The 72089-nt window shown below is 44.3% G+C and overlaps 1 protein-coding gene across 1 annotated transcript; it reads left to right on the top strand.

Annotated features, from left to right (window-relative positions):
- Positions 1-39563: 39563 nt before the first annotated feature.
- Positions 39564-66242, top strand: LOC149470859 (uncharacterized). The gene is made up of 5 exons (XM_089659071.1): positions 39564-39659; positions 42243-42384; positions 47209-47443; positions 50259-50349; positions 65590-66242. The coding sequence occupies exons 2-5, from the start codon at positions 42245-42247 to the stop codon at positions 65853-65855; spliced, it is 732 nt and encodes a 243-aa protein (XP_089515197.1). The 5' UTR covers positions 39564-39659; positions 42243-42244; the 3' UTR covers positions 65856-66242.
- Positions 66243-72089: the final 5847 nt, after the last annotated feature.

Below are 72089 nucleotides of genomic sequence, written 5' to 3'. Positions count from 1 at the left end.
GTGACCAAAATAAAGAAAGTTGGGTTTAACTCTCAACTTGATGACAGAGTTTCTTTCTTCAATTTAAGGTTTTTCGTTTATTCATCTAGCACTATACAGAGCTCATAAATACAGTACGAGCAGGGGCGGACTGACCATTTGGAAAGTCGGGTACTGCCCGAGGGCCCGGGGTAGGAAGGGGGCCCAATGAGATGCCCCTGGTACCTTTTTCATAGGCTTTTTTGAGTTTGGGCAAGGACACAGGGGCCCCATGATCCCCTATTGCCCCCAGGGGCCCCATGCGATGTCAGTCCGCCCCTGAGTATGACACCCTAAAATTTATTGACCCCAACAAACACTATATAGGTAAAAGTTTGTGGACACCTGATCTTCTCAACTGCACAAGTTTGTTAGAATCCCATTCAAAAGCCATAGAAATTAATATGAAGTTGTCCCTCAGCACCCAACCTCTTTGGACTACAACAGCCTCCACTCTTCTGGGAAGACTTTCCACAAAATTTTAAATGTGTGTCTGTGGGAATTTGTGCTCATTCAGCCAAAAGAGAATTTGTAAGGACAGTTACTGAAGTTGAATGACAAGACCTGGCTCGCCATCAGCTTTCCAATTCATCCCCAAGGTGTTCAGTGGGGTTGAGGTCAGGGCTTTGTGCAGGCCACTCAAATTTCTCCACACTAAAATGGTCAAACCATGGGTTGATTTACTAAAGGCAAATAGATTGTGCACTTTGCAAAGAGCAGCTGCACTCTGCAACAGCAGTTGCTCCAGAGCTTAATACATGAGCAGAAGCTCTGCTGACTTCCATCTTCCAATCATGTACAAGCAATAGTGCTTTTTTTCAATTTTCCTTGCATGTGATTGGGTATTCCTTGCATATAGAATCTTTATCTCATTTACAAAGCTCTGGATTAATTGCACTTGCAGAGTGCAACTGCACCTTGTACTGTATGGTGCACAGTCTATTTGCCTTTAGTAAATCAACCCCTATATCTTTATGGCGCTGGCTTTGTGAACAGGGGCTTAGTTATGCTGGAATAAGAAAGGGCCTTCTCTAAACTGTTATCACAAGATTAGGAGTGAAAACGTGCCCCTGTGTGGAAAAGGGAATTACCCTTGAAATGCTTAACTCACGCCCGTGTAGATAGGCACAAGCCTTTCACAAGCCTGAAGTTGTACATTTTTGTGAATATATTTGTATATTTTTTAATAAAGTATTGCTATAGTAAATCTTTAGGCTAGTGGGCCCTCTCTTTTTTGTCTTTGTTCCAGTTTTATGGTGTAAGGATCTCCCCTATCTGAAGATGGAAGCAAGCCTACTCTGGAACACAACTCACAACTGTTTTTGTGAACTTCAATAGACTCAAGGCTCACAATCAGCTTTAGCACTGATGGTTTTCTATGTTTTACAAGACTAGGAGTACACAATTGTTTAAAATGCTTTTGTATGTTATAGCATTAACAGTACCCTTTATTGGCAAAACCTTAACTCAATAATATGGAGGGGGTTCCACATATGTTTGGCCATATAGTGTATACAAACACACCAAATGACTAACGTAATAAAAATCCTAATAAAATAAAAGTGCAGCGCTAGAAAAAAATATAAATGTGTCACAATAGATAAAAGTGATCAAAAAAAGTCCCAACAACGGTGACTCATAGGTGAGCACAGAACAACACACATGTGAAAGAACAGCAAGGAGTGGAGGAACAGTGCTCTTTTGGGTGGAGCAGTGATCATTTTCTACCATCTAGTGGATTTCTTCTGCCCAGCTCTGTACCATCATGAGGATCTTCTTTGACCAAGGGAATGCATCTACCCTTTCCATGCGGATGACTACTCTATGAACTCCATCTTTTCTACATTGCACTTATAATGTGCACTTCTGTGAATTTCTTCTGCCCAGCTCTGTACCATCGTGAGGATCTTCTCTGACCAAGGGAATGCATCTACCCTTTCCATGCTGATGACTACTCTATGAACTCCATCTTTTCTACATTGCACTTATAATGTGCACTTCTAGTTAGTGTGCAGTTACCCTAGGTCACCGTTGTTGGGACTTTTTTTGATCACTTTTATCTATTGTGACACATTTATATTTTTTTCTAGCGCTGCACTTTTATTTTATTTTCATGTGAGGATTATTTTGGTTATCCTGTGTGCCTTAGCTGCTTGTACATTTAAAGCGCTCACTTATTATTTTCTGTTTTATGTAATAAAAATCCTGTTAACCTACAATTTTTTATGGGATAAAACCCTCACAAACAGAAAAAGAACATAAAAAACTCTAACAATAGCAGAAATTGAACCCAGGAACCCAAAGCTTCAAATTATACTGTCCACTGATCTGCTATTCCTTTCTTGTACAGACACTAACAAAGATAAACTGCTAAATATTATGGCAATTACAATTACAACAGCAGTCCAGTCATTAATTTATATTCAGGGGAAAAGCTCTAAACAGAGAGCGGACGAAGACTTGTTCTCTGACGGTGTATGCCTGAAGATAAGAAAATGTAAAAATTGCAAGTTTCTTAGTAAATTCATACATCATGTTTTCTCTGCATTTCTTTCCAAGGTTTTCATAAAATTACGCTCAAAAGAATTGCTGCAATTAGGGAACCATTACATACTAACCATGTGACTAAGGCTGCTGAATTTTAGGTAGGGAAAGTAATGTGTCACTGAAGATGGTATGTACGACACACAACTGTGTACTGGGTGAGACTGGCATGGCTGTACCGGAAGATAGGTTTGCCTACTGCAATCAGCTGTATTTTTAGAACAATTTTATTGTTGTCAAGTGAGGTGGTAAGAAGGTTAATGCCAAACAAATAACATGGTAGGTGATAAAATTCACCCCCTAAAATAAAGCCAAGCCTCTGAATCTCATGCCTACTATTTAAAAAAGTGATAAAACAACAGCTTCTACATCATACTGCCATAGTTGCATTGTGCTGCTTGCAACAATGCCTTATTCTGACACCAGGCATGATCAAAGAATATAAGTTGAAGAATGATAAAACCACTGCCAGCTGAATTTACAGGGTAATTAAAATGTACAGTATCTATAGCCAAAACTGTTTTAGCTTTGTATAGAGTAGGAAAGGGTTAAAACCCCTGCATGGTTATTTTTCTACCATCCGTGTACCATTGGGGAAATTTCTCCATGCTTCCCCTCTAATTCCCCTCTTAGACAGTTGTCTCCGAAACAGGTGTGCCCATTGGGCAGTTTCCCAACACCACGTATTCTGAGAATAATGAAAATTTTGGATTTCCCCTCACTTGCTTTCGCAGTGTCAATGGCCACCAGTATAAACAGAGTGGTGAATCTCCCAAAAAGGACAAAAATAGGTTTTACCCTAGAGATAGACTTTAAAAGTGTATATTGGTCAACATTGAACATTTGCCAGGCTAGGTGTAGCGTGGTGCGGTGGCAAAAATCACACTGTGGCCCGACATGCAGAAAACAGTGTATTGAAGAACTTGCAGAACATTCTGACAGCATGGTCACTCATCTGGGAACTCACAGTCAATGCAGCGGAGAGTCAGCAGTAGTAGGTCCAAGCTGAAGACCGCGCTTGCAAAGTGAGGTGTGTGGTGTGGCCGAACCAACCCAAGAGGCAACTTGCTGAAGTGTAGACATAGATCCTGCTCTTTCCCTACTCTTCTGGAACCTCTTTCTGACAGGTGGATAAACACTCCCTAAACTAGCCACTTTGCAGGTGCATGCCAAAACTTAGGGGCAGGGACTTAAAATGACTCTGCTTGACCTAAGATGGCTGCCAAGGTCAACTGGATGCAGCATAGCCAACCAAACGCTATTCCAGGAGACCAAGGAAACCATAGAGAAACCAAACTTCTCTTGACTTCCTCTCCTGCTGCAGTACCACTCTGGTTGATCGCCACCTACATTGGAGAAAACAGACTGCACCCGCCTACAAACACATATGGTGAACACATCTAAGCTTTTTTGTGGCATACATTTATTAGTTCGTTATAACTATGCTCCAGTAAAATTGTCCCACTTTTTGTTGGTGATCAGTGATTTCTGTCAGGGGGAAACTCTCAGCAAACTTTAAAACAAGCCCTCAGTGATCCCCGAGCTTCAACTTTTAAGGAGTAATTAATGCTCAGTTTTGCTGTGAAAGCTTCTTGTGTTTATATTCCCATTTCCTCTGCAACCCAGCTACCTCCTCCCAGTATTCAGATGACAACAGTCTACCAGCCTGCTCACCTTTAATGTAAACACAGAGCAGGTACAAAGAAAGAGGGAGAGAGCAGAGCTTGAGTTGAACAACTTTATTACTTCTCTTGTGAACTTTGTGGATGAATTGATCCACAGTGGTTTAGTAAAGGGTTTAGTGGCTCAAAGGTCATTGGGTGCCTACTGATTGTTAAGAAAATATTTGATTGTCCAATGGCTATTGTGAACTTTGAGAATTAACTGCTCTACATCGGATGTAACAATAGAGGTTGCTATACTAAAACTTAATTGCTGCTTGTTAAGAGTATTAAAATATTCAAATGCCTGGCCACATAATGCTTAAGTTTATGTTCACAAGTGTTTTTTTATGTCCATCCATGCCTTCTTCTCTTTTTCAGAGACTACTACAGCATAAAAGTCCATAGGGATTTACAAACTGTAGCCACTACAAATCCAAATGATGGTGTCACACCCATATAATGTATTTTTTTGTAATGTGTTATACATAAATTGCAAAAGTGCAACACTTTCATTGTGGTCTTATGGAAGGGTGTGGAAACACAATGTTCAGCAATTAGATCTTACCATCGAAGTTTCCAACAGATAATAATTCAGTCCAGCTACATCTTAAATATCATGATCATATTATTGACTATTCAGACAATGCCGTCTTTGTTGCGTTGCCTTTTTACATTGCGGGAAATATGTTGGTACTCCAGACTACAGAATCGTGGGTATGGTGAGGTCAGAAGGCTTAAAAAAATAAAGGAATTTTTACCACAGGTAAAGACAAATGATGAGGGAGACCTTGCTGGTGAAGACTGGAAATGAAAAGCAGATTTTGTGCATATAAAATAATTCCCTTTACAGGCATAGGCCGCCACTTTAAAGAGAACCAGTCAACATTTGGCTTATGTAAGAACCTGAACATTTAGCCTTAAATTATTATAACTGTAGATTTAGCTATAAAACATGTATATGTACCAGGGGCGGACTGACCATTTGGAAACTCGGGTACTGCCCAAGGGGTCAAGGTTAGTAGGGGGCCCCATGAGATGCCCCTGGTACCTTTTTCATAGGCTTTTTTGAGTTTGGGCAAGGACACAGGGGCCCCATGATCCCCTATTGCCCGGGGGCCCCATGAGTTGTCAGTCTGCCCCTGATATGTACTCATCAGTTATTCTATTACCAGTTATTTTATAGATTAATTTCAGGCAGGTATGTATGAATTATAAAATTCTAAAATGTGTTTTAAATGCTATTAGTGTAAATACTCGAATATGACTTGATTTCAGCCTTTTTCAATCCTTTTTAGATCAAACCTCAGACTGGGAGAGGATGGAGCAGCACTTAGGATTAAGGATGAGCTAAGGTTCAAGTCAAGGTCAATTTGGCCAAACCTGCAGGAAACTTTCACATAATAGCAGGCCACTGGTCCAATCAGCTCTGGCCATGGAATTCTCCACCCCACAGCCACACACTGGTGGTATACTGGTGATATCAATGTCTAAGGCTAATTCTAATGGCACGCCACCTGCACTGGAAATCGCAACTGTACTGGGAACCTCGGTTCCCATGTCGGCTTTGTTTCCTGAAGAAGTGCAGGTACTTCTTTCCTGCGTGTCCCAGGGTATGGAAGTCCATTCAAATAAATGGGTTCTCGTGCCCGTACAAAAATCGTCCTGCGCTGCCGCACAAATCTGAACCTGGCCTTAATGTATCCACATAGCCCTATCTAGTCAATGACATTGTCCAAAAAAGGACAAATGAGGTCAATGATGTCACCAGCATCCATGTATTGGGCTGGCTGGCTTCTGTCTTGTGACAGTTTTGCGTGAGTCTGGGCCAAACTGAGTTTGTCTAGAGCCTTAGTTCATCCCTGCTAGATGCCAAAGGCACTCAGCGCACAGCTCTCAACTCTATGAGACCAAAGTATATAAAACTCACAATAACTAGAGCTGATGAAGAGGAAGTTGCCTTGAAACACATTCTGCACATGCTCTGGTGGTAACATCACGTGGGGGGCTGGAACTCTCAGAACTGCGGACATCTGTATTCATACAAGACTTTCCAAGGTATCATGTGGGCTGAAATTTTTACACTGGCTTCAACTACTATATCATGCCCATAAAGCGCGTGTCCGTACCAATGACTGGCTCTCCGATTCATTTCCTTTACATCGTGGTACGCATCAAGGCTGTTCACTTTCACCAAGTTTTTTCTCTCTGAAATTGGAGCCCCTGGCCATTTTGGTTCGGGGATCTCCAGAGGTCCAGGGTCTTCGGGCAAGGATGCTGGAAGAGAAGATAGCACTTTATGCAGACTGTTTTAGCTCGGCGATGCGGGCCTGTCCCTGTTGGCTGCAATGTGTATTTTTGATACTTTTGGAACTTTTTTGGGTGTCAGAATCAACTGGTCCGAATCTCTCATCTTTCCTCTTGATGAGCAAGCAATAATTTCTGCCAGCCCTTTTCCACTGTGCTTGGGGGTTATTGTAACGAAGGACCTGCACCATTATTTTGATCATAACCTTCTCCCACTGCTGGCATTTCTTAAGTTGCATTGTTCTTCTTGGGCTGATCTCCCTTTGAATCTCCTTGGTCACATTAATCTAATTAAAATGATGTTCTTACCTACGTTTAACTACATTTTTTGGAACTGCCCTATTTGGGTCCCTGTTTCATTTTTCTGCAGGAGCACTACACCAGGTTGGCTAAATCCACACTTTAGCTTCCTTCTCGGTTGGGGGGCTGGCTCTATGTAATTTCATACCTATTTTTGGGTGGCAATGCTGGTCTTCATATATTGGTGGTTTATGAGCCCTAGATCTAATGCTGCCGGTATGTTTGTAGGCTGCCTACCTGGGCTCTTTCACTGATCTTTGAAATTTGGTATACAGGGGTCCCACAACCTATGACAGGGTTTCGGTTCCAACGCGCCACCTGGAGGGTGTGGGGGTTGCTTGTCATAGTTTTCTGAGCCAGAATCAGTGTTCCCCTGCACAACCTTTGTGGGGTAATCCTTCCATTGCTCACCTACAGTGGTACATTATCTGACAGAGATGCAGGGGTGACAATATTTTTGGCCATGACTGTATGTTTTTCAATGCTGGACTTACCAGTTTGCTTGATTTTTAGCTTTAAAGTGGTTCTAAAGACTAAAGGCTGAAGATTTTTTTTTTACCTTAATACATTTTCCACTTTAAGATAAAAAAAACCTTCTTAGTACAGCTCCCCCTCCAGCCTCCCCTTTATGCTTACCTGATCCTGACATCGATTCAGCACTGTGCAGAGCCATTGGATCCTCCTGCTGTCAATCACAGCCAGTGAGGGGGGAGCAGGGGATGGAGCCAAGCTGCTTTCTGTGTGTCTATGGACATACAGAGCTGGTTCAAGAGCAAGCCTACAAGAATGTGCCCCCAAAGCAAGTAATTTGCTAAATGTATTCCTCAATAGCCACAAAGGTTATACATTGTGTGGACAACAAAGTGACATTTTCTAGCAAATGTAAAGACACCTGGCAAGTGTGCATTTACCTGCAATTTTTAAGTTGATGACAGGGTCTCTTTAAGGTATTATAAAGGATATTATCAGCCGCATATTTACCACGAGGCAAACAAGGCATTCTCCTAGGGCGGCAGTTTTCAAGGGGGCAGTGCCACTTCTTTCAATGCGGATGTTAAGGTTAGTTGGGTGCACCGGGTGGTGGTGTGGGATGTGTGTTGGTTGGTTGTGGGGCAGCATGGGAATGGGGGGAGGATTGCGGTGATGGGCTGTAGTGGCGGCGGCGGTGGGGGGTTGCCTGATTCTAGTGTTGAACATGAACTTAATGTGCCACTGGATGGATATTATACTAATAACTAACTATAAGTATGTGCGATAACAATTTTAGTGAGAAACGAAGTGCCTTCTCTTTACATGCAAAAAAGTGATATATACTGCCTCCCACAAACAGTGTATCTTCTAAGCAATAAAATATAAATAAAATATATTGTCTTATGGTGGTGGAGCACAAAGGATCTGATTGGGGCAATGTATTTGGCACCAGATGATTATGCACCATTGTTTTTGATCTACAACCTGGTGTGGGACTTTTGTTTTTGTTTGGACTCATTAATATATATCACTTTTATGTTTTTACATGTTTCTATCACAGTTGGAATATTGTTCACCTAATATGTATGTTTAGCACCATACCTTATTTTATTATATAATAACTCAGAGTGCTCATTACAAATACAAATAGATTGCCACTAAACATCAGTTTTACTCCAGATATCTCAGACTTTGCTTTGCTGTTCTGACACTTCACATGGGACCCCATTTGTGATTTGTCATCAAGTTTCATAAATTTCATGCTGAAGTTTTTTGTAGTATTTTACATGAAGAGTTTTAGATGCTACTGGCCTCTGGAAATGACTCGGGTTCCCTCTAGTGGACTAATATAGTAAATATTCACCAGTGAAACTACTTCTCACCAACCCAAGGACAAGGCAAATAATCTCATTTGATGTTGCTTGCACTGAAAGAACAGATCATAGTAATAAGATACAGTAAAAAAAAAAAAGGATAAAAAAGTGCACTGCAACACAGCACAACCTAAAAACACATGCCAGCACGTGTGTCATGTGTGTGACATGCATATTAACTCATGTCCTATGGTGTCAAGTCCATGGAAGAAATTACCCTTTTATTGCCTAACAATTTTTTTTTTGCATTCACTTGCAATTATTCAGTCTTTATCACCTGAGTTTGGCTCCTCCAAAATCTTCACACCTGCCTTTGGTTTCTTGCTGTTGATCACTGGCTACTGCTGGTTAAGAGCATGTGAAACCTGGTCAGTTATCAAGCTCCAATAAGGTTAGCACATTAAAGTAGAACTGTGGCCAGGCTGTGGATGTTTAAATGTTTAACTGTTTGCCACCCAGGCCAATTCTGACATTTCTATCCTACCTGTAAAAATCATACTTTTGTGTTAGAAACGCCAAACATTATATATTTTTAAGCAGAGGCCTCAGAGAATAAAATTGCGTTGCAATTTTTTATGTCACATGGTACTTGTGCAGAGGTTTTTCAAATGCAATTTTTTTAGAAATAATACTTTAATTAATTTTACTGCACACGAACACAATAGGATAACCTTTTATTTGTAGAAAATAAGATATGTTACGCTGAGTAAATAGATACCTAACATGTCATGCTTTAAAATTGTGTGCGCCTGTGGAACAGCTCTAAACTATGGTACCTGTGAAGGCATGGACGTTGCTCAACCGACCCCAGGAGTCCAATGTTGAGGAATGGCTTCAGCCACCATTCTGGCCACGTCCTCTCATCCAGCCATCAGGGCTTGGTCATAGAGGTAGTGACTCTCTGTGATCAACCACCGGTGGGCAGGGTGAAATGTGTCACAGGGCATGGCCAGAACCGTGGCTAAGGCTATTCCTCAACATTGGATTTCTTGGGTCTGTTGAGCAGCGTCCATCCTTTCACTTGTATTGGCTGACATTGGATTCACTCGGACTCATGCTCCCCTCTTCTCGCTTGCCGGTGGGGTGATCCTTTTCCTTCCATCCATAGCTTGGAGCAGCGCCATAAGGTATACTTTAAAGTATGGTACCTAATGCTTTAAAAGCCTTTAGGTTAGGTTCAAATCTATGCAGATTGCAGTTGATTCATTTTTCCTGCTGTTTTATGGTATATTTTGCATTATTACACACGCATTTTTGATGCATTTTGTGGGGGTTTTTTCAAATAGGAATGTATGACAGTTCTGGTCATATAGTGCGACTTTGATGAGATTTTGATGAGACTTTACACTCTCTGGCACTCAAGTAGCATCAAAGTCACACTACATGAACAGAACTGTCATACTTTACTATTAGCCAAAAAACACAAGATGCACCAAAAAAGTATCAGGCTTCTTCTGATTGGCTAAGGTGGAGATCCTGATGTCTGCCCATGGTCAATCATTGATAAAAATACAAGGCTAGCCCCCTGTCAAACCTCCTCTTTGCCCTCACACTTGAACCATTTCTCTGCAAGATCCGACTGAACCCCGATATCACGGGTCTTCGGGTTGGGGATTCTCAACAACATGCTTTTCTCCTTAACTAACCCTATTGTGTCTCTTCCCAAATGTCTTGGGGAATTTGAACTTTATGGGGCCCTGCCTAACCTTAGGATTAATTTCAATAAGTTGAAGGTGATGGGGGTGGCAGTGCCACAATCACTGCTACAGAAGTTGAGGCTTAGTTTTAAATTTAAATGGACAGATAACGCAATGAAATATTAGAGCACTTATGTCCCCACACATCTATCCCAGTTTTGAACTACATTTCCCCCCACCACTGTACAAAGTATGCACTCTCTTGGATGCGTGGCACCACCACCTGCACTCGTGGTTTGGACCTTGTAACATTATTAAAATGAGTATTCTGCCAAAATTTTTATATCTTTTTCAGGCTTTATCCTTTGCTGTTCCTCCCCATTACTATAAACAAGTTCATTCTCTCTTTACTGTAGAAACTGCCTAAATAATATGGTGGTTTAGCTGTTCCGGATATGCAAAAATACTATCAGGTGGCCCATTTGGGCAGACCTTTAGATTGGTGACACAACGCAGACATAAGCTCTGGCTGCAACTGAAACAAGCCCAAAGCTAGATAACGCTTCATAGATCGCCATGGTGCTATGGGCTCACGCTGTGATAGGACCTACGGTGTGCACGTGCTCTTTACTTTTCTCCACCACTACATTAACCTCAGGTTACTCTCCTCCCTAGTCGAGGCAACCTGTGCTTCCCCCCGGTCTTCAAGATAGGACCTCCCCAGAGGCGGACTGACAACGCATGGGGCCCCGGGCAATAGGGGATCATGGGGCCCCTGTGTCCTTGCCCAAACTCAAAAAAGCCTATGAAAAAGGTACCAGGGGCATCTTATGGGGCCCCCTACTGACCCTGGGCCCTCGGGCAGTGCCGAGTTTCCAAATGGTTAGTCCACCCCTGGACCTCCCGCACCTTGATTGTTTCTGGGTGTTATTAGGCATCCCATTTCTTGGTAGCAGACACCTGGCCTACCTTGTAGGCCTTGATGAACCCTGTGGGCCCTTTTCAGTTGGACTTCGGGAGGGTATTGCAGCTATGTAATTCTTTCGGTTCTCTTCCACCCCCTGCGTAACTTTCAACACTGGCCGACTACATTGGAGCAATATGTTCTGACCGAAGTGCTGTACCTCATGCTTTTTCAAAGGTATATTCCTGCTAGTAGTCCCCCCAGTTGATTTCCAGTTGCACTATATTGAAAAGTGGGAATCAGATGTGAGCAGGACTTTGACAGCAGACTAAAGGAATAACGTCTTTTGGTTTCCCTAAAGTCATCAATTTGTACTAGAACTCAGGAAAACAATTTCAAAATTTTAACTGAATGGTATTGTACTCCATCTATCCTACATTTTTACTTTCCTGACAACCACTGATCACTACTGGAGATGCCAGGAGGAGCGGGGGGTGCTGCTACATATCTTCTGGTCCTGCCCTAATCTGAGCCATTACTGGAAAGAGGTGCGGAGGACCGGAGGATAAAAATTTACAGATTACGACATCCCAGAGGCGTCGGCCTTTTTCCTCCTTCATGTCTCCAACATACTGACTAAAACATATAAGAAATCTATACTTTGCATTCTCCTTAATGCTGTCAAATCATGCATCCCTCTTAAATAGAAAGATCCACAATCCCGTCCATCGGACCTTGGCTCAATAAGGTTGAAGAGCCGAATCAGATGGAAGACCTTGTGCTCTCGACACAACATAAAAGGGAGATGTACTCTGAAACTTGGACTCTATAGACCATGTTTGTCTACTCTGTAGACCATGTTTGTCTACTCTGAAGAAGGTAAAGCTGTCTTTGATGTGGGTTCTGATGGGTGCTTATGGTACCTTCCACCCATGCACACCAACACTGCCCCTTCCCCCCTCCTCTTAACCCCAACCCCCACTCTCCCCCACCCCACCCCCTTTTTTTCTCTTACCACCTTCCTATTCTTTCTTAGTTCATTATATTTTCCTTTCCCTTTACCTTATCTATATATACCATTCTTTCAGTTCCCTCCTTTGACGTAAATATGCAATATATTTACCTACACCGTCATAACCACAACCTTTTTCTTTGGTGATGTTAATCTCCAGTTTTCATATTCTGATGCTTTCCCTGTTGAATTTGTCTCTCCACTTACCTTCTCACGGTGTTGAGCTACCTCAGGTTGATATAGTGAATCTGTTCAGTCTATATAGGTGTAGCACTATACATATACAGCGTCCATCCCTTCACAGGTACCTTAGGAGTCGCTGAGTTTTGGATTCCCCTACAGCTCTGCACAGTCAGGCAACACGCATTTTCTTCCACACATTGCATTCAAAGTCAGTAAACAGTCCTTAAGCTTGGTTTTGTGATTTTATTAAGGGGTTGATAACTTGGATAGGGTTGAGGGGTGTATGGGATGCCCAAGGTAACTGCAAACGTGAGGACAAACCCTTTAGCAACTATGTACAGATACAAACAAAATAGTCTCTCCCCTGAGAGCATTCCAGCTCTCTGCTATAAATCCTCAGACCCCAGATGAATCCTTCTTTTCACTCAGCTGTACTGAGGGTATTCCCTGGGCAAGAGGGCCCAGAAACTGCCAATTTAGCACAGCTGTCCTGGGTGAGAAGCTAGTTGGGTTTTCCACCTGACTGCCCTCTCACCTTTTGTGGCCCAGGGGGTCTAAGAGTACTTAAACTGTCCTTCCCGATAGCTTAATGGGTTAGTAGCTGCCTTTAGGCCTTTCGCTGGGATGGCTCCTTCCCTGCTGCTCAGGATATGCTCTCTTGAAGACGGTGGTACTGTGGAGATGCTCTTCTCCAACACCTGCCTGTAGGTAGGCCCCTTCCCTGGGCCCCTTCCCAGGCTCCACATTCCAGCCTCTCACTCCATCTTCCACCCAACACTGCCCCCTCCACTCCCAGGCACTATCATTCTTAAGGATCGCCTTGGTCTCCATGCCCAGCCTCCTGCCAGGGGATTGGCCAAGGTCCCTTAAGCATGCAAATCCGAGCTTCCTACCCTTCTCCATCCCTCCTCCAGAAAGCTCTCAAGTTTCTGGAGAGGTGGGAGGGCTCCAGGATCTCTGACCTTAGAACCTCCCTAGCCTGTCCTGAGGTGAACTCCTGCCTCACTCACAGGCTGACTCATCCCAGGCTGCTACTCAACCTCTGCCTAGAAAAATAAAACAACATAACCTATCTCAGCTAAGCTAGAGGGCGTTACATCTGTTACCAATGTGCCATTACTATTTTGTATTGCTATCATGATTGTCAAAAGTCCATGGTTGTATTTTGTACTATATGGTGCATTTTGTTCTTTTGCTTTGTCTGGATATATTGGAAACTGCTTCTATGAAAAATAAGAAATTTGTAATAAATAAATGAAAGTCTTTTCCTGAATGGCTGAAAAACATTTTGCCTAGGGTTGCCACCTCATCCCTTTAAAACCAAACACATATTAATGACACAAGTTCTGTGGCTAATTTAATGCAGATAAGGCACTTAGTGAGTTTAATTACCACCTTGATCAGCCCCAGAACCTGTGTAATTAATATGTGTTCTGTTTTAAAGGGATGAGGTGGCAACCCTAATTTAGCCTTCCTTGATTTTGTTCCAGCAGCAGATTGGAAGTCATCTATACTATTCACATATACCTCAACAATCATGACCTATAGGGGCTTTCTAAGCCTCACCTATGAAAAATATAGGGTACCGAAGTTTGTGGGCATGCGCAAGTTTAAAGCTTGACACACTGGGTATCTATTTATGTTGCGCAACCTCTAGAACTACCCCCTTAGGCATCGCTGCATTTTGGGTCCCCCTACAGCTCTGCACAGCCAGGCAACGTGCATTTTCTTCCACACTTGCACACTGGAATCAGTAAACAGGAGTTGTTTACATCTGTTTTTCATTGTTTTCCATCTGTTTACCTCCATTTTTGTCCATTTACAACCGTTTTTCATATGTTTACCTCCATTTTTGTCCATTTTCATCCATTTTTCGTCTGTTTACATCCGTTTTTGTCCGTTTACATCCATTTTTTATCTGTTTACATCTGCTTTTGTCTATTTACGTTTTTCGTCCATTCCTTTTTTTTTTAACTGAAGAAAAATAGGGTTTTTTTCGGTTAAAAAAAAAACGGATGTTAACGGATGCAGACTTTAACCGCTTAAGGAACACCCTATAGCAGATATACTGCTACAGGGTAGCACCTGTGTGCAGGATCACGTATATATACAACATTCTGCATTTCTGGGTAGGGGGTGCGCACGCCCTACCCGCATCGCCATTCGCAGCTGCGGATGTCAATCACCGGGTCCCGGCTGGTAATTACCTTCCGGCGCCCTTGTGATTACCGAGCATTTCCGACGGGAGGAAGACTGTTTTGTTTGCAAACAATCTTCCTCCTTGTCAGCTCGAGCACACTGCTCAGGATGGCTGTGCACAGTACAGCCATCCCGATCAGTGTGATTACAGTGAAGAACACCCCCGCCCCCTAGTAAAACATTCCCAGCACACAGTTAACCCTTTGATCGCCCCTCACATTAACCCCTTTCTGCCCAGTGTCATTAGTACAGTGTCAGTGCTTTTTTTTAGCACTGATGACTGTATTGGTTTCACTGGGGTGTCAGTGATACCAAGTTAGTTCCCTCTCAGTGTCAGAATGTCTGCTGCAGTTCCGCTAAAAGTCATTGATCATTGCCATTACTAGTAGAAAAAAAAATCCCATTATCTACACAGCCATTTGTAAACGCTATAACTTTCACGTAAACCAATTAATTTACACGTATTTGGATTTTGTTTAGCAAAGACATTTCGCGGAATACATTTCGGCCTAAATTTATGATGAAATTTGATTTTTTAAATTTGTTTAATGGACATGTTTAATAGCAAAAAGTCTAAAATATTGTTTTTTTTCTCAAATTTTTTTTTTTATTGTGCAAAAAATAAAAACCACACAGGTGATCAAATACCACTGAAAGAAAGCTCAATTTGTGGGGAAAAAAGGATGTAAATTTCATTTGGGTGCAGCATTGCATGACCGAGCAATTGTCAGTTAAAGTAACGCAGTGCCGTAACGCAAAAAATGGCCTGGTCAGGAAAGGGGGTAAATCCTCAGGCGGGCAAGGGGTTAACGGATGTAAACAAATGATCATCCATTTACATCCGCTAGCCCATAGAAATACACGGGTGTCCATTTTTCATTCGTAAACGGACAGATGAAAAACGGACATACGGAACGCCTGTGTGACTTTTATTGAGGTGTATGAATTTTTGCAACATGGTCTTGAATGAATTTGTTAGGAAAAACACTTGTTTGTGTGCGCAAATGAACAAATCTTGTTTTCAATCAATGGCCCGTATTTGTGGGAGGATTTTGTAGTATAGAGTCCCGCAGAAAATGGCCTGGTCAGGAAAGGGGGTAAATTCTCAGGAGGGCAAGGGGTTAACGGATGTAAACAAATGATCATCCATTTACATCCGCTAGCCCATAGAAATACATGGGTGTCCATTTTTCATTCATAAACGGACAGATGAAAAACGGACATACGGAACGCCTGTGTGACTTTTATTGGGGTGTATGAATTTTTGCAACATGGTCTTGAATGAATTTGTTAGGAAAAATACTTGTTTGTGTGCGCAAATGAACAAATCTTGTTTTCAATCAATGGCCCGTATTTGTGGGAGGATTTTGTAGTATAGTTTCCCGCAGAAAATGTGGATTCTGAAAGTAAAGTAAAGGTTTTATGACATCAAACAGTACGTGTATAGTGTAGGCGACCCACTCACTTATTCAAATATTTATTTAATTAATATTTATTTAAATTATACACACGAGTATAATTAATCATTTTGTACATATTTAGCTCATTTATGATTTTTTTAAATTATTTATTGGTTTCCTAATTTTATTTATCCACTTTATAAAGACAAGTCTCTATAAAAATACATCATAGTAGCTCACAAGAATCACGTTTTTTAAAGGTTTTCTGACAAATCTGTTGGGGTGTACTCATTTATGCTGAGCGCTGTATTTGGGGGTTTAACCACTTCCCGTCCGGCCCATGTATATAAACGGGAGCAGTGCAGGGGCGGGTGGCCGTTTATAAACGGCCTCCCCGCTTCCTGCTTGTGTGCTCCCTAGGAGCTTGCAGCACCGCGATCTGGACACAGTGGAACACCGATCGTTGTACGGGGCCTCTGTGTGAGGTCCCAATCATGTAATCACTTCTGACATCATTGCTTACTACATGTGAAATCTGTGAATGATCACAGAGGTCACATGGTACAAGGTTATTCACATCAGCCTTGTACCATGTGACAAGCTGTGACCAATCACAGCTCTCAGTATTTCTCAATGGCTGCAAGAATGCAGCCAGAGAGAGGGAGACATTATTGCTTTTACAGTCTTTATGGGTGTAAAAGCAATGAGTGAAAAAAAAATCTTCATCACCCCCACAAGTAGTACAGTGTCACTATGGTGACACTGTGCTGCTAGGGTGACAGTATGTAAAAAAACAAAAAAAAAACAAATAATAATATAAAAAAAAATAAAAATGTAAAAAATGTTTTGAAAAATTATAATTTTTGGTTATAAACTAATTTGGGTTATTTTATTTATTTTACTAAACAGGTGACTGAATAAATCTTGGCCAATATTTATGAAGAAAGATTATTTATTTGCAAAATTTTATAAGAAAAAAAAGTTTTTCAAAATTTTTGGACTATTTCATTTATATAGCAAAAAAAATAAAAATCCCGGTGGTGAATAAATACCACCAAAATAAAGTTTTATCTGTTTCAAAAAAATGCTAAAAAATTCATATGAGTACAGTGTCGCATGACTGCACAATTGTCATCCAAAGTGTGATAGCACTGAAAGCTGAAAATTGGACTAGACAGGAAGGGGGTGAAAGTGTCCGGACTTGAAGTGGTTAAACTTTATTTTCAGGCCTAAAATCATTTTTTAAACATGTGTGCAAAAAACAGCTCTGGCAGTGAAAGGGTTACACAGAGCAGCATCCCTACATAGCCATAAATAACTGGAAATAATTGGCAGAAATCAGAGAAGACATTTTTATACAATCTGTAGGGGATTGGATGGACAGGAAAAAAAAAAAGTCCGTGGATGTTAAAAGTCTCTGCTGGGGGTGAGAAAGTGTTCTGCTTTCACAACACTTGGCTGTACATACCTGGTTAGGTTTTCGGGGACTGGCAAGAATGGAGAACGCAGCACGACGCGGTGAACTCAGAACATCTTTCCCGATGAATTGAAACAACATCTGTTGCCTCTTTCACCCCACCCCCCCATATGTCTACAGCAAAAAGGAGCCAGCGGCCCAGAGCAAATCTGATCCTGGCAGCGTGATTCCACAACAATGCTGGTGGTAAATCGGAGAAATTGCAAGTTTGCTGCGTCCATTGTGGTTGTCGTGGTAACGAGATCTTTACAACTCTGCGTTCTGAGTTCTAGAATCTAGCCATTGCCCCTCAGTGAAAGAGAATTGATCTTTGTTGTCACAACACACCACGGCCTGTGTTACGGGGCTGAAAAATTGGCGCAAACCTCATTTTTACAAAAAATAGCATAAAATAGCAAAACAGTGGAAAGAGGGTCGGCGCCAGCACAGCCAAATCACATTTGTTTTCTTGGCACCGGGAAACCACCCTAATCGGCTCGAACCATTCTAAAATGGATCTCACGCCGGCCAAATAACTGATCGGATCCAACGCGGCCTCCATATACCAGAAGTACTTTTACAATTGTCGGAGCGGAGAGATGGCCGCCATTTAACGGTCTTTTCATTATTATTTTCAGTTTATGGAAGTGTTTAACCCCTTGCCCTCCGGAGGATTTACCCCCCTTCCTGACCAGGCCATTTTTTGCGATACAGCGCTGTGTTACTTTAACTGACAATTGCGTGGTCATGCAATGCTGCACCCAAATGAAATTTACATCCTTTTTTTCCCCACGAATTGAGCTTTCTTTTGTGGTATTTGATTGCCTGTGCAGTTTTTATTTTTTGCGCTATAAACAAAAAAAGACCAACAAGTTTGAGAGAAAAAACAATAGTTTTGACTTTTTGCTATTAAGCATGTCCAGTAAAAAAAATTAAAAAAATCAAATTTGTCATAAATTTACACCAAAATATATTCTGCTACATGTCTTTGCAAAAAAAAAATCCCAATACATGTAAATTAATTGGTTTACGTGAAAGGTATAGCGTTTACAAATGGCGGTATAAATACTGGAATTTTTTTTTTTTTTTTTGCTAGTAATGGCGGTAATCAGCAACTTTCAGCAAGACTGCGGGACTGTGGCAGACATTCTGACACTGGGTGGAACTGACTGTCACTGTCATCCACGGTGACACCAATACAGTGACCAGTACTAAAAAAATAGCACTTGCACTGTACTAATGGCACTGGGCAGGAAGGGGTTAACTGTGTGCTGTGAGTGTTTTACCAGGGGATGTGTGTTCTTCACTGGAAGCACACTGCTGTGGATGGCTGTGCTGTGCAGTGTGCCTGAGCTGACAAGGAGGAAGACTGTGAGTAAACAAAACAGTCCTCCTCCCCGGCGGTGATCGTCGGAAATCATCGGGCGCCGGGTAGCAACTACTGGCCGGGGCCCGGTGATTGATTGCCGCAGCCGCGAATCGGGGTGCGGGAAGGGCACATGCCCCCTACCAGGTAATACAAAATCACATATATATATGTGATTTTGCGCACCCGTGCCGCCCTGTAGCAGTATTTCTGCAGTTAAATAATAATAATCTCAGGAATGTACAGGGTGGACTGTAACATGGGTCTGATTAAAGTGTTACTAATCCCACAACAGTAAAATCAGTCTGTATATGCAGTAAAGCATGCTGGTTATACTCACTGTGGAACCTAAGGGGTTAATCCTCTGCATTGTGTAAAAAGACCGTTTGATCCTGTCTTCTCTGTTCCTCTCCTTTTTTCAAGCAACCAACTCTTATCTCCAGACTGAAACGTAGGCATGCACATGCTCAGTTTGGTTTGTATTGTTAAAGAGGTTTTTTTTTTGTTTTTTTTCTTGGAAGAGTGCATGTGATCAGCACAGGACCAATCAACACTGTCCAGACAGAGGTCAGGGTTGATGCATCCTCCTAGAGCAGAAAGAAAACTCTTCCTACAGGTTTTAACCAATGCTCTGCTGGACACTGAGAGAAGTCACAAGACTGCTCTAACTTCTGATGAGAAAAGGTACTTAGCAGTTTATATTTACTAAAATAATTGCACTTCCATGCTGTGTGTACTGTGGGATACCAGATATAGTGAATGCAGGGTCCGGGGAGACCAGATATAGTGAATACAGGGTCCGGGGAGAGCGGATATAGTGAATGCAGGGACCGGGGAGAGCGGATATAGTGAATGCAGTTACCGGGGAGAGCGGATATAGTGAATGCAGGGTCCAGGGAGACCAGATATAGTGAATGCAGGGTCCGGGGAGACCAGATATAATGAATACAGGGTCCGGGGAGAGCGGATATAGTGAATGCAGGGTCCAGGGAGACCAGATATAGTGAATACAGGGTCCGGGGAGAGCGGATATAGTGAATGCAGGGTCCGGGGAGAGCGGATATAGTGAATGCAGGGTCCAGGGAGACCAGATATAGTGAATGCAGGGTCCGGGAGACCGGATATAGTGAATGCAGGGTCCGGGGAAACCGGATATAGTGAATGCAGGGTCCGGGGAGACCGGATATAGTGAATGCAGGGTCCGGGGAGACCGGATATAGTGAATGCAGGGTCCGGGGTTTAGTAACACCTTAAGTCTAGCTTAACACCTATGCGTTTTCCGCAGCATTTTGCAGAAACGCACAGCAGTCTATTTAACATGATTTCCTATGGGACAGGTTCAAATCTCTGCATTTTCATCCAATGCGTTTGGAAAGGGTAAGCCCGGGTTCACATATATACGGTGCGGTATATCGCATGTGATTCCCACAGGAACCGCACCGCATTTCTCTGCAAATCACATACGAATTGTGTGCGGTGCGATTTGAGCCATACATTTTGTATTTTTGTATCAAATCGCACCGCATCTGCACCAAAGAGATTCAGGACCCTTTTTTTGGTCCGTAGTAAAATCAGATCGCATAGGTATTCACACCTATGCAATCCGATTCTGAACATCGCACCACAATGTGCGGACCAATTTCGGGGTGTTGTTAACTTAACATACACACCCGCAGCGGTTCGCATAAATGGGGTGCAATTGTGATGCGGTGTGAAATTCGCACAGAGACCTCTGCAAATTCTGCACCGCATCAATGTGAACCCGGGCTCAGGAACTTTTTTAAATGCAAAACGCTGCATATTTGGTTCAATGGGCCTAATTGTTGTCATTTGGAGGAGTTGCGCCCCGTCGTTGGTGTCAATGGGCCCAATTGTTGTCATTTGGAGGAATTGCCCCCCGTTGTTGGTGTCAATGGGCCCAATTGTTGTCATTTGGAGGAGTTGTGCCCCAACGCTGGTTTAATTGGGAGGAATTGTGCCTCTTTATCAGTGTCAGTGGGGAAGAATTATGTACCATTGGAGACGCTGCAGAAAAGCATGTAATGTGTTTTTGATGCGTTTTGCGTTTTATTCTGCCCAGCAACAAGTTAAAAAAATTTTTTTAAACGCATCAAAAACGTAGCAAGAACACGGTAAAAATGCATGTGCAAAACGCACCGCAGAAACGGATCAAATGCAAACTACATAGGTGTGGACCTAGCCTAACGGTGGCCATACACGCTTTGATTTTATCTGATCAATGTGCGATTCAACAAACAATCGAATAGCTATAACTTCCCTTCCAATCGATTTATAATCCATTTAGATCTGATTCAAATAAACTGAGTTGATCAACCAAGAAATAACATTTTTGAAATCTACTTCCATGTGTGTCATATCGATCTAATGGGTTGTCCATTATAGGTAGGAAGAGATCGATCAAAAATAAATCCCGTCTGCCCTGGTGCCCCCTTCTTAATGCTCAGGGTGGCGGGAAGAATCAGCGATCATGTGATCACTGTGATTGGCTGTCACAGTGGCCAAATAATTGGAAGCTGGTCCCTCCAGCTACAGATGTTTTCTCAGGACCGGCAGCTCACTCTTTGTAGCGGGAGCGCCCCTCCAGGGCATAAACATTGCCCGCCCAGCAATATATATGTGTAGCATGTGGGCATTAATGCCCAGCCTTTTTCCACCGTTTATATGGGTTACTTTTTTATAGATGTGATGGCTGCATTCATTTTCTTTTTTAGGCTGTCTTCCTTTTATTTTCACCTGGTGATCCAGCCAGTTAGTCTGTTGTTTTTTCAACAGAACGAACAGTCCAACAGATGTAGCAGTTAGAGGATTAGGACAAACCACAGAAGTGATCAGCCTTTATTTATTTACTGTATGTAAAACCTTTATCCCAAAAGGAACAAAACCATTCCTGTAACTGATTACAAAGTGTTAGCAGGAGTTTGGCTTCCATTTGTTAGTGTATCTAAATCCTCTAGTACAGAGGTCTCCAAACTGTGGCCTGGGTGGAGATGGGGCCCTTTGCTTGCTTTTATCTGGCCCTTGGGACACTATTTCATCCACCGATACCAACAATGGTACATAATTCTTCCCCACTGACACTGATAAAGAGGCACAATTCCTCCCAATTAAACCAGCGTTGGGGCACAACTCCTCCAAATGACAACAATTGGGCCCATTGACACCAACAACGGGGGGCAATTCCTCCAAATGACAACAATTGGGCCCATTGACACCAACGACGGGGCGCAACTACTCCAAATGACAACAATCGGGCCCATTGACACCAAGGACGGGGCGCAACTCCTCCAAATGACAATCGGGCCCATTGACACCAACGATGGGGCACAACTCCTCCAAATGACAACAATCGGGCCCATTGACACCAACGATGCGGTGCAATTCCTCCAAATGACAATTAGGCCCATTGACTCGAACCAAGGGGCACAACTCCTCCAAATGACAACAATCGGGCCCATTGACACCAACGATGGGGCACAATTCCTCCAAATGACAACAATTGAGCCCATTGATGCGGCGCAATGCCTCCAAATGACAACAATCGGGCCCATTAGCACCAACAATGGGGCGCAACTCCTCCAAATGACAACAATCGGGCCCATTGACACCAACGATGGGGCACAACTCCTCCAAATGACAACAATCGGGCCCATTGACACCAACGATGCGGCGCAATGCCTCCAAATGACAACAATCGGGCCCATTAGCACCAACGATGGGGCACAACTCCTCCAAATGACAACAATCGGGCCCATTGACACCAACGATGTCAAATGACAACAATCGGGCCCATTGACACCAACGATGGGGCACAACTCCTCCAAATGACAACAATCGGGCCCATTGACACCAACGATGCACCACAATTCCTCCATATGACAACAACTGAGCCCATTGACACCAACGATGCACCACAATTCCTCCAAATGACAACAACTGGGCCCATTGACACCAACGATGCACCACAATTCCTCCATATGACAACAACTGAGCCCATTGACACCAACGATGCACCACAATTCCTCCAAATGACAACAACTGGGCCCATTGACACCAACGATGCACCACAATTCCTCCATATGACAACAACTGAGCCCATTGACACCAACGATGCACCACAATTCCTCCAAATGACAACAATCGGGCCCATTGACACCAACGATGCACCACAACTCCTCCAAATGACAACAACTGAGCCCATTGACACCAACGATGCGGCACAATTCCTCCAAATGACAACAACTGGGCCCATTGACACCAACGATGGGGCACAATTCCTCCAAATGACAACAATCGGGCCCATTGACACCAACGATGCGGCACAATTCCTCCAAATGACAACAATCGGGCCCATTGACACCAACGATGGGGCACAATTCCTCCAAATGACAACAACTGGGCCCATTGACACCAACGATGCAGCACAATTCCTCCAAATGACAACAATTGGGCCTATCGACACCAACGATGGGGCACAATTCCTTCCACTGACATCAAATATGGGGCATTTTTTTTCCAACTGATGTCCGGACCTTTTCTACTCCCAACTGCCACAGTCCGGCACCTCTAAGGTCTGAAGGATAGTAAACTGGCCCTTTGTTTAGGAAGTTTGGAGACCCCTGCTCTAGTACATCTAACACTCCTTTCCCCCCAGACTGACAATGCTGCTGTCTAGAGGTGCCTCCTGTGCTCCTTCATCCAAAGTGGGGGTGCTCTAAGGCTAGGTTCACATCTGTGCGGGTGGTGCCGCTGCAGATCCGCACGAAAATTCGTGCACCTACTCCACCCGCAGGGAGGAATGCAGACCCACGGGTGGGTGCCATTAGTTCAAATGGCATGCTGCCCGCACTGGAAATCACAACCGTACTTGCATTTGATCCCTGTCTGCAGTGCGTTTTGCGCTTTTTTCATAGGCATTTTTGATGCTTTTTGTTTTTTTAACTTGTTGCTGGGCAGATTAAAATGCATCAAAAACGCACTAAATACTTTTCTGCGTCTCTATAGAGCTAAAAACGCAATGCTTTGCATTTAAAAAAAGTCCCTGACTCTTTCCAAAAAACACACAGAGTGAAAATGTGGAGATGTGAACCTGTCCCATAGGGAATCATGTTAAATGGAGTGCTGTGCGTTTCCGCAAAACGCAGCAGAAAACGCATAAGTGTGAATCTAGACTAATCCTAGGTTCACACCTAAGTGTTTTCTGCAGCATTTTGCAGAAACACAGTACAGTCCATTTAACATGATTTCCTATGGGACATGTTTACACCTGTGCGTTTTCACCCGGTGTGTTTTTTGGAATGGGTCAGGAACTTTTTTGAATGGAAAAAGTTGCATTTTTGGAAACACTGCAGAAAAGCATGTATTGCGTTTTTTATGCGTTTTGCGTTTTGCATTTTAAATCTGCCTACCAACAAGAACAATTTTTTAAACATTTAAAAAAATGCAAAACGCATCAAAAACGCTGCAAAAAAGCAAGTGCAAAAATGCAAACCGCAACGCAAAACGCACTGCAGAAACAGCTTCAATGCAACCTGCACAGGTGTGAACCAAGCCTAAGAAAAGAAAACGAATGCAACCACATCGAATGATTAGTGCATAGGTCACCTTTAACAGCAATACAAAAACTTCTGGGTGTTCACCAGTACTTTTTTTTTCCATTTGTACAGCAGGCCAAAAAAAAAAGTCAACTGTGAAGACAGGAGGGAATAGAAGAATAAACATCCCTAATGAACTGGGAGCCAAGTAACTAGCTGACTGCTTGCAGCTGCTGAGGGAAGGCTTAAAGGGAGGCTCCATGTTCATTACTAAGGCTAGGTTCACATGCAGTTTGTGTTTGAGCCGTTTCTGCATTGTGTCATTTTTTATGCGTTTTGCATTTTTAAAATTTTTTTTTTCCTGTTGCTAGGCAGATTGCAAAACGCATCAAAAACACAGCAAAAACGCACTACATGCTTTTCTGCATCATTTCCATTGAAGTCTATAGAACCAAAAGCACAACTTTTTGCACTCAAAAAAGGCACTGACCCTTTCCAAAAAACACAACGGGTGAAAACGCGGAGATGTGAATGTCTCCCATAGGAAATCGTGTTAAATGGACTGTACTGGGTATCTTCAAAACGCTTAGGTGTGAACCTAGGGTAAAACAACACAAACCACCTTGCAAAGTAATTTTATTACAGTGACCTTTGCATTTCCATCCACAACCAGCTGTGATTTGCTTCCTTGCAACTGAAGCACCCTCCTAGTTAGGTGCTAGGATGTTACTAAACCCCGGACCCTGCATTCACTATATCCAGGGTCCCCGGACCCTGCATTCACTATATCCGCTCTCCCCGGACCCTGCATTTACTATATCTGGTCTCCTAGGACCCTGCATTCACTATATCTGGTCTCCCCGGACCCCGCATTCACTATATCTGGTCTCCTAGGACCCTGCATTCACTATATCCGCTCTCCCCGGACCCTGCATTTACTATATCTGGTCTCCTAGGACCCTGCATTCACTATATCTGGTCTCCCCGGACCCTGCATTCTCTATATTCGGTCTCCCCGGACCCTGCATTCACTATATCCGCTCTCCCCGGACCCTGCATTCACTATATCTGGTCTCCTAGGACCCTGCATTCACTATATCTGGTCTCCCCAGACCCTGCATTCACTATATCTGGTCTCCCCGGACCCTGCATTCTCTATATTCGGTCTCCCCGGACCCTGCATTCATTATATCTGGTCTCCCCGGACCCTGCATTCACTATATCCGGTCTCCCCGGACCCTGCATTCACTATATCCGCTCTCCCCGGACCCTGCATTCACTATATCTGGTCTCCTAGGACCCTGCATTCACTATATCTGCTCTCCCCGAACCCTGCATTCACTATATCTGGTCACCCCGGACCCTGCATTCACTATATCTGGTCTCCTAGGACCCTGCATTCACTATATCTGGTCTCCCCGGACCCCGCATTCACTATATCTGGTCTCCTAGGACCCTGCATTCACTATATCCGCTCTCCCCGGACCCTGCATTTACTATATCTGGTCTCCTAGGACCCTGCATTCACTATATCTGGTCTCCCCGGACCCTGCATTCTCTATATTCGGTCTCCCCGGACCCTGCATTCACTATATCCGCTCTCCCCGGACCCTGCATTCACTATATCTGGTCTCCTAGGACCCTGCATTCACTATATCTGGTCTCCCCAGACCCCGCATTCACTATATCTGGTCTCCCCGGACCCTGCATTCTCTATATTCGGTCTCCCCGGACCCTGCATTCATTATATCTGGTCTCCCCGGACCCTGCATTCACTATATCCGGTCTCCCCGGACCCTGCATTCACTATATCCGCTCTCCCCGGACCCTGCATTCACTATATCTGGTCTCCTAGGACCCTGCATTCACTATATCTGCTCTCCCCGAACCCTGCATTCACTATATCTGGTCACCCCGGACCCTGCATTCACTATATCTGGTCTCCCCGGACCCTGCATTCACTATATCCGCTCTCCCACAGTACACACAACATGGAAATGCAATGGTATTACTAAATATAAACTGCTAAATACCTTTTCTCACCAGCAGTATATAGCAGTCTTGTGACTTCTATCAGTGTCAAGCAGAGCACTGGTTAAAGCTTGTAGGAGGAGTATTCTTTCTGCTCTAGGAGGATGCAGAACCACTGACCTCTGTCTGGACAGTGCTGATTGGCCCTGTGCTGATCACATGCACTCTCCCAAGGAAAAAAACCTCTCTAGCAATACACACCAATCTGAGCATGTGCAGAGTGACTACACAGGAAATGTCTTATCAGGAGATAAAGAGTACACTGTTAGAAGGGGAGGATCAGAGAAGACAGGATCAAACAGCCTTTTTATACAATGCAGAGGATTAACCCTTTGGTTCCACGGTGAATATATCAAGCATGCTTTGCTGCATATACAGACTGATTTTGCTGTTGTGGGTTTAGCAACACATTAAGCATAGCTGTGTTTCTCTGCTTACCAGTGAGGCTGTCGGGTATATTCAGTGTGGAGTTCTGCTTAACAGAGGGCTGTGATTGATTAGTCAGGTCTGCTCATGCTGCTCTAGTGCTGTTGGAGTTGGTCTGAGTTCTGCCTGCCTTCAGGAAGCTATGAGAGCCTTCTAGAACATGGGTGGGGGCTAGGCAAATTGACAGCATGAATATGGATACAGCCCTGGCCAATTGCAGGGGAGGGTTGCCCCATTGAATGCTGGGAGTGGTATTTTTAGTTGGAGAGCACATGGGTGTCCTTCACAGGAGTGGATTGCACCAGTTGACTATAGTTGAAGTTTATTCTGCTTTTATTGTGTCTTCTCTGCTTCCTCCCTCGATCACCATCATCATGCTTATAAAGGTTTTTTTTCTTTTGGGTAACAAGTGTGTGCTCACTTTTGCTCTTCTGTGACCCAGAATCAGCTTGTAGTGAGCTGTTCCCCGCTGTGAGCTGACGTGACAGAGGTGCTCCAGGCTCTGGAAGGATCCTGACAATATTGCTGGGATTCACTCAACTGTCTGATACACAGCTGGCTCCAACTCTCAGCACGTGGCTGAGAGCCAAAGCCAGCTGCACCCACCCCTTCTCCTGCTCAGGGCTCCAGTGAGTGTTGAAAGAGCAGAGAAGAGATCAGTGACTGACAAGAACTGCTTTTCACTCCAAAGAGAGTTGCTAAGATTTTGCAGGGTGGTCTTCAGCTGTCACCCTGAGACTTTAACTGGAACCTAATCCTGAGTTCTGCTTTTCCAATGCTGATAAAGCTTGTGTTTGGACTTGTCCCTGCTCTGCCTCTATGCTATTCACCTCAGCTAGTTTCTGACCAAGGCTTTTCTGTGCTGATTCCCAGTGTGACCTTGGCTAGTTCCTGACCACGGGCTGTCTCTGCTGACCTTCTGGTGTGACCTTGCCTAGTTCCCGACCACGGGCTGTCTCTGCTGACCTTCTGGTGTGACCTTGCCTAGTTCCCGACCACGGGCTGTCTCTGCTGACCTTCTGGTGTGACCTTGCCTAGTTCCCGACCACGGGCTGTCTCTGCAGACCTTCTGGTGTGACCTTGCCTAGTTCCCGACCACGGGCTGTCTCTGCTGACCTTCTGGTGTGACCTTGCCTAGTTCCCGACCACGGGCTGTCTCTGCTGACCTTCTGGTGTGACCTTGCCTAGTTCCCGACCACGGGTTGCCTCTGCTGACCTTCTGGTGTGACCTTGGCTAGTTCCCGACCACGGGTTGCCTCTGCTGACCTTCTGGTGTGACCTTGGCTAGTTCCCGACCACAGGTTGCCTCTGCTGACCTTCTGGTGTGACCTTGCCTAGTTCCCGACCACAGGTTGCCTCTGCTGACCTTCTGGTGTGACCTTGGCTAGTTCCCGACCACAGGTTGCCTCTGCTGACCTTCTGGTGTGACCTTGCCTAGTTCCCGACCACAGGTTGCCTCTGCTAACCTTTTGCTGTGACCTTGGCTTGCCTTCTACACTGCCTGCTGTCTGTCTCCTTGGCTACTGACTGCAGTGTCTCCAGACCTCCCTTTATAGCCTGTGTTCCAGCCAACGACAATCTGGTCTATTTTTTCCAGGGGTCCTATTAGTTTGTCTGTACATGCACTGCACAGCTAAAGCCTGCCTCTAAAACGGAGCTTTCAGATAGTGTGCCCCAGAAAGACTCATGCCACATTCCTAAATATCTTCTATGCTAATAACTCTTGGAAATGTTTAAATATCTTTACTAGGATGTCCCCAATAGCAGTTTTATAGAAAATCTTTTATCAACACCTATTCATCCAAGAAAGCAGAGTTCAAGCTGCATTCTTTATTTTGAACACTAGAGGGCAATAATGTTACAAAATTTCAACTGCCATCCAAGCAGCACTATGTAAAATACAGGTATCTTTCCTTAGGCCTTATGCTCACCTAGCTTACATATTTAAGGTCTTTTTTAGGCTCCGTTTACACCAATGTGTTTTTAAGTGCTTTTTGCTGAAACGCACTACAGTCCATTTAACATGGTTTCCTATGGAACATGTTCACATCTATGCTTTTTTGAACTGCTGTGTTTTTGGAAAGAGTCAGGGACTTTTTAAAAGCAAAAAGCAGCATTTTTGCTACAATAGAGTTCAATGTAATCTGCTGAAATGCATGTTAGTGCGTTTTTTGCCGCATTTTGTGTTTTGCACTTTTATGCACTTTTATTCTGCCCAGCAAAAAAAAAAATTGCTGCACAAAAGAATGCAAAAATGCGTTTACAAGCATTTAGGTGCATATGCATGTATATTATTGCTGTAAGCTCCTCTCCGAACACAGAAGATCAAAACACATCTCCATGCCTGTCAGCCTTAAACACTCTATTGAAGAAGGACTGGGGAGGGAAAGGGGCTCAATAGGGGTGGGGTAACAGTGCTCGTTGATGTATGGAGGGAAGGGGGGTATCATCCTTTTCAAGGGTGTGGTTTGATAAAGAATGGCTTGCAGGGGAACAAATTATATAACTATAGTCCTCTAAACAAACAGAAAAGACTTGACCCTACACCATAGCACTAAACTATAGTAATACATGGGCAGTTTATATAAACTCAAAACACTGCACCCTAGAACAATGATGTATAACCAATACATGAGGGGTGTTGAAGTCAAATGGGACTTTTAATTTTCCAGGTATAAAAAGAGATGCAAGCGTGGCGGTACTACATGCAGCAATAAGTGGCAAGTGTGTCCTATTACTAATAGGTGGCGCACATATCACAGGCCAGTCCAGAGACTGTTAATCAAGATGGCAGACAACAGTGATAGTGCGCGCATGGAACAGCGTGTGGTGATGAAGCTTCTTTCTGCTGATATCTACAGAAGACTTCAAGCACAGTACGGTGATGAGACGCTCAGCTGCAGTAAGACATTTCAATGATGGCGTATGTCCGTCCCGGCTGTGGTGGTTCCCAGCCCACAGCAGCCATTCCTGTGAACATTCAGCACGTGGAATGCCTAATCCTGGATAATCGACTCATAACCTGCCATGAAATTACACAAGAGACAAATCTTTCTGTGGGAACGGTGAGCACAATGATGATGAAGTGAAGCAGGCTGTCCTAGGATGGTTCATGTGTACTGACAAATCTTTCTATGCAGAAGGCGTTCTCCAGGCATTAGTTAAATGCTGGGATAAGTGTGTAAATATAGCCGGGGAATTCCTGAATCATGAATGAACTGTAATTAACCACATTTTTTTGAAAGCAGAGTTAAATTTTACTTGCCACACCCAGGCCTGATTACTGCCAGACCTGTTGAAGCAAGAAATCACTTAAACAGAAGCTGTCTGACAAAGCGAAGCATGTTAAATGATCTCAAAAAGCAACACATCATGCCGCAATCCTAAGGAGATTCAAGAACAGATGAGGAACAAAGTAATTGACATTTGGGATGCACCGATACCATTTTTTTTACAGCGAGCACAAGTAATGATTCTTTTTGGTTTTTTTTGTTTTTTTTGTACTCACTGATACCAATCACTGATATCTGCAACTGATTTGTTTACACTTCAGCTGTCAGCAGGGGAACCCCACTGACAGCTGAATGAGTGATCGGTTGTTAACAACTGGCGGGACAGCTCCTTAACCACTTCGACTCTCACACCAGTTCATCCCATATGGATCAGAGCAATTTTTACAATTCTGCTATGGACCTGTTTTTTCGGGGATAAATTTATCATTACTTAAGATAACAATATTATACTTATATTTTATTTTGAAGGAAAAGCAAGGCTTTCTTTTTGTGAATGTTGTCTTGCAACAATTAAATTTGTTTACAATCCTTAGACAATTAAATGTAACGAAAATAAAATAAATGTACTTCTTTTTTTGAGCAGTGTTAGTATAAATATAAATAGTGTTATTGCACATAAAAGGTGCACATTTGTATATGTAATTTGTCCTGTTTAAAATTATGATTCTGGTACAAAGCATTGAAAAGTTAATTACAAATTAAATATATTTATTTTTTTAAATCTTACACTTTTTTTCAATGTGAAACGTGTAAATGTATATTAAAGGTATAAAAATATTAACGAACAAAGCAAACAAAAAATGTGTTATTTATTAGTTTATAAAATAGAAATGAAGAACAAATTAGAAGGAAAACAATATTCAAATGGTGTAGAATGGATGGAGAATAATAAGAGCTGATTAGAGTAAATTAAGAGTTAATAAGGGGTTAAACAGAGGAACATTTAAATAAAAAACAAAAGCACTTCTTTTTTATTTAACAGGCTGTTTTTAACTGACTTCATCTGCAGATAGAAGTTCATTATCCCTTTGACCTGTAGATGAATAGACAGATACAAAATGAAACAATGTTTCTTTTTATCTTTCAGCTTTGGCTGAGCAACATTGTTGATAAACTTTGTCAGACTGCTTTTTTTTTTTTTTTGCTTTTTTTTGCTTTTTTTTTTGACAGCTCAAATTGCCAAGACATGTTTACACTTCAGCTGTCATCAGGGAAACCTCACTGACAGCTGAATGAGTCCTCGGTTGTTAAGGATGTGGTGGCTCCACTTCTTAACAACCAGTAATTGCCCTCTTTTTTAAATTAGCATTTCAGCTGTCAGCACCAGAATCCTGCTGACAGCTGCAAGAACTGAGCTTGGTGGTATCGGTTTCAGGTATCAGAGCATTTGCAGGAGTACCGATACCCGTGCAAATGCTTAGTATCTACACCAATATCGGTATCAGTATAACCCTAATTGGCATGTATTAGTCTGGAAAGGGTTACAAAGCTATTGTGAAGCCCTGGTGAACCTTCCCAGCAGTGGCTGGCCTACCAAAATTACTCCAAGAGCACAAGGATGACTCATCCGGGAGGTCATAATAGAACCCAGAACAACAGCTGAAGAACCACAGGCCTCAGTTAAGGTCAGTGTTCATGATTCAACAATAAGAAAGAGAGACTAGGCAAAAGTGGTATCCATGGGAGAGTTCGAAGATGAAGGCCACTGCTGACAAAAAAGAACACAAAGGCTCCTCTCACACTTGTCAAAAAGCAACTTGATTATCCCCAAGACTGTTGGGCAAATATTCTGTGGACTGATGAGGCAAGGGTTGAATGTTTTGGAAGGTGTGCATCTGGTGTAAAACTAACACAGCATTTCATAAAAAGAACATCTTACCAACAGTCAAACGAGGTGGTAGAGTGATGATCTGGGACTGCTTTGCAGCTTCACAACCTGGACGACTTGCCATAATTGATGGAACCAGGAATCCTGTGCTTTACCAGAAAATCCTGAAGGAGAATGTCCAGGATCAGTTTGTGACCTCAAGCTCAAGTGCACCTTGATTATGCAACAGGGTAATGTTTTGTAACACACCAGCAAGTTCACCTCTGAATGGCTCAAAAAAAAAAAATTAAGGTTTTGGAATGGCCTAGTCAAAGTGCAGACTTAAATCCAATAGGGATGCTATGGCATGACTTTAAAACGGAGCTCCACTCAAAAGGGGAAGTTCCGCTTTAAGCCTTTGTTCCCCGCTCCCCTTTAAGGATTGGCACTTTTGCCAGAGATAGGAGTCAAGCAGGGGCGGACTGACAACTCATGGGGCCCCCGGGCAATAGGGGATCATGGGGCCCCTGTGTCCTTGCCCACACTCAAAAAAAGTCTATAAAGGTACCAGGGGCATTTCATGGGGCCCCCTACTGACCCCGGGCCCTCAGGTAGTGCCCGAGTGCTCGCATGGTCAGTCTGCCCCTGGAGTCAAGTAAGTATTACACCTTATTCCTCTACCCCAAGAAAAAAAACGAGCATCTATATCATGGGGAGACCCCAAGGGTTGGTTGTTTTTTTTCTTTTGCCTGGAGCTTGGCTTTAGGCACAGTGCTGTGAAAAAGTATTTGCACCTTTCCTGATTTTTTTTTTTTGGCGTATTTGTCACACACACATAAATGATTCAGATCAAACAAATTTTAATATTACATAGAGAACCAGAGTAAATACAAAATGCAGTTTGTAAACTGTTGATTTCATTTATTAAGGGAAAAAAGCTGTCCAAACCCTGTGTGAAAAAGTAATTGCTCCCTAAACCTAATAACTGGTTGGGCCACACTTGGCAGCAACAACTTCAATCAAGCATTTCCAATAACTGGCAATGAGTCTTTCACATCTCTGTGGAGGAATTTTGGGCCATTCTTCTTTGCAGAATTGTTTTATTTCAACTATTGTACATTGGAGGGTTTTTGAGAATGAATGGCCTGCTTCAAGCGGAGTTCCACCTGAAAAAAAAAATAAAAGTCAGCATCTACAAAAACTGTAGCTGCTGACTTTTTAAATACAGCCACTTACCTGTCCCTCAGTCCAGCGGTGTCTTCACCACCGCTGGTTTTACCGGCCGTCTTCTCTCCCTGTTGCCGACATCTTCAGTGTGGGCACTCGACTGTGACAGCTTGAGGCTTCACAGCCAGATGCCCACTACGCATGCGCGAGAAGTACTGCACTTTATGAATGGCCCCGTCGTCTTCTGCGACCTGTCACGTGTCCCAGAAGACCAGGGGCGGACTGATCATTTGGAAACTCGGGCACTGCCTAAGGGTCTGGGGTCAGTAGGGGGCCCCATGAGATGCCCCTGGTACCTTTTTCATAGGCTTTTTTGAGTTTGGGTAAGGACACAGGGGCCCCATGATCCCCTATTGCCTGGGGGCCCCATGAGTTGTCAGTCCACCCCTGCACAAGATTACGGGGAGGGAGGGGGGGAGGACAACTTCCGCTTCTGATCACCTAGGCGATCGCAGTGGGAGCGGGTACCTGTCAAATTCGGGAAATCGCTCCCCATTAAGGATTGGCACCTTTGGGGAGTGGGTACCCGAATTTGACAGGTACCCTCTCCCACTTCCACTGCGATCGCCTAGGCGATCGGAAGCGGAAGTTGCCCTCCCTCCCCGTAGTCTTCTGGGACACGTGACAGGTACCAGAAGACTGATCCTTCAGGATAATCATGTATGATTGTGGGGCTATTAACCCTGCGTTGTACACAAAGGAGGCAGGAGTGTGACGTGGTCAGGAGAAGCTTAGACAGGAGGCTTTGTGGGACTTGTCACACTTGCTGGAGAACACCCACAGCCCGGAGTACCAGAGTAAGAAGAAGAGAATGCCAGAACCGGCCAGAGCTGGGGTAAGAAAAGTAATGCAGCCTTCTCACCTCTCCCTAGATCTAGCAAGCATTTAATACATCCAGTGCAAATATGTGGCCTTTCGGTGACTGGGTCTTGGCGCCGAGGGGCCACATATTTGTGTACGCATTGTAAACAGTAAATATGCCGAGAGCGTGCGACCTCCTGACACATTTACCAGCTTCTCACGGAAAGGTCCCGATTACTACTTGCAGTTGGGAGCTTTCTGATCATGTGACTGCCGTGACAGATAATCACGCCAGTCACATGACCATAAACTGTGCCCCTCCTGGCTTCACAAACCCTCTAAAGGGCTAGGAGGCACCAGCACCGAGGGGTTAAAGTTATCATAGATAAGATTGTAATAATGAAGACTTGTATGCATCATAAACAATTTCCATGATCTTTTTTCATTCTTATGTTGCAGTGGGTCATCGTGCGCTGCATTAGGGCAAACCATAAGCTTTTAGTCATTTTAAATGGTCTGGCAGCACACCATAAAGTGGGCCTCCAACCATCTGATGCATCAGGCATCAGATCACTCCTCCCCTCTCCGCATTGTCAAATGTCAAATAAAAGCAACAATTTTTTATTTATTTTTAACTTTTTTTTTTTTGCTTCTACCTTTTTTTTGTCTTTATTTTTTGTTTGTTAGCTTGCCTCCCAGCTGCCATTCTTGCCTAGGTGAGAGTGACGTCTTCTGTGCTCGGAATCCTTCTGGCATGTTACATATCCGAGAAAGCTTCAGGCTCCATTCATGGATGGACCCGGCAGCATTTCATTGAGGGATCAGGCTGCCTGAACCCAAAAACGGCACCCAATGATGTCAGGACCAGGGGCAGACTGACAACTCATGGGGCCCCCGGCAATATGGGATTATGGGGCCCCCAGGCAATAGGGGATCATGGGCCCCTGTGTCCTCACCCACACTCAAACCACACCCAAAAAAGCGTATGAAAGGTACCAGGGGCATCTCATGGGGCCCCTTATTGACCCCGGGCCCTCAGGTAGTGCCCGAGTTTCTGGATGGTCAGTCTGCCCCTGGTCAGGACCAAAGATGGTGGCATGGGACCTGGACTCTGGCATCTCAGTGGATCACAGCAAGCTTCATTCTACCAGGCAGGTGAGTATGTGACATGAGCGCAATGATGCATGATTGGTAAGGGAGCGGGGGTTAGGCAGACTAAAGCTCCTCTTTAATGCATTAAAAAAACAGACCGATGCCTTCTGTTCTAACGCAGCACTCCAGAACGCATGGCATGTGCATTGCAGTGCGAGTGTATTGTCCACTACTGTATTAATACTTTGGGTGTGACATTTATTTGTATTTATTTATTTCAGGTAGTTGTATAGCACCGTCAATTTACGCAGCGCTTTACATATATATTGTACATTCCCATCAGTCCCTAACCCTCAAGGGGCGTGCAATCTAAGGTCCCTAACTCACATTCATACATACACATACTAGGGCCAATTCAGGCCTGGTTCACACCTATGCATTTTTCAGTGCATTTTCAGTTTTGCAGAAACGCACTAAAGTCCATATAACATGGTTTCCTATGAGTCACATAGGAAAGCGTTTTCCACTGGTGTGTTTTTAGAAAGGGTCAGGGACTTTTTTTCCCACAGCAGGTTGTGTTTTCGGTTTCACAGACTCCAATGGAAACACAGCAGAAATACGTAAAAAATGCTGTGTTTGCGTTTTTTGATGCGTTTCTGCTGCATTTTTGCTGGTTTCTCCTGCATGATGACAAACACCTTACAAAAACACTTGAAGTCCTCATGCACACGGGACATTTTTACAGTGGCTGTTTTGGGCTTTTGGAGTTTTTTTTCTACAGGCAGTAAACTCCCCAGCATGTTATCCTATGTGTCCATGCACACATAGGCTGCAATCAGCGTTTTTAGCAAGGGCGTTTTTTTGGCTGAAACCCCACCCAGAACTAGTGGGTTTCTAGGGGAGTATTTTAGCTGTAAAAGTATTCTAACACAGAAAAATTGTGTTTTTGGACTTTTTTTGAACAAAAAAATTTTTTTTTTTTTTGGTGTGAAGAAAAAAAGAAAAAAAAGCTAAAAAAACGCAAACCTGAGAAAGCCTGGCAAATCGCTAATGCAAAAACGCTAAACTCTGAAAAACTCATGTTTATAACGTGACTTTACACGCCTACGTTACCAGCGTTATTAAAACACCTAGTGTGCATGTAGCCTAAATATGCATCAAGAAATGTAAAAAAATGCTAAACGTATCAACCACAACATGCATAGGTTTGAACCAGGCCTCAGACAGGAGACAATTAAAGTGTTACTAAACCCACAACAGCAAAATCAGTCTGTATATGCAGTAAAGCATGCTTGTTATACTCACTGTGGAACCTAAGGGGTTAATCCACCACATTGTGTAAAAAGGCTGTTTGATCCTGTCTTCTCTGATCCTCCCCTTCTTCCAGTGTCTACCTCTTCTCTCCTGATAAGACATATCGTGTGGAGACACTGCACATACTCAGTCTGGTGTGTATTGCTAGAGAGCTTTTTTTTCTCTTGGGAGAGTGCATGTAATCAGCACAGGACCAATCAGCACTGTCCAGACAGAGGTCAAAGGTTCTGCATTCTCCTAGAACAGAAAGAAAACTCCTCCTACAAGCTTTAACCAGTGCTCTGCTGAAGTCACAAGACTGACTAACTGCTGATGAAAAAAGGTATTTAGTAGTTTATACGTACTAAAATAATTGCGTTTCAATGTTCTGTGTACTGTGGGAGACCAGATATAGTGAATGCAGGGTCCGGGGTTTAGTAACACTTTTTACCTACCAGCATGTCTTTGGAGTGTTGGAGGAAACCAGAGTACCTGGAGGAAACCCACACAGGCAGAACATGCAAACATGCAAACTCCAGGCAGGTAGTGCCGTGGTAAATGAATAATGCTCTATCACATTTCACGTGCTGCTGTGCGTTATGGTGACATATAACAAAATGCATGTGTTCACAGCTGTGTGATATAATGCGTGTGTTAAATATGTGCTGTGTGTAGCAAGCCACTGTTTTCAGTGAAGTATGTTCAGATATCTGTGCAATTTTAAAGGGAAGCTCAAGGCTGCTTTTTTTTTTTTTTTTTAAAGTCCATGTTCAATACACCAACACATGTAAAGGCTCAACCAACTACAACATAAACACATAAAAACACATAGAACAAGTGTTTAATGTACTGTCATAAAGACATTAAAGACATAGGTTGATTCACAAACTTAGGTGTGAATGGGCCCTAAGGGCTGTTCAAAGAAGGATGCATGAATTAACATGTTGTGCCGACATGTATTTTAAGCACATTGCATTGTAATTTAGAAAGACTCCTGACATGTTGACTTGAATGGAAATGCAGGTCAGCATACCTAAAATGCAGAATGTAGGACTTTCTGTAAAACACCTAGTGTGAACAGGCTATAGAACATGTCACTGCTTAGAAAAGTCAGTACATACCATACCCCTTGTCAAGTCAGCAGATGTTCAATATGCCTTCACATGGGTAAATGTATTGCTGCTATCCCATGACATAATATACATTTCCAATAAAACCATATGTTAAAAAAACAAAAATGTTTATTAATATTGCTTTTTAAATGTTTACATTTTCTAAACCTAGATTTTTAATTATAATAGAATACAAATGTTGTTATTATTACTATTGTTATTTATTATTATTAACATTAATAATACGTTTATTACTACTACTAATAATAATATTTTTATTATATATATATATAATACCCACTTGCCAAACCGCAATACATATATATATATAGTGTGTGTGTGTTGCAGTTTGCAAGTGGTTTACTGGGGGTTATAAAATATATAATATGAAAATATGAGCCATAACCCTAGTATCTTCTTTCTTTTATTTTTTTTCTCCAGCCAGCAGCTGGCTTTCTCAGAAAAGCAATCCAAGTGACTCATTAGCCACTGAATCGCTTTCAGTAGCTCGCTGCTGTTTTTTGGGCTTAACGTTTCCACCAGCTCACCAGAGTAACTATCCAACGGTGTGGCCAGCTGCTCACAGAGGCGATAAGAGACTCTATCGTCTCTGATCACCTGCGTGGCCTTGGAGGACTGAAGCAACGCCATGACGTCACTTCCAGCCCGGAGTAGATGTAAGCAAAAGATCAATTTTTTTTTGTTTTTTACAAAGCAAAAGATCAATTTTATTTTTTAATTAATCTTTTGCTTTTAGAGGTAAAGGAGAGATTTGGGGTCTTTTTTATCCCAGATCTCTCCTTTAAAGAGTCATCCTTATTTCTTTTACAAGGGATGTTTACATTCCTTGTAATATTAATAAAAGTAATTTAAAAAAAAATAAAGGGACAGTGTAAAAATAAAATAAATAAGAAAAAATTTTTTTAAAGCATCCCCATCCCTCCATGCTTGCGTGCAGAAGTGAACTCATAGGTAAGTCATGCATGCAGGGGCGGACTGACCATTTGGAAACTCAGGGACTGCCCGAGGGCCCGGGGTCAGTAGGGGGCCCCATGAGATGCCCCTGGTACCTTTTTCATAGGCTTTTTTGAGTTTGGGCAAGGACACAGGGGCCCCATGATCCCCTATTGCCCGGGGGCCCCAGGAGTTGTCAGTCCTCCCCTGCATGCACGCATATGTAAGTGTTCGCAGCACACATATGAGGTATCACTGCAAACGTTAGAGCAAGAGCAATAATTCTACCATTAAACCTAATTTTTAACTCTAAATAGATAACCAGTAAAACATTTTAAAGCATCACCTATGGAACTTTTACAGTACTGTAGTTTGTCGCCATTCCACGTGTGTGTGCAGTTTTAAACCATGACATGTTAGGTATGTATTTACTCACCGTAACATCCATTTTACATATTTTACAAATATATTGGGGCATATATTGTGTTCTGTTTTTTTTAAATTCAATAAAGTGTATTTAAAAAAAAAAAAAATTGCATTTGAAAAGCCGCTGCACAAATACCAAAAGAAAAAATACATGTTTGGGGGTTATAAGTAATTTTCTAGCAAAAAATACTGATTTAAACTTGTATACAAAAAGTGCCAGAAAATGCTTGGTCTTCAAGTGGATATAGAATGTGTATATTTTATTTAAAAAAATGTACATAGATATAAAATATAATATAATTTATTATACTGCATATATGATATATTATTATTTATATTTATTGTTATACATGTTATGAAGAAAAAGGAGCTGAAGAAGAAAAATATTTATTATATTATTTTATAAAACTCCAATCCTGTATTTACAATTGAATTAAAAAAACATTTTTTACCTTGCATTTACATGTTTGATTTATTTTTTATTAACTCTTTGTCCTATTTGCTATACTTTTAACTTGTTACTCCTGCAAGGCAAAGCATCACTGGTAGCTCTACAACCCTTGCGGCTAACTCTGCTGCACTCCTTCCTTAGTAAAGCCAAGCGTCCAGTCACATGTTTCATCGTCCACACAGTGTGCACCCTCCCACCGCACAGGCACAGCTGTTGGCTGAAAAGTTCTCCAGTTTGGATTTGATTGGCTGGTCTTCCTAACCTGGGAAAGTCAGTCAAGTGTTGGAATCAGGAAATCAGTGATATTCTGCTGGGGGGGGAAGGGTCAAGACAGAGGACATGGCTGAAGAGGACACTATACAGGTGAGAGGCTGACCATCACCAGACCGGGCACCATATATCTACTGCAGGGGAACTACAAATACCAGCATGCCCAGGAACTGCTGAGCTTTTCTAGAGTAGACAGAGTGTCACAGGTTGCAGTACTGCCCCAAGGACTGACGGTATATGTTACACTTCCATCCACTTCTTATCATATGAAAATGATGCGTCATTCATTAGGACCTAATGGCATGAATTGTACTTAGGGAAGTGGCAGATGGGCGGTTTTGTAATATTTTGCTACAAATTGCTAATGCCAGCAATTTGCTGCCAGTGATTGAAAAACTAGAGTCACCAGTGATGGTGCTAAAGTATTGGGTTCTAATCTGGTACCAGTCACTGTTCGTCAGTAATTTCATCAACATTCCATTAAGAGCGATTGTTGCTAGCGACTTTTCCACCAATACTAAATGCTGCTGAATGTCAATCGCTGAGCAACAAATCACTCTATCAATGAAAAGTTAGTGATCTCCTTGAAAATCATTACCAATTTATTTGTGAGAAAATGTTATAACATAACGGAGGGTAGGGGGGAAAAAAAACAAAAAAACTAAATTAAAATTACCCATCTGACAAGTATTTCTTGTGATGAAAAGTTATCTGCAACATGGACTTGTACAACAAAATCGCTTTCAAGCCTGGAGTGCCCAACGGAGAACCTGGAGTGCCCAACAGAGAGCATAGCGTACCCAATGGGAGCCTGGAGTGCCCAACGATGAGCCTGGAGTGCCCAACAGAGAGCATAGAGTATCCAATGGGAGCCTGGAGTGCCCAACAGAGAGCTTAGAGTAACCAATGGGAGCCTGGAGTGCCCAACGGGGAGCCTGGAGTGCCCAACGGGGAGCATAGAGTACCCAATGGGAGCCTGGAGTACCCAATGGGAGCCTGGAGTGCCCAACGAGGAGCCTGGATTGCCCAACAGAGAGCATAGAGTGCCCAATGGGGAGCCTGGAGTACCCAATGGGAGCCTGGAGTGCCCAATGGGGAGTGCCCAACACGTTACATACCTTGTTGCGTTGCAGTGCCGTTCATTATGAATAGCTCCTGTACACACTAGGGCAATGCACCTGTGTTGTAGCGTAACACAACGCATTGTAGAGCATTGCCTTCCAAAGAAAGGTTCAAGTCCACTTTTCAGCACAACACGGTGCATTGACAACCCATTCATTTCAATATGATGCCTTAAAGCAGTTGTAAACCTCAGGCATGAAATCTGAACAAAGCCTATCCCTCTATAGTGTGTACTTGTCTCAATTAGGAGCACTAAGTGTAATTTCTGACTGCTGCTTCACTCTTCCTCCATCAGTATGAGTTACTGCTGACACGTTTTACTCGGTGACAAGGGTGGAAGTGCCAGCACACAGCCTGTGATTGACAGCCTCCACTCTGTTCCTGTGTGATATGTAAAGAGGGGGGGGGGTCCAATCAGCTGTCACATTTCTCCTCACTGAGCTCTGCAGAGTGTAACTTCAGCTCGCTGCCTCTTTTTTTCTGACAGCTCAGACAAGCTTTATAAATTCTGGACTTTGCATGAATTTGAAAAAGATAAAACTGCAGATAAACAGATACAACATATGTAGGAGGAATTGTTTCATCTCTGTGTATCACCTGAGGGCAGTCACCTCATTTGGTATAAGAGTTTACAACCACTTTAAAGCCCAACTTCCGGAAATTATAAAAAATCTACCCTTGCAGTGGGGTCCCCTGCACTACAAAGGTTAAAGCAGAACTAAACTCCCAGAAATACTTATCTCCTCATTCCATTGATGTGGCAGTTAAATCCCACACCAGCCACTCATCTTCCCAGCTACTTCCAGGTGCCAAGTTTTCGTCCTCTTGATTGGCCAGTTGGGGAATGACGTCATCCTGTACAGTACATGTGCACGAGGGTCTGTCACTCTGGCACAGCCTTAGTGTGTTGGGAACACAGGCTGAGCTGCGCATGCACAGATCAGTGTGAATTCAATAGAAGGCAGCAAGCAGGCAGGTAAGTGTTATTGCAAAAGAGACATAGCATGTAATACCTTATTCTGAGCTCCAGCAGCAAGACCCCCTCCAGGGGTGCAAACAGTCCACCATAACCTCTTCCCTAGTGTTCTTTCACACAGGCTTTCCAATCAGATCCACCTGTCAGGTTTTCGGGCGGACCTATTAAGAATTAAATAAAACCTAGTAATAAAAAAGTAGTAAGATATAAGTAATCTAGAAATAAATACAAATTAGTAATAAAAATGTAACATAAAAATTAGCAATAACTAATCAAGAAATAAATAAAAATTAGTAATAAAAAGTAGTAAATTAGTAAAAAAAAGTTGTAAGAAATCAAAAAATAAAAAAGTAGTACAAAATAGGTAATAAATCTAGAAATAAATAAAAATTTGTAATAAAAATGTAATACAAAAAAAAGTAATAAGTAGTAATAAATCAAGTAATTAAATAAAAATTAGTAATAAAAGAGTAATACAAAAATAAATAAAACCTAGTCATAAAATGTAGTAGAATGAGTAAAGTTCTATTCAACTCATTGCTACATCTTCTAAGATACTTTTATTTTTTCATTTGTAGGAATGTCAAGGAAAGGAGACGGGAGACAACAGCTGGGCTCTTATCGGACATCAGCCGAGCAGTTGCTGAAGTGTTATGGAACAATTAATTCTGGGAAGAGGCCACACACTAAATCTGAGCCAGTGAAAAATCACACATCCAGGTATAGTGTATGTACAGCTGACTGACACTGCACTGTGATTTACATAGTATAAGTGCGAGGCAATCAGAGGATCTCCAGCTGCTGCACAGAGCGCCCCCCCCCCCCACCCCCATAACACCCCACCACCACCACCATCACTATTCCCACTTCCTTGCAGACAGAGACGACCCCCACCACGCACACTATGCCCAATTCCTCAGAGAGCAGCAGGGGCGGACTGACAACTCATGGGGCCCCCGGGCAATAGGGGATCATGGGGCCCCTGTGTCCTTGCCCAAACTCAAAAAAGCCTATGAAAAAGGTACCAGGGGCATCTCATGGGGCCCCCTACTGACCCTGGGCCCTTGGGCAGTGCCCGAGTTTCCAAATGGTCAGTCCGCCCCTGGAGAGCAGTCATCTGAACCAGAACCCCTCCATTATCCCTCCTCTGTCATTTTCACTGCCAGGGTAAGGGGGACTCTGCAGCTGTGCTAAAGTCAGAATGTCCACTCAGTTTATCTTCAATCTGAATTTTCTATCATTCTGGCATTGTATATGACTTTGGCAGAAGTGCTGATTCTAAAAGCAGCCAGGCAACTAGCATTTTAACATGAAAATGGAATGCCTGCTTAAAGTAGAACTATAGGCAAAACATTTTTGGATAGAGTAGTGGAGGGTATAACGCCTGTCTGGTTTATTTTTGCCATCTGTGTCCCATTGGGGAAATTTCCCTTCACGTCCTATCCCATAGCCAACATGGGAAATGAGAAGAAATCCTTGGATATTAAGGGAATCTCTTGGGGGTCCTCCAGGTCACCAGAACTAGTGTCCCCATTGGAAGATTTCCCCTCTATTACTTTTCTGGGGACAACCCAAAATGGGAGATTTTATTTTACTTTCATTTTGAATGTTAATGATAAACCGGACAAATAGAGAGGATGAATCTCCATAACGGGGGGCACAGACCTCAATATAAAAACTGACAGAGGCTGTAATCCATCTCCACTCTATCCAAAACTGAAAAGAAACGTTTTTCCTTTAGGTATACGTTAACCCCCCCCCCCCCAATACATATTGGTAAAGAAAAACAAAAAGAGCAGCTTGTAATGTCTCAAGCACGCATGGTGACGTCACTACGCTTCACCACTGCCTCCTGAGAAATCTGTGCATTCTTCTACAATGAGTGTATGTTTAATATATTTTTTGTTCTTTATTTTTTTGGAAAATAACTTTTTAAATTTGGTGAAATTTTTTTTTTTTCAACTTTATTTACGACTTTTTAACACTATGGGGTCATACTGTGGTATATAAGACAAACAAGAAAAACACCTCCTGCGCTCAACAGCAATGTGTTGGCACCATGGGATTGTTAGTAGAGTGAATGGCCTTTGAGTAGGTCAGAGATGGCACCGGCTATGATGCCCTCCAACAGGTCAGGGGACACCAGAGATGCAACTGTAAAAATATAAAAAACGAAGGAGCACCAGCCTAGCGCATTACCTGAATATTAAAAGCAGATGTGTACTCACAAAGGACATGAAATAAATGGCAGATCAATCAGACAATACATGAGAACGACCTCATCCCCGAGAACGACCTCATTCCCTGGGCAAGTCCTTTTTGGGAATAGATGATCCAAAAGGCTGACACGTTTCAATTGGCTCTGAGGAAGATGGGATTGCCCCTTGAAACGTGTCAGACTTTTGGATCATCTATTCCCAAAAAGGACTTGTCCAGGGAATGAGGTCGTTCTCATGTATTGTCTGATCGACATGCCATTTATTTCATGTCCTTTGTGAGTACACAATGCAAGTATACAATTCAAACACACACGTTCCTGCGTTAAAAATGGCTGTGTGTATAAGTGGGTGCTGCAGCGACCAAACAGAATCAGCAAGGGGGAATGTCACCAGCACACCGAGGATCACCAATATGGGTCCAAACATTTTAATGAATGATCGCATAGTTACAGCAAGGCAACGTTTCGGAGTCTCACAGGACCCCTTCCTCAGGTCACATTCCTGAGGAAGGGGTCCCGCAAGCAGGGGCGGACTGACCATTTGGAAACTCGGGCACTGCCCGAGGGCCCAGGGTCAGTGGGGGGCCCCATGAGATGCCCCTGGTACCTTTTTTCATAGGCTTTTTTGAGTTTGGGCAAGGACACAGGGGCCCCATCAACCCCTATTGCCCAGGGGGCCCCATGAGTTGTCAGTCCGCCCCTGCCTGCGAGACTCCGAAACGTTGCCTTGTTGTAACTATGTGATTGTCCATTAAAACGTTTGGACCCATATTGGTGATCCTCGGTGTGCTGGTGACATTCTCCCTTTGTGAATACACATCTGCTTTTTATTCACATAAAGGTAATCTTGAGTTAATGCGCTAGGCTGGTGCGCCTTCTGCGGTTTTTATTTTTTTTACATCAGGAATATACTGTGTTATGGCCACTAGATGGAGCTGACAATCATGGGAAATAGACAAAATATGGGGAAAATTTGTGACAGTTGTACAAATTCTTGTGACATTTGGCCAGCAAATGTTTTAGAAATAGACCTCTCTGTATTTAGGCAATGCATTGAAATAACATATTTCCCTGCCTCTTACACACTCCTACACACAGCAGTGTGAGCTCTCCAATCACCAGGGAGTGTGAGAAATACAACTACATCCAAAAAAAGTGATTAGGGCTTCTTTTAGACCTCGCTCGCCCCTCTAAAAAGCAATTTTAAGTGGATTGCTTTTCAGAGGGCAGTTGGGAGGCAATATGTCACCTGTGCCTGTTTTAACCCTGAAAAGGTTGGGCCACTGTGCATTGTGTGCAATGGCAGCACGGCCCATTCACTTGAATGGGTCACATTTAATAGTCTTACTGCCTATTGAACGCAACAGAGGGGTTTAATTTTTACATGTGTACAAAAACCTGATTGGCCTCATGTTCTTCTTTAGGTGAGTGGTCAGAGGCTGGTAAAACTGCAGCTCAACTACCTGCTTTTATTGCCCCCTGGCTACCATTTGAACGAGGCGTTTAGGGTTCTTTGCATTTAGGATATATTCACACCAGCAGCTGCTGTGTGCCATGGGATGACGGCAGAGCCGATGCATCAACCAGGCCTGGTTCACACCAATGCATTTTTTTTAGTGCTTTCTGCAGAAACACATTACAGTTCATTTAACATGGTTTCCTATGGAACATGTTCACATCTATGCTTTTTTGAGCAGCTGCGTTTTTGGAAAGGGTCAGGGATGGCCAACAGCTCTGCCTCCCTCTGACGTCATCGTGCTGTTGGCCATTTTGGAAGCGGTTTTTTTTTAATGCTTGCCAGTACCTTACAGCTTGTAAGTAGGATTTTATTTGCACAAATAAAGGATAGTGTATTTATTTATATATTTCTCGTACTTGTATAGCAACGTCAATTTATGCAGCACTTTACATATATATATTGTACATTCACATCAGTCCCTTTCCCTCAAGGGGTGTACAATCTAAGGTCCCTAACTCACATTCATACATACACATACTAGGGCCAATTTAGACAGGAGCCAATTCACCTACCAGCATGTCTTTGGAGTGTGGGAGGAAACCGGAGCACCCGGAAGAAACCCACGCAGGCACAGGGAGAACATGCAAACTCCAGGCAGGAGGTGCTGTGGCTGGGATTCGAACCAATGACCCGAGTACTACCAGGCAGAAGTGCTCTCCCAAATGTATTGCACTATGACAGGCATGTTTTTTCTTTCATGATATTATTTGGCATCATGTTGGAGTTCACATATTGGTTTGTGAGGCTTGGGAGATCCTTGATCCATGCATGGCACGGAAAATTGGATGACACCCTATATCGCAATGCTGATTGAGACCCCCTATAATTTAAGGGGTCTCTGTTTCTGGTAAGCCTCCATTTATTCACTTGGTGGTGGTGCACACATTGGTGAATAATCGGAAAAATAGGATTCACAACACCAATATTATATTTACAGTATTGGAACATGACTTTCACCATTTGGTTGTGGAGCTTTTTATCAACACGGACTTTACTGTGTTTTAGTATGGACTTCATGTCACTATTTATTTTTTATTGATTCGATCTTCGTGAATATGTATTGACTAGTGGAGTTTGTTAAAATGCTATACAGAGCGCAATGTTTTATAGCCACCCATTTCAATCCTACTGTACCTGGTGTGAATCTAGAGGTCAGATGATGTGAATGGGCCCTTAAAAAAAAAAAAAACCATTAGATTCTCTTTTTCAATAAAAAGCATTTTTCCGCTGAAAAATATGAACTGAATCGATGTTAAAGTGTTACTAAACCCAGAATAGTAAAATCAGTCTGTATATGCAGTAAAGCATGCTTGTTATACTCACTGTGGAACCTAAGGGGTTAATCCTCTGCATTGTGTAAAAAAAGCTGTTTGAGCCTGTCTTTTTTTTGATCCTCCCCTTCTTCCAGTGCCCCCTGTTATCTCCTGATAAGACATATCGTGTGGAGACACTCTGCACATGCTCAGTTTGGTGCGTATTGCTAGAGAGAATTGTTGTTTTTTTTCTTGCTTGGGAGAGTGCATGCGATCTGCACAGGGTTAATCAGCGCTGTCCAGACAGAGGTCAGGGGTTCTGCATCCTCCTAGAGCAAAATTAAAATTCATACAAGGTTTAACCAGTGCTCAGCTGGATGCTGATAGAAGTCACAAGACTGCTCTAACTCCTGATAAGAAAAGGTATTTAGCAGTTTATATTTACTAAAATAATTGCATTTCCATGTTCTGAGTACTGTGGGAGACCAGATATAGTGAATGCAGAGTCCGGGAATTAGTAACACTTTAATGTCCTTCACTATGCTCTGTTGCAGAGGTTCCAGTGCAGTTACGTATTCCTCTCTCTCCCGCCATGAAGAACAGCGCCTCCGACCCCGAACCTGCATTGCCTGCCGGGCCTGTTTGACCACAAATCTCCAAAACTCTGTAAAACAACCCAGAGTCCCTAAACTTGAACCGCTGAGCCGAAATAGCCACCTTCCCTACTACTCTGCCAAAGCCAACGAAGACAGGTCAAACCAAAGGGGCAGAGCTAAGGAGACGGAGAGGGTAAGTACTACAAATCCTCCCTGCTCGCCACCCTTCTACATTTCTACAGCAATCTTCCCATAAAATATGTACATTAACGTGTTTTAAGAGTATAGTTTACCTGCACCCTTCCCCCCTCCCCCACCTGTGTAGACATCCAAAAGCCCTAAGAATGGGCTGAGATGTTATGTCAACAGAGTCAGAGCCATCAGTCAGGTGACACTCTATAGCAGTGGTCTCCAGGGGTCTTACAAATATTCACAGACTGAAAAAAATCAGACCTCCTTTCCCATCAAAAGCCCCCCCCCCCCCCATCATATCAGAGGCTGTAGCTCTCTACTGTCCCTGATTTCGAGGGACTGTCCCTCATTCAGAACAATGTCCCCCGGTCCCTCTTTCCTCCTCATTTCTCCGATCTATATAGTTGTATATAAAATGCACTACTTGGCTATCAAATATGGTTCACAGTGCTAAACCTTTCATCCAATTTCTAAATGGTTGCATTTGTAAACTTCAAAAGCCAATATAAAGGAATAGTAATGGTAAAAATACACTTGTCGGTTTAAACTATCATTTTTTTTTTTTGCTAGCACTGATATGCAACAATGATGGGCACTGATAGGTGGCACTGATGAGCTGGCACTGATATGCAACAATGATGGGCACTGATAGGTGGCACTGATGAGCTGGCACTGATATGCAACAATGATGGGCACTGCTGGACGGCACTGCTGGGCACTTGTGGGTGGCACTGCTGGGCACGGGTGGGTGGCACTGGTGGGTAGCACTGCTGGGCACTGATCATCAGTGCCCTGAAGATCGGTGCCGATTCCTGCTCTGACAATTGCTGGTTATCGGCAATACTTTCCTCACGCTGTGACAGTGTGAGGAAAGTGCAGCCGATAACCGGCAACTGCATTTCCCGGTGATCAGTGTGTCATTGGACACGGTTGAGCACATGGTATAAGGCCACTGTGATTGGCCTTTTACCACATGACGTGATCAGCTGTGGGAGGACGTCATATGACGCCCAGAACTGGCCAGCCGCAGTGAAGCCGTCATTCGGCTATCTGCGGTCAGCAAGTGGTTAATAGGGGTGTGTCAGGAGGGTGTGTCCTATGACTACATACTTTTGCTAGTAGGTGTCCCTCATTCCCATCTCAGAACGTTGGGAAGTATGCAGAAGCTCTCCCATCACATCAGAGTCCCCTTTTCAAATCTGAAGCCCCATCATATCCGTGCCCCCCCCCCCCCCCTTTCAAATCAGAAGCTCTCCCATCATATAAAGGTCCCCCTTTGGTATCCCTCTCCTCTAGTTTAGTGCTAGTTAATTCATTCCTACCTAGACCCCCCCCCCCCCCCCCCCCCCCACTGTTTCTTCCATGTTCCCGGAGTCTGTGTCAGTACCTTCCAGAGACGGGGCTCAAAAAAAGTCTGTCGTCTTGCACTTCAAAAGACTAGAAAAACCTGTACTGCAATTAGCTGAAGTAAAAATGTGTTGATGAGTTAGGCTGCCTTTGGATGGTGCCAAGTCAGCAGGTGAAAATACTGTGTGGACAGGTTGGGTTTAAGGAGGTATGTCAATGCATAAAGCGGGATTTGAAACAGAACATCCATCCAAGTGTTTAGCGTTAGGTAGGTGCGTTGGGGGTGCCACCACCCTGCATCTCATTGTGCTAGATGTGTTAGTGAGCCTTGGGTTTAGGCATGGTGAAACTGTGAGTGCATTACTGTAATGAGTTCATGTGAACAGATGAAAAGGTTTAGCTTCACAGGACCAGAATGAGTCAAAAATGCTTGCTTCATCTGGGGCTTAAAGTGTTACTAAACCCACAACCGTAAAATCAGTCTGTATATGCAGTAAAGCATGCTTGTTATACTCACTGTGGAACCTAAGGGGTTAATCATCTGCATTGTGTAAAAAGGCCCTTTGATCCTTTCTTCTCTGTTCCTCCGCTTTTTCAAGTGACCATCTCTTATCTCCTGATAAGACAGACTGAACCATAGGCATTTTGCACATGCTCAATTTGTTGTGTATTGCTAGAGAGGTTTTTTTCTGTCTTGGGAGAGTGCATGTGATCAGCACAGGGACAATCGGCACTGGTCAAACAGAGGTCAGGGGTTCTGCATCCTCCTAGAGGAAACAGAAAACTCCTCCTACAGGCTTTAACCAGTGCAGTCAAAAGACTGCTCTAACTGCTGATGAGAACAGGTATTTAGCAGTTTATATTTACTAAAATAATTGCATTTCCATGTTGTGTGTACTGTGGGAGAGCGGATATAGTGATTGCAGGGTCCGGGGAGAGCAGATATAGTGAACGCAGGGTCCGGGGAGAGCGGATATAGTGAACGCGGGGTCCGGGGAGAGCGGATATAGTGAACGCGGGGTCCGGGGAGAGCGGATATAGTGAACGCGGGGTCCGGGGAGAGCGGATATAGTGAACGCGGGGTCCGGGGAGAGCGGATATAGTGAACGCGGGGTCCGGGGAGAGCGGACATAGTGAACGCGGGGTCCGGGGAGAGCGGACATAGTGAACGCGGGGTCCGGGGAGAGCGGACATAGTGAACGCGGGGTCCGGGGAGAGCGGACATAGTGAACGCGGGGTCCGGGGAGAGCGGACATAGTGAACGCGGGGTCCGGGGAGAGCGGACATAGTGAACGCGGGGTCCGGGGAGAGCGGACATAGTGAACGCGGGGTCCGGGGAGAGCGGATATAGTGAACGCAGGGTCCGGGGTTTAGTAACACATTAATCACACATGTTGGCATTGCAGTCTTATATCATGAGCAGTGTTAGGAGCAGAACTATTATTCATTTAAAAAATCATCTGTTTCAGCTTCCAGATTCCAGAAAGTTGATTTCCTGTCAATTTAAAGCATCCAGAAGTGTGCCTGGCTCCGTGTCATCGAACAGCTCCAGACACTCAGGTATAGATGTTCATTCACTACTAATAGGAATATCACCTCCTATGTCAGTTCACTACAGACATGCAAGAAGTACATCACCTAGTGCCTAACGCAGCCAACCAGTCAGAATCCATTTTCAAGTTACTAGAAAATAAGAAAGGAGAAGGGGCGCACAAGGCTTGCGCATTACCTCAATAAAAACTGTAATCATACAATGCAGCAGATGTATACTCACAAAACACATGTACACAGGCATATCATGACCAAAAATAGTCCATGGCCTGAAATGGTGCATGAGTCCCATAAGCAATAGGATGCTTGAAAATTGCTGACGCGTTTCGAGGAGCGATCTCCTCTTCATCAGAGCCTAATGCTGCGTAATCACCCCTTATATAGTATCATTTGAATCTGGCCCCAATGCTTGTGAATGGGTTCCTCCCATTTGCCGGTGAGCGGGCCTGATATCGAAGGGGTGTGCACTAACCACGATACCCAACATCACTTATAACATGACAAGTATAAAACCAGATATATAAGCATTTCAGACAGTAATTATTGCTCATGTTAATGTACATACCTATGCTTGCTAAGACAGGGAGCAAAATACACAGCAACCTACCATATATATGTGTATTATTTAGATACTTTTACTATATTCAGTGTCTAGTGGCCACATTCAGTGGCTTCAGCTACCATTTGAAGAGAGAGAAGAAGGGGGAGGAAATTTGTTTTTTAAATAACACGCCCTTTAATTGGTTTATGTGAAAGTTATAGCATTTACAAATGCCGGTGTATATATACTGGGATTTAATTTTATTTTTTTTTTAATTTTTGCTAGTAATGCCAGTGATCTGCAACTTATAGTGGGACTACAGCAGGCATTCTGACACTGGGGGGGAACTGACTTGGCATTACTGACATCCCCAGTGATACCAATACAGTGGTCAGTGCTAATAAAAAGCATGACACTGTACTAATGGCACTGGGCAGGAAGGGGTCAACATGTGGGGTGGTCAAAGGGTTAACTGTGTGCTGTGTTGGTGCTTTCAACTGTAAGCACACTGCTTTGTATGGCTGTGCTATGCAGAGCCGTGCAAAGGTGCAGGAGCTGACGGGAGAGAACTGTATTGCTCACATACAGTTCTCTCCCTCCGTCGGCAATACTCGGTGATCACCGGGTGCCGGCAAGTGATCACCGGCTGGGACCTGCTGATTGACAGCCGAGGCCACGTATAGAGGCACAGGTAGGGCGCGCATGGCTCGGGTGTACCCCCTACTCAGAAGTGCAAAATCGCGCATGTGTGTAGATATATATATATGTGCGTGTGTGTATATGTATATGTGTGTGTGTGTGTGTGTGTGTGTGTGATTTTGCGCACCCCTGCTGCCCAGTAGCAATATATCTGCTATAGGGCGGCGGGAAAGCGGTTAAAATGTGATTCTGTGAACAGCAGCAATAGCAGTAGCTGCTGCTACCATGTGGAACGCACACCGTTCAGAAAGACTGGAAGTGCGGCTTTCCATCTGCTACTTCCAGACTACTTGACATCTGGTTTGCACTCCAGCGGCCATCTTTAAGGCACCAGAGAGCGCAAAGAACCCGGACACTTGGAGGGCAAAGGGAAGTTCTAACTTGGGTACATGCTGAGCAGCAGGTATTGAATTTCCCCATTTTTCATTTTCAAATTTCCTAACATCAGCAAAGGGAATTCTAAATGGTGACCATGGGTTTATACTTTGCATTATGTATTGTATTGCATTGTTTTTGGACGCTGTTGGACTTTCATGAGACATTCATGTGAGAATTGAATTGTTTTGAAGAATATCAATGACATGTATCGTACACGAACCCCCAACCTGACGTGTAACCTATGCTTATCCTCCGATCTGGGACAGAGGGTGGGCTAGGAGAGGTGATATGGTGGAGGGGGGAGAGATTTGTGCTAGGAGGGATTTGGAGTGGGGAGGAAAAGATATTGGGCTCGGAGAGGAAATTTGAGTGGTAGCAGGTTTATGCTAGGAAGGGTGATTTTTTTTAAATTTGTGATGGGGGATTAGGGGAGAGAGAGGATTTGAGCTAGGAGGGGGGATGGGGAGGCAAAGATTTGTGCTGGGAGGGGGGATTTCAGCAGAGAGACGAATTTGTACTGGGAGAAGGGGGAATTTATGCCTGAGGGTTACGCCTGTAGATTAGTGCTCGTTTTTTTTTTTTTCTTTTCTGTGGGGGCGATTTTTGCTGGCAATGCTCATATATCTTGGAGGCTCAGTTTGGTATGTTCACCCTGGGCTCTAGATAACCTTGTCCCACCACTGCCTACCCTCAACCTGATATAAACCCTACACTAAACCCCTAACCTAGGAAGCACCCTACACTAAACCCCTAACCTAGGAAGCACCCTACACTAAACCCCTAACCTAGGAAGCACCCTACACTAAACCCCTAACCTAGGAAGCACCCTACACTAAACCCCTAACCTAGGAAGCACCCTACACTAAACCCCTAACCTAGGAAGCACCCTACACTAAACCCCAACCTAGGAAGCACCCTACACTAAACCCCAACCTAGGAAGCACCTTACACTAAACCCCAATCTAGGAAGCACCCTACACTAAACCCCTAGCCTAGGAAGCACCCTACACTAAACCCCTAGCCTAGGAAGCACCCTACACTAAACCCCTAGCCTAGGAAGCACCCTACACTAAACCCCTAGCCTAGGAAGCACCCTACACTAAACCCCTAGCCTAGGAAGCACCCTACACTAAACCCCTAGCCTAGGAAGCACCCTACACTAAACCCCTAGCCTAGGAAGCACCCTACACTAAACCCCTAGCCTAGGAAGCACCCTACACTAAACCCCTAGCCTAGGAAGCACCCTACACTAAACCCCTAGCCTAGGAAGCACCCTACACTAAACCCCTAGCCTAGGAAGCACCCTACACTAAACCCCTAGCCTAGGAAGCACCCTACACTAAACCCCTAGCCTAGGAAGCACCCTACACTAAACCCCTAGCCTAGGAAGCACCCTACACTAAACCCCTAGCCTAGGAAGCACCCTACACTAAACCCCTAGCCTAGGAAGCACCCTACACTAAACCCCTAGCCTAGGAAGCACCCTACACTAAACCCCTAGCCTAGGAAGCACCCTACACTAAACCCCTAGCCTAGGAAGCACCCTACACTAAACCCCTAGCCTAGGAAGCACCCTACACTAAACCCTTAACCTAGGAAGCACCCTACACTAAACCCCTAACCTAGGAAGCACCCTACACTAAACCCCTAACCTAGGAAGCACCCTACACTAAACCCCTAACCTAGGAAGCACCCTACACTAAACCCCTAACCTAGGAAGCACCCTACACTAAACCCCTAACCTAGGAAGCACCCTACACTAAACCCCTAACCTAGGAAGCACCCTACACTAAACCCCTAACCTAGGAAGCACCCTACACTAAACCCCAACCTGGGGAAGCACCCTACACTAAACCCCAACCTGGGAAGCACCCTACACTAAACCCCAGCATAGGAAGCACCCTACACTAAACTCCAACCTAGGAAGCACCCTACACTAAACTCCAACCTAGGAAGCACCCTACACTAAACCCCTAACCTAGGAAGCACCCTACACTAAACTCCAACCTAGGAAGCACCCTACACTAAACTCCAACCTAGGAAGCACCCTACACTAAACCCCTAACCTAGGAAGCACCCTACACTAAACCCCTAACCTAGGAAGCACCCTACACTAAACCCCTAACCTAGGAAGCACCCCACACTAAACCCCAACCTAGGAAGCACCCTACACTAATCCCCAACCTAGGAAGCACCCCACGCTAACCCTCAACTTGGCATGCAACCAAACCCTCTCAGCAATGAGAGCAAGTGAGATTGAACATGGCTTGAAGAACGTTCATCACATGTAACCTACACTAACCCTCAGCTTGATATGTAACCTATGCTAACTCTCTATCCAGCAAAAGTAACTCACATTAAACCTCATCCTAGCAAGTAGCCCATGCTAACCCTCAACTTGGGAAGTAACATTTGCTAATATATTAACCCTCTCAGCAACAAATGCAAGTGAGAAATAAAGTGGGTTGAAAAAACATTCATAACATGCAGGGCCATGGCTATGGGGGTACCACCAGTCCTCCTATACAGGGCCTAAGCCAGCAGGGGGTGAATCGGATGTGGGCAGGGAGGGTGATCAGCATGGCGGGGAGGCAGTTACTGGAACCAATCCCCTGTGTGTCTCTCTATCTGCAGCAGGTGAAATCTGGCTTCTTCTCCTCTCTCTCCCGCTGGCTTTCAGCTGCTGCACAGGGAGCCATACAGGGGATTGGGTCCAGTAATTGCCTCCTGCTGCACCCGATCACCCCTTGCTGTCTAGGCCTCCTGTGTGCTCCCACAGTGCTGCCCGCTTCCCTCCTCTCCTTTCCACCAGCAGCTGCAGGTACACAATAGGAACCTTCAGGATGGAGAGTATGGGAAGGGTCACATTTACCAATTCCTTCCTGAATGAACACAATGAGTGATCGGTACCGTTCACTCGCTATGTTCATTCTTGGGGTGGGGGGGGGGCTGTCAGGTTGGCTGTATGGGCCCCAATGGTTTCTAACAGCAGCCCTGATAACAGGTAACCTACACTAACCCTCAACCTGACATGTCACTCACACTAACTCTCAACCTACAATGTAACCTACATTAACTCTCCCCTGGACTTGTAACCTACACTAGCCCTCATCCTGGTGTGTAACCCCCCCAGCTGAAATGTACCCTACACTAACCCCCTCACCTGACATGTAACCTACACTAACCCCCCCCCCCCTCCCACCACCACCACCTAAAATGTACCTTACACTAACCCCCTCACCTGACATGTAACCTACACTAACCCCCCCCCCCCCCCACCTGACATGTAACCTACACTAACCCCCCCCCCACCTAAAATGTACCCTACACTAACCCCCTCACCTGACATGTAACCTACACTAGCCCTCATCCTGGTGTGTAACATACATGAACCCCCCACCTGACATGTAACCTACACTAACCCCCCCCCCACCTGAAATGTACCCTACACTAACCCCCACCTATATTAACTCTCCCCTGGACTTGTAACCTACACTAGCCCTCATCCTGGGGTGTAACCCCCCCAGCTGAAATGTACCCTACACTAACCCCCTCACCTGACATGTAACCTACACTAACCCCCCCCCCCCCTCCCACCACCTAAAATGTACCTTACACTAACCCCCTCACCTGACATGCAACCTACACAACCCCCCCCCCCCCACCTGACATGTACCCTGCACTAACCCCCCCACCTGAAATGTACCCTACACTAACCCCCCCCCCCCACCTGACTTGCACCCCACACTAACCCCCCCCCACCTGACATGTACCCTACACTAACATCCCCCCCACCTGAAATGTACCCTACACTGACCCCCTCACCTGACATGTAACCTACACTAACCCCCCCCACCTGACATGTAACCTACACTAACCCCCCCCCCCACACACCTGACATGTAACCTACACTAACCCCCCCCCCCAACCTGACATGTAACCTACACTAACCCCCCCCCCACCTGACATGTAATCTACACTAACCCCCCCCCCCCCCCCACCTGACATGTAACTTACACAAACTCTAAACCTTAACCAAACTCCTTAACCAACTAGTTCACACTGCCCCCACCCTACAGAACAATAGAGCGTCATTGTTGTCCTCCTGAAAATGCTACCATAGTCCCCTGGCTGTCTCTGGATTTATTTGTTTCTCAATCATTGAGCTCAGACAAGGATACAGCAACACTGAATTGAATTCATAACTCCTCATCAGAAATCAATAAAACCAGAGGATCAGCATGACAGCAAGCCAATTATTTCCAAAAAGAGAAGTTATGGCAGCCTCCATACTCTCCCAGTCTGGGTTATTTTATTTTTTTTAACCTGATTATGTTTTGTCTCCCCTGGTTCCCCCATGCCCCCCCCCCCCCCATAACATGCTAAAGCCATTATAATTATTATTATTGTACAGGATTTATATAGCACCAACAGTTTGCTCAGCGCTTCAATATAATAAAACCTCTCTATTACATTATATACTGTTTTAGACCCAGTGACATCATCACTGGGACTCTGTGCTTCTCTCTGTAATGCAGGCAGAGCATGGATATTTGAAGTGGCCAGCAGAGTACTGAAAACATCAAACCACCTTTCCTCAGTACTCCAGATCCCGCTTCCCTGACATAAGCGGTGGACTGGCCTTTGGAAGGAGTTCTGCAAATATCATAATGCCATGATGGGTGGATGTCAGTCTGGAGGAGTGGGCATTCCAAGTCAGGCTGTATTTACATGCAGTCTACCCTACGTAATGCCCATGTGCAGGACTTCTCTTTCTAGGTGCAGGAACTTTCCCCTTCTGAGTCACCCTTGTCTCCGCCCCCCCCCCCCCCCCCCACCTCCTCCAAGCACTGTCCCTTGGTTCCACCTCCAACCCATTTCCCAGTACTGCCCCTTTTAGAGAATACAAAACCAAGTATCATTTTGTGATGCTAAGTATTTATATGATAAATGATAACAAGAAAAACCGTAACATACAGTAGATCCCCTGCAGCCAGCAAAATCTGATCCCCCACACAATAGACCCTCCCCCCCCCTCAGCAACAATGGACTCCCACAACAAAATAACACTCCAGTAATGATAGCTCCCAGCTGCAACAACAGATCTCCCAGCAGCCAGCATCAATAGGCCCTCCAGCAGCCAGCAACAATAGTTTCCTCCCTCAACGGGAGATCCCTCCCAGCAACAACTGAACCCCCCAGCAACAATAGACCCATGCTAAAAGATTCCCATCCATGACAATAGATACAATAGATCCCCCATCAGTCAGCATCAATAAGGCCCGCCAGCAGCAATAGATTCCTCTCTCAGTGTGAGATCCCTCCCAGCAACAACTGCCCCCCCCCCCCCAGCAACAATAGACCCCCATGCTAAGAAAGATTCCCATTCATGACAATAGATACAATAGATACCCCAGCAGTCAGCATCAATAAGCCCGCCAGCAGCAATAGATTCCTCCCTCAGTGTGAGATCCCTCCCAGCAGCAACTAAAGCCCCCCCCAACAACAATAGACTCCCCCATGCTAAAAAAGATTCCCATCCATGACAATAGATACAATAGATCCCCCAGCAGTCAGCATCAATAAGGCCCGCCAGCAGCAATAGATTCCTCTCTCAGTGTGAGATCCCTCCCAGCAACAACTGCCCCCCCCCCAGCAACAATAGACCCCCATGCTAAGAAAGATTCCCATTCATGACAATAGATGCAATAGATACCCCAGCAGTCAGCATCAATAAGCCCGCCAGCAGCAATAGATTCCTCCCTCAGTGTGAGATCCCTCCCAGCAGCAACTAAAGCCCCCCCCCCCAACAACAATAGACTCCCCCATGCTAAAAAAGATTCCCATCCATGACAATAGATACAATAGATCCCCCAGCAGTTGGCATCAATAGGCCCTCCAGCAGCCAGCGACAATAGATTTCTCCCTCAATGTGAGATCCCTCCCAGCGACAACTGACCTCCCCCCGCAACAATAGACCCCCATGCAAAAAAAGATTCCCATCCATGACAGTAGATACAATAGATCCCTTAGCAGTCAGCATCAATAGGCTCTCTAGCAGCCAGCAACAATAGATTTCTCCCTCAACGGGAGATCCTTCCCAGCGACAACTTACCCCCCCAGAAACAATAGACCCCCATGCTAAAAAAGATTCCCATCCGTGACAATAGATACGATAGATCCCCCAGCAGTCAGCATCAATAGGCCCGCCAGCAACAATAGATTCCTCCCTCAATGTGAGATCCCTCCCAGCAGCAACCGCCCCCCCCGCCCAGAAACAATAGACCCCCATGCTAAAAATGATTCCCATCCATGACAATAGACACAATAGATCCCCCAGCAGTCAGTATCAACAGGCCCTCCAGCACACCCCAGCACCCCTTACTACTATATACATTCAGTGCTGGAGGTGCCAGAACTGCGTTCCCCCACGTTCCCGCTGCAAAGAAGCCGGCCCATGTGTGATGTTCAGCCTCTGTGATTGAATGAACTGGAATCAGAGAATGAAAGGTGAAGGTCAGGGGCAGTAAGGCTGGGGAGAAAAAACCTATTATGACAGAAGCCCTGCAGCCATCTCTATCTGCCTTGCTGCAGATTCTAATGCACATTGTGAGAAGCTTACAGTGTGCACCAAAATCAGAGTACGCCATTTCAGTAGAGGAGGGTCGCCTGTACATCTGTGCAAGACTGAATGGAGGATCCGAGCTCAGCTTTCCTGTGCCATCACTGCTTGAACATTGTTGGTCGCCTGTTGGGTAGAATCCGAAGATGAGCTGGTGGTAAATACATGTCAGCAGTCCCAGGAGGAGGCAGGAGCCCCAGGAGAGCCGAGCAGACACCGCCGAGTGATAATGATTTCTGTGCGATGGTGTGAACTCTGCAATCAGCAGACCACCAGCTATGCCGCAGTCCTGCGACTTCCCACGTATGGACTGAAGTGACACCGCTGTGCTTTTACTGTCTTTTCTGAACTTGTATCTCAAACACAAGAAACACAGGACCCGCTAATAGAATGTGAACCCCGCTGACTCCTTCCTTCTAGATCTGATCCAAGTTTTTCATCATATTTGAAAGTATTTTCTTTCACTCCCCCCCCCCCTTGCTCTTTTATAGCTACAGTATATTGGTGATGGGAGAAATACATTGGCTGTAGCAATCCTTCTTCCTTTTTTTTTTTTTTTTTTTTTTTTTTTAGGTTTTGTATCTTTTGCAGTAAAAAAATTAAAATAATCAGTCAATATGCAATCAATTTATTATTATACAGGATTTATATAGTGCCAATAGTTTGCTCAGCGCTGTACATTATAATGGGAGACAGTACACGAGACAGTACAGTAACAATACACGAGGGGTTTGAGGGCCCTGCTCCTTGGAGCTTACAATCTGGGAGGGAGGGGATAGTGGTACAGGAGGAAATATCTGTGGGGGATGGAGTGGTGGGAAGAGCGGAGGAGAGCAGCAGTTAGGTGAGGGCGGGGTAGGCTTCTCTGAAGAGATGGGTTTTCAGGGTGCGCCTAAAGGTGAGGAGGGTAGGTGACAATCTGATGGATTGGGGTAGTGAGTTCCAGAGGATGGGGGAAGCCCTGGAGAAGTCCTGGAGACGGGTATGGGAGGAGGAGACCAGGGAACTGGAGAGCAGGAGGTCTTGTGAGGAGCGGAGAGTACAGTTTGGGTGGTAGATGGATATCAGGTTGGTGATGTAGTTTGGGGCAGTGTTATGGACAGCTTTGTACGTCAATGTTAATATTTTGAATTTTATGCGTTGGACAATCGGAAGCCAGTGGAGGGATTGGCAGAGGGGGGAGGTGGATACGGAGCGGTTGGTGAGGTGGATGCAGGGACGGACTGACAATTCATGGGGCCCCCGAGCAATAGGGGATCATGGGGCCCGTGTCCTTGCCAAAACTCAAGCCTATGAAAAAGGTACCAGGGGCATCTCAATGGGCCCCCTACTGACCCCAGGCCCTCGGGCAGTTTCCAAATGGTCAGTCCGCCCCTGGGTGGATGAGTCTGGCTGCAGAATTCATGATAGACTGAAGCAGGGATTTGAAACCCTTTAAGTCGCTGGTCACACCGCTGCAATTTGTGAGCAATTTCAGGTGCGATTTCTGAAGACTTTACTACTTGTGAATATTTTCAATGATTTCTTGCAACTTGCAGTGTGATTTTCATTATATTCTATGCATTTGCAACCGAACTGCAGAAAAAGGAATGCAAGAACTACTTTAGAAATCTCGCTGCAGCAAATCACAGATGTTAAGGCAGTCACATTCACGTTCATTAGATGCGATTTCAGGTGCAATTTCAATTCACAAATCGCACTGGTATGACCGGCCACTAAAAGTCATGAAGATGCTGCAGTTTGTAGGATTGCTTCCTTTTTGATTCAACCTCAAGACAATCTCTTAGGGCTCATTTAGGCTTGCCTGGACCCTCTAAAAAGCAATCTATAGTAGATCGCTTTTCAGTGGATGGTTGACAGTGGGTTAGGAGGCATTATGTTGTATCATCACTGACTGTTTTAGGCCTCGTACACACAGGGCTTATTTGCAGCCACTTTTAGGGGCGTCAGGCATTTTGTTTTTTTACTGCTTCTAAACGGTGCTCCATGTTATCCTATGTCTCCATGCACACATACACTTTTAGAAGCTTTTAGTAACAGTAGCGTTTTCTGGCAGGAAAAAAACCCAGAGCCAGTGCGTCCAGGAACAGCAGCGTTTTGGCAGGAAAACCACTTGACGCGGCAAAACACTGGGCACGATTAGTGCTTGAGCGTTAATTCATTTCAATGGCCAGAAAAAATGGTCATTCTGGCCAATGAAATGAATTAACGCCCAAGCACTTGTTGCTTGCAAATGCGCCTAAATGCTTGTAAAAGCGTTAGATACTTTTACAAGTGTCGGGCATTTTTTCTCCATAAACATTGCTGCCAAGAGAAGGATCATTTTAATTCTAGGAGAGTTTTTTTTATAACATCCTATGTGTATGAGGCCTTAATCTCTAAAAGCCTGCACCTCCACATGGAGACAGCCCCATTCACTTGCATGAGTCGCATTTGGTGGGTGGTACTATACAGGGGCGGACTGACCATTCGGAAACTAGGACACTGCCCGAGGGCCCGGGGTCAGTAAGGGGCCCCATGAGATGCCCCTGGTACCTTTCATAGGCTTTTTTGGGTGTGGTTTGAGTGTGGGCAAGGACACAGGGGCCCCATGATCCCCTATTGCCCGGGGGCCCCATGAGTTGTCAGTCCGCCCCTGGTACTGTAGTACAGCAATGAGTCCTCAGTGTGCTGCTACTCCTTCCAGTGTATTGTCATATGGGGGAGGATTCATTCATGTGGTAGATGTGTTTTGTAATGAGTCCATGCCAGTCAGGAACTGTGGTTAAAGGCTTTCTGGCTCACTTTTATTAAAAACTAAAAAAAAAAAAGTTTACCACCTTGGTTGCCCATGCAAGGGAGTTCATGCCTCTTTCCAGCAACACCTCTTCTCTCTTGACTTTGATCTCTTAGATCCATCTCACCCAACTTCTCTTGGCTCACTCAGCTGGAACCTATGCAGTACCGTGCTGCACAGGCCCACTCCTTGGCCTCTGAATATGGAGTTCTTCAGACACGCTGGGTTCTCACAATTATCCTGAGATTTATGGGCTCCCTTCAGTCCCCTGGACTCGTTAGTCACCACAGAATTCTCAGTCTCCTAGACTCGCACACTCACCCTGTGGGCAAGACATCTCCCCAACATTGGTGCAGTGTCCTGGCAGGAACACGTGTCCCTCCTGGCTGGAGAACACAGCTCTTTCCTGACAGGGCTCTGTCTCAAAATGGTCAGACCTGGAAGAATCTGGATACCTGTGTACCCACCAGGGGCGGACTGACAACTCATGGGGCCCCCGGGCAATAGGGGATCATGGGGCCCCTGTGTCCTTGCCCAAACTCAAAGCCTATGAAAAAGGTACCAGGGGCATCTCATGGGGCCACCTACTGACCCTGGGCCCTCGGGCAGTGCCCGAGTTTCCAAATGGTCAGTCCGCCCCTGGTACCCACACACCTTGCAGGTGTCCAGAAAGATCTGGACATAAGATTGAAGGCTCCATCCTACCCAAGAAACTTTGAAGTGTTCAAGTTCCAGGCCCTGATCCAGAATTACAAAGCCTGGAGAAAACTGACAAGCCTTGTCCTTGTGTCACTGTGATTCCTCCACTGTGCCTACAGAGGAGCCATGGTTGTCAAGCTAGCCTGTTCTTCTGATGTAGACTACAAATATGTACTTGTCCAGTGGCAGAACTACCAGGGTTGGAAAGGTCATGCTTGCAACCAGGTTCTGGTGTTCTGCCACATTTACAGAGCGCTGCCAACTTTCCTTTATAGCCAAGTGCTTGCTCAGGGCTACCGCTGACCTAGGGTTGCCACCTCATTCCTTTAAACACAAACACATTAATTACACAGGTTATGGGGGTAATTTAATGCAGATAAGGCACCAAGAGAGTTTAATGACCCCTTAATAAGCTACAGAACCTGTGTAATTAATATGTTTGGTTTTACAGGGATGCGGTGGCAACCCAAGGCTGACATGCTTGTTTGGAGAATAATAGACACTTCACACTAGCTGACAGCCCTGATCTTCCTCTAGCTATCTCCCGTTTGTTCCAAGTGGTGCTTTTTACCATAGCCGGGTGCTTGCTCTGTGCTAGTGCCAAACTGTCAGTCTGGAGAGTGGCCTCTCCAGCCTTCCCTGTGTCATTCCCCATCTGGAGAGTGGCCTCTCCAGCCTTCTCTGTGTCATTACCTGTCTGGAGAGTGGCCGCTCCGGCCTTCCCTGTGTCATTACCCGCCTGGAGAGTGGCTGCTCCGGCCTTCCCTGTGTCATTACCCCCCTGGGGAGTGGCCGCCCCGGCCTTCCCCGTGTCATTACCCGTCTGGAGAGTGGCCGCTCCGGCCTTCCCCGTGTCATTACCCGTCTGGAGAGTGGCCGCCCCGGCCTTCCCCGTGTCATTACCCGTCTGGGGAGTGGCCGCCCCGGCCTTTCCCGTGTCATTACCCGTCTGGGGAGTGGCCGCCCCGGCCTTCCCCGTGTCATTACCCGTCTGGGGAGTGGCCGCCCCGGCCTTCCCCGTGTCATTACCCGTCTGGGGAGTGGCCGCCCCGGCCTTCCCCGTGTCATTACCCGTCTGGGGAGTGGCCGCCCCGGCCTTCCCCGTGTCATTACCCGTCTGGGGAGTGGCCGCCCCGGCCTTCCCCGTGTCATTACCCGTCTGGGGAGTGGCCGCCCCGGCCTTCCCCGTGTCATTACCCGTCTGGGGAGTGGCCGCCCCGGCCTTCCCCGTGTCATTACCCGTCTGGGGAGTGGCCGCCCCGGCCTTCCCCGTGTCATTACCCGTCTGGGGAGTGGCCGCCCCGGCCTTCCCCGTGTCATTACCCGTCTGGGGAGTGGCCGCCCCGGCCTTCCCCGTGTCATTACCCGTCTGGGGAGTGGCCGCCCCGGCCTTCCCCGTGTCATTACCCGCCTGTCTCTTACCAGTTTCTGGGACTGTAAGGAAAGCCATAGTGACAGACCATCCATCTGGAGCACAGAATGGATCTCAGGAGACTCCGCACTGATGAGAGATTATTGATGGGCTTGAAACCAAGTGCATTTTTTTGTGAGTGCATTGGAACATGGATTTTAAATGTCCTTAAAGCAGAACTTCACCGAAAAGAGGAAGTTCCGATTTATGACCTCCTTGGCCACATTTGGCATGTAATTTTTTTATTTATTTTTTTTTTTTTTTGGGGGGGGGGGGGGGGTGTAGTGATACCTAGTTTTGACAGGTACCTACTTCCACTCAGATTGCCTTGGCAATCAGAGCAGAAGTCCTCCTCTCCCTCTTTCCCCGCAGTCTTCTGGACACGTTACAGGTCCCAGGAGACTGAGGGACAATTCACAAAGTGCAGTGCAGATTGTACATGTGCAGTCAGCGCCTGGCTTTGAAGCCACAAGCCGCACAGCCAGCTGCCCACATTTAAGATGCCGGCATCGGGAAACCAAAGTCTACTGAAGGACCAGCTTGGGTGAGGACAGCGCTGGATTCCTGGACAGGTAAATGTCCTGTTATTAAAAGTCAGCATCTACAGGATTTTTTTTTTTCAAGAGTGAAGAACTGCTTTAATAAAAAGTTTATTTGCACTGTGTTTCTGTTTACTGAGAAGCAGTGGAAAAATTACAAGGGTCGCAAAGGTCACACTTGTAACCAGGCCTTGGCGTTCCACCACCATGGGGGTCCCTGAAATGGCAGGAAGGGGGCCCACTGCGGGACCATAATAAAAGTTAGTGTGATGGGAGTAAAGGGCCCCAGGATCATCAGGAAGGTCCCTGGGCCGGGACAGAAGGGCCCCAGTGTGGGGTCAGTGGGACCCTTTATGGTTTCTTGCACCAGGGCCCTGAAGGTTCTAGTTATGCCTCTGCCCTTATCACTTCCATTACATGGGGCCAGGCAACTGGTAGTCTACAGAAGATGGCTAGAAGGAAGATAACTTTCAGGGCAGCTCCCAGGAAGTAACAAGGTAAGATCAATTATTTCCTGTACTTGCTGAAAATGCTCTTAGCTGGAAAAAAGGAAACTAATCCAGCCACCACATCTAAGGACAGTAAGCTGCAATATATTACATTTTTGTTCTTTGTGTTTAGTTATGCTTTTACTGTCCAATTACAGGCTGGAGGCAGGGAGGTGACCAGGCTGTATTGCATAACTGCAGCAGAGAAAGGTCAGGTCACAAATCTGGCTATGCTATCTGGGTAGACTGTATAAATCTTTGAACTGGATGGACATAAACACAAATCTTTAGGAGTGTGGGGGGGGATAAAACTGGTCCCATTTATGCATCTGAGCTTTTTGCCTGGAACTCCACTTTAAAGTGTTACTAAACCCCGGACCCTGCATTCAGTACATCTGGTCTCCCACTGTACACACAACATGGAAATGCAATTATTGTAGTAAATATAAACTGCTAAATACCTTTTTTTTTTTTTTTTATCAGCAGTATATAGCAGTCATGTGACTTCTATCAGTGTCCAACTGAGCACTGATTAAAGCTTGTAGGAGTTTTCATTCTCTATTGACTGTCCTATGAGGCTGCATAACCCCTGATCCTTCTATGAGGCTGCATAACCCCTGATCCTCTGTCTGGCCAGTGCTGATTGGCCCTGTGCTGATCACATCCACTCTCCCACAAGAAAAAAAATGCTCTAGCAATACACACCAAACTGAGCAAGGGCTGAATGATTCCCGGAGCTCTGCACTATCAGCATATGGATTGGGGACAGTAAAAGAAGGGGAAGATTAGAGAAGTCAGGATCAAATGGCCTTTTTACACAATGCAGAGGATTAACCCCTTAGGTTCCACAGTGAGTATAACAAGCATGCTTTACTGCATCTACAGACTGATTTTACTGTTGTGGGTTTAGTAACACTTTAAACCCATAAAACCTATTTCCAAACTATAACCCATAACATGTCAAGATTACATTATTACTGCTCTAAATATGGGCACTAAATGCTAACATCTCGCACCCAACCCGGCTACAATGAAACATTGCTCATTACTGTATCCTGTCGATAACTGTTTTTTTTTTTTCTTTTGCCATTTCCAGAAGTAAAAATGCCCAGTCCTCCCGCTCTCCCTCTGCCTTATCCTTCAGGACTGCCATCCATAAATTTGCGGTGTGATGGCGTGCAGCTCCCGCACTCTTCTAATGCAGAGCTCAGAAACTGGATTGTAGAATTTGGAGGAGATGAACGGGCAGCATTTATGGCGAGGGGACTACAGAAACTACAGTTGGCCTATGAGAAGGGAAAATCGGAAATGGATCAACGGACTGAAAAAAATACACCTACAATGTCTCTGCACACCAGCTAAAGGTGACTGAAAGCGGTAGATGGCAGCTTGATATACAGGCCAGAACTGGCCACCACGGTGGAGATGCTCGCTGGTATTGGCCAAGCCTCCATGTTCATACAACAGAGTGCAGGAGAGCTGGTGCTGGCCTTATCTCTAGCAAGAGCAATGGGCTAGGACAGTCAAGCCTATCTGTTTGATGGTTTCACCAGCAACTGTTATCCAGGGGTGACTGCCACTTCCCAAAGACATGACAACTGTGGACTTCAGTCAACCATCATCTCATTAGCATCTGTTATAAACCACATCCTTTGACATTTTGTATCATTTGCATCTATACACCAAGTACAGGGTGCAGCAACATAACCTTTTTTCAAAACGCAATAAAACCCATTTTATGAATCAGAATTTTTTATTGTCTTTAATAATGTAGGTACATATCTAAAGTTCTGTTTTACACAGTTTTGAAAATCATATCAGGTAGGTGATGCCCCCCATTGTCCATACACTGAATAAGCCGATTTCTGGCGTTTTTCATGACCCTTACCAGCATAGCAGCGGGTATGTTGGCAATTTCTGCGCGGATGTTGGCCTTCAGGTCTTGTAGGGTCTTTGGACGGTTTACATAAACGCGGGATTTCAAAAAACCCCACAAAAAAAATTTGCAAGGGGCCAAATCGGGGGAGCGGGCTGGCCACTCCAAATCGCCCCTTATTGAGATGAGGCGCTCCGGGAAGTGTTCCCTTAAAACAGCCATTGATGATCTTGAAGTGTGAGCCGTTGCTCCGTCCTGTTGGAACCAAATGTCCCCTAAGTCCAATTCATCAACTCTTGGAAAAACAAATCCCTCCAACATGTTCACATACCGGTCTGAATTCACTTATTCAGTGTATGGACAATGGGGGGCGTCACCTACCTGATATGATTTTCAAAACTGTGTAAAACAGAACTTTAGATATGTACCTACATTATTAAAGACAATAAAAACAATTCTGATTCATAAAATGGGTTTTATTGCATTTTGAAAACAGGAAGTTATGTTGCTGCACCCTGTACTATGAATGTGTAAACAACAGGGTGGATTTGAATGAAATCAAACTGATTTAAATCACGATTTAAATCACTAGTCAGTAAGGCTTGATTTAAATCCTAGTTTTCTACATAAAGACTAATTCTTGCTGGTATAACTTTAATATGCAAGTAGATGAAGATTTTTAGAATAACAACTTTTCATATTAGTTTTTTTATCCCCAGTTTAATAGGTTAATCATTCATATTTGGACAACGTTTCTGTTGTACTTAGGAAGGAGAAAAATAATCATTACTTTAATAATAACAATTTAAATAGATTTATTCAACTGAAACAATAACATTCCAGCATATGTGATTTGCTTAAACATCCATGTTTGGTAACTAATTTGGCTAAACAAAATATATATATTTTAAGAAACGTAGACTGTCAGCCCCTTCCTCCTCACACTTAGTTTCACTTTCTTCTTGTGCAGATCTATTCCACTCCAAACAATCAGAAAAATATCATTTCTATTCTATTCACTGAACTTCTTGAAACTGATCACCGAAGGGGTTGATTCTGTATTCATAGGTTTGTAGAAGTTAGGATGAAGGTCTTTTTCTTAACTCTGTTCATGTTATAACATTTTTGCTGTGAAGAAGAGGCATGTGATCTCCGCTGAGTCAAATTCAGTTTTGAGAACTGCAAAGAGCATGACATTGTGAATGGATTCATGGAATTTATTTACCAAAAAAATTAAACATATACAGCCTTATTCTACATAATTAAACAACTAATCTTTATTTCATGATGGAATAACCTTTGGATGGTAATATATTTTCCTCAAAAAGCATTTTATTTAAAAAAATCCGATTTAAATAAAAAAAACCCTATTTTTTTTTTTTTTTAAATCATTGATTTTTATCCACCCTGGTAAACAATACACAGGATACACAGGCCAGGAGCTTGGGCAGCAATGTAAGGGTGGCAGCACCAGTGCTTTTTTTTCAGCGAGAACGTGGGGGAACGCAGTTCCAGCACCTCCAGCACTGAATGTATGCAGTGGCAAGCGGTGCTGGGGCATCTATTGTTCTGGAAGGGATATTTTTTTGTGTGTGGTATTCTATTGTTGCTGATGGGGGGCCTATTGTTGCCAGAAAGGATCTACTGTTTAGGGAGGGGTCTAATGTTGCTGGCTACTGGACTCTATTGGTGGCTGGCTGCTGGGACATCTGTTGTTGCTGCTGATGCTCCATTGTTCCTGGGGTGGTGTGTTGTTGTGGGGGTCCTTTGTTGCTGGGGAAATCTATTGTTGCTGTGGGGGGTCTATTTTACTTCTTTTCTTGTTATCATTGACAAATTCCATACAAATTACTGAACACCACAAAAAGATACTTGAATTTGTATTCTCTAAAAGGAGCAATACTAGAAAGTAGCTATGGGCTGGAACTAGGGATGCACCAATACCAGTTTTTTGAGACTAAGTATTAGTACAGGTAATTTTTTCAAGTAATCGCCAATCTCAATCACTATATCTATTTTTAGTGTCACGTGACATAGTTTTTTTTTAAATATATATATATATATACTGTATATATAAAATCATTAGTTTAAAAAAAGCTAACTCTATAGACTATTACATGTATGTGGCTTCTTCATTAGGCTCAGGTATACTCTGTATGTACACCGGCATTGGTGCAACACTAGGTGCAATCAATAGATGGTGCTTGGAGGTGGGTGGGGGGGCAGAGACAAGAAGTGACTCAGAATGGGGCAGTTCCTGCACCTATCCTTTGAGCAAAAAAAAGCCATGGGCAGCACCATGCCCCAAAATGTCAAAATGTACTAATAGGATTCCTTCTAGTTTTTGTTTCCCTCCTTTTGGTCACCTCTTGCCATTTGTAGTTCTAACTCTCCCAATGAACTGTAGGGGTGCTTGTGTGTTGGGGATGTACAGAGGGGTCATAAGACTCACTATAGTTCAATAAACATAATACAACTTCTTGTTATATTTTTCATTGTGTGTTGGTGTGTACAATTACATAGCTGTACATATAATGCACACACTCTTCTGCAACCAATAGGGCATGTTAGCACTAATGTTTATTACAATAATTACATGGTACGAGGGGTGGGCTGGTACAAAGAGGAATTTCCATTTAGATGTTTCTAGGACAGCAGGATGTCTATATACTTAAAGCAGAACTCCAGGCAAAAACTTCTTTACGTGTAAACTCTTAGATTTAAATCTTTAGCAAGCAGGGCCCTCTGATTCTTCCTGTATTAAATTGTATTGCAATTGTACCATATGCCCTTATGTTGTAAAGCACACTATGAAATGCTGACAAACTTCAGTACCCTGTATTTTCTATAGGCAACACTTCAGAAGCCCCTATAGGTCATCAGGTTAGTGATACAGAGGAGGACTGGTGCTAGAATTATTTCTCCCACTTTAGCGTGCACAACAATATGTAACAAGTGCATAGCAATGGACATTTTCACACATAGGCGCTCTGACGTGTGCGTTTACATTCATACGTACGTATATGTGGGGGTGGGAGGGCCTCAAAATTGTTTTTTTTGGGGGGATGTTATGTGCTTGGGTGTAACTTTTATCACATAGGGGGGACAAAGTCACCTATGCTGCAGCGACTGGATTGTGTATAAACCCCCTGCTGGTTAGGTCCATACATAAAAGGAAGTTTATATACGCACAAGATGTACAGCAATGTAAAAGTGCAAGAGACAAATGTATGTTATTAAAATGTATGCCATACAGAACGTATAACAAAGTGAAACAGATGCACAAATAAAATGGGAGAATAGATTTGTTTTTATGTCTTGTCAACATTTTCTTCATCATTTGTTGGATTTAGTGTTATTTCTCTGCCAGTTCTTAACCTGAAAGAAATATTTTGCTTGCAGAACCCTTGGGTTTTTCTTGATATAGATCAGCCATTCCCAACCAGAGGTCCATGGAATCCTAGGATTCTTTCAGAGGTTGCTATGGGTTCCTTGAGCTGTGGCTGATTGACCTTCCATCTGATGGTGTCTAGATAGTCCCATGTCCAGTGATCATTTTAGCTGTTGGTAAAGGTGGCATTCTGACCATTTTTCTTCTCAGTGACCTCTGATGTAAAAGACATTCTCCTCACTGATCACTAATGTAAGGGTCATTCTTCTCATTGACCACCAATGCAAGGGTCATTCTTCTCATTGGCCACCAATGTAAGGGACAATCTTCTCATTGACCACCAATGTAAGGGACAATCTTCTCATTGACCACCAATGTAAGGGACAATCTTCTCATTGACCACCAATGTAAGGGACAATCTTCTCATTGACCACCAATGTAAGGGTCATTCTGCTCATTGGCCACCAATTGTCAGTTAAAGTAACGCAGGGCCGTATAGCAAAAAAAAAGGTCTGGTCAGGAAGGGAGGTAAATCCTCTGGAGGGCAAGTGGTTAAATAAAAAGTTTTATTGGAGTTTGGCTGTAAGGTAAACTGAGTAGCAGAAGAAGGTGAGTATCAGGAGTAGGAGGGGGTTTCCTATCAAAAGAACCTGTTGCATTGCATTGTCCTGAATGGCATATTGATTGTCATGCAAGGGAATGGATTTCAGTCTCCAACTGTAGCAATTGCCCCTTAGCCCCAGCTTTGACGGCCGGATAATTACAGAGCTGGCTTCTGATTTCAAGTATTGCTTGTGATTATCTGATCATCTCATGCCAGGAGGTGAACCTGAGTGCCCCTGACACTCAATCACGCCTAGGACTCATGCACACAGGCTTAGAAAAATAAGCAGCATTTATTTCTGCCGGAATTTGGCAGCAAAAATGCCTCTAATGTTACAATATGTACAATATGTTTATGGGCACATAAATGTATCCTACTGACCACAATATTGAAGCGGTATTAAACCCAAAAGCAAACCTTTATTACAGTTGCAAGAAAAAGTATGTGAACCCCTTGGGATTACGTGGAGTTTTGCATGAACTGGGCATAAAATGTGCTCTGAACGTCATCTAAGTCACAACAATAGAAGAACACAGTCTGCTGAACATAATACTACACAAACATTGGATGTTGCTATGGTTTAATTGCACATCACATGTAAACATTCACAGTGCAGGGAGGAAAAAGTATGTGAGGCCCTAGCTTAATGACTTCTCCCAGAGCTAATTGGAGCCAGGAGTGAGCCAACCTTGACTCCAATCAGTGTGATGATATTGGATGTGTTGCTGACATCTGTCCTGCCCTATAAAAACACACACCTGTTTTGGGTTGACTGGTTTCAAGAAGCACTGTCTGATGTGAACCATGCCTCGCAGAAAAGAGCTCCCAGAAGACCTACGATCAAGAATTGTTGACTTGCATGAAGCTGGAATTGGTTACAAAAGTATCTCCAAAAGCCTTGATGTTCATGTGTCCACGGTAAGACAGACTGTCTACAAATGGAGAAAGTTTAGCACTGTTGCTACTCTCCCTAGGCATTCACATACTTTTTCTTGCAACTGTATATTGCATCTTACCAGTTCTTAGATGTGATGGCTGTATTTGTTTTCTTTTTAGGCTTTCTTTCTTCCATTTTCATCTGGTGATCCAGCCATTAGGTCTGTTGTTTTTCAACAGAAAAGCTCTCCTGCAGTTACAGGGATCAGGCAGACCATTCAACATTGGCAGGAGTGTTTAAAATGATCTTTTATTTATTTACAGTTGTGCTCCAAAAGTTTGCATACCCTGGCAGAAATCGCAACATTTATATTGCAAATACAAAAAAAACTGTCTTTTATTGATGGATAGTGATCATATGAAGCCATTTATTATCACATAGTTGTGTGGCTCCTTTTTAAATCATAGTTACAACAGAAATCACTCAAATGGCTCTGATGAAACATTTCCATCCCCTGGAATGTTTGGCCTTGGTACAGACACACAAGGTGACACACACAGGTAAAAATGGCAATTAGAGGTTATTTTCCTACATCTGTGGCTTTTTACATTGCTATTAATGTCTGTGTATAAATAGTAAATGAGTTTGTTAGTGTGGATGCACTGAGTAGGCTAGACACAGAGCCGTGAGGATCAGGAAAGAACTGTCAAAAGACCGGCGTAACAAGGTAATGGAACTTTTTATAAAGATATAAAGGATATAAAAAAAAGGTCCAAAGCTTTGAATATGCCAGTCAGTACTGTTATCACTTTTATTATAAGGTGCAAGATTCAGGGATCTCTGGACAC

This window comes from Staurois parvus, unplaced genomic scaffold (assembly GCF_062004578.1).
Source record: "Staurois parvus isolate SC_StPar_1 unplaced genomic scaffold, SC_StPar_1.0 ptg000030l, whole genome shotgun sequence".
Taxonomy (NCBI): domain Eukaryota; kingdom Metazoa; phylum Chordata; class Amphibia; order Anura; family Ranidae; genus Staurois; species Staurois parvus.
Note: the sequence above shows the minus strand (reverse complement) of the source record. Positions and strands in the feature narration are given on the sequence as shown.

Excerpts from the sequence above, each read along its gene's own strand:
- LOC149470859 (XM_089659071.1), top strand. The coding sequence starts at position 42,245 with ATGTCAAGGAAAGGAGACGGGAGACAACAGCTGGGCTCTTATCGGACA. Across the intron at positions 42,385-47,208 it reads GTGAAAAATCACACATCCAG|AGGTTCCAGTGCAGTTACGT; the intron begins GTATAGTGTATG and ends GCTCTGTTGCAG. Across the intron at positions 50,350-65,589 it reads GAACAGCTCCAGACACTCAG|AAGTAAAAATGCCCAGTCCT; the intron begins GTATAGATGTTC and ends TGCCATTTCCAG.